We start from the raw sequence: 71,738 nt of genomic DNA on the forward strand, positions 1-71,738 counted from the left end.
GTCCCCAGGTCCCCAAGTATGCCACGTGGGTGGGAGCGTGTCGCACACACCCACGCGCCCGCTGCCACAGTCCTCGCGTGTCCGGCCCGGCCCGACCCGGCCCTTGTCCGCGCGCCTGCGGGCGCCGGGTCTCCACCGGCCACGTCGCCGCCACCTGCTGCTGCAGCCCTAGCGAAGGGGAGGCGCATCTCCGCGGCGCCCCCCTCCCCATCCGCCCCGGCTCGGTGCGGGCCTTCCCCCACCCCGCCTCGTCCAGGCCCGGGCTGGAGGACGTCTTCCCCGGGGCCCCCTCCCCAGCGCAGAAGGGGAGGCGGAGGGAGGAGCTCCGGCCGCGGCCACCCGCCCTCCCCGCCCCGGAGCTCCCCTCTCCTCCCCTCCCCTCCCCTTCGCTCGGTTGCCGCAGCCCCGCTAGTCGCGCGCGTCAGCGTGGGCTCCCCGGAGCGAGTCGCTAAGTAACGGGGGCTGGCTCCGCAGACCCCGGGCCGGGGAAACCCGCGCGCGCGTCGTCAGCAGCGGCGCCGCGGGCGGGGGGCGCACGGGCCCTCCGCCATCCGGGCCTGCGGACCCGAGCTGGCACGCCGCCCGCCTCCCCGGCTCCCTTAAACCCGCGCGGCCGGTCGCCGCCGAGGTGTCCCTCCCCTGCAGGGACCCCGACGCCGCCAGCCCTTCCCTCCTTCCCAGCCGGTGCGCACAGCTCCGCGCGCGGCAGGGTGGGCGCCCCGCGGCCGCGATCGCCGTCGTCGCCGGTAAGTCTCTCTCGGGGACCCGGGCCGGGGCGGGGGAGCGAGATGGAGGGGGTAGTGGGGAACGGCCGCCGGACCGGCCATGTGCTAAAGTTTCTGGGGCTCCGTGCCCCACCGGGCGGGCGCGCAGAGCCGGGCGCAGCGGTGCGGTGGGTGGGGCGGCGCGGTCCTGCCCGGCGCCCGCCGCCCCCGGACCCGCGGGGCGCAGCTCCGCGCGCACTCACGCTCTCTCTTTCTCTCTTTCCCTCCCCGCCGCCTCCCCGAGGTCCTCCTGCCGAGCCCCGCGCGGGGCATGAGGAGCCCCGGGGCGCCGCCCGGAGACAACCCGGCTGCGCGCACATCTTGCCAGCGGCGGACGGGGACATGAGCCGCGCGCACGGGGTCCGGCGCCCGGCGGCCAGCCTCAGCCGGCGGCGGCCAGCGGATCGGCGGTGCCCGGGAGAATGAGGCGGGAGCCGGCGGCCGCCTCCTGGTTCTCCACCTCGTCCTCCTCCTCCTCCTCCTCTTCGCCTTCCTCCGGCTCGGGCGCCCTGGGCTCCGGCCGGGCTGTGGCTCTGCTGCGTGCCCCGCGCGCCCCCCCTCCCGCCTCCGGATGCGCTGCTGGGTAAGCCAGGCCCTCCGCCACCGGAACAAAGCCCCTTTGCCTGGGACCCCGGAGGCTGCCTCTGAGCCCCTGCCCGGCCCCCACTCACCCAGAGCCTGCCCGGGGCGCTTCCGATTGAACCCCTGTATTCCATCATTCCCTAAGCCCTGCCTGGAGGCCGAACACTGCCGGGGCTGCCTTCGAGACCTGGTGAATCCCTGGGCCATCAGGGAAGTGGATGCGGGCTTGACACGCAGGCAGGAGACCTGTTTGTAGAAATAATGACATAGGCAACCTGGGTTCTGCCTCATCATTTGTGGGAAGGAGACGACTCATATATAGTGACCTGGAAAAGGGTGTCCAGGCTGTACAGGGTAGGGAGCCTCCAAACCACCCGAGGAAGTGGGTTCCCCGTCTTCTCTGGCTCAGATGAGGAAACTGAGGCCCAGGGAGGTTGGCGACTTAATCAAGGTCACAGGGCCGGGAAGTGCAAACCAGGGATCCTCAACCAGGGAGCTCTTCACCCCGCTCCCTGGAGAGCTGATCCCTCTGTAACAAACACACCTGTCCCAGCTCTCCTGCTACCTGCTTTTGTCTGGAGTTGCTGCGCCTGTGTGAAAATACTTGTGCTGATGAGTGCCTGCTCGGATGACATAAATCACTGGTGGCATGTACGTTTTCATCCCTCCCTCCGTCATGCAACTGCTCAGCCATAATGTGAACTGTAAGTGCTCGGCCCCTTCTGTTCAGGTGGGAGGAAGAGATGTTCCCCTGGGTGCTCTCTCTTTTATTCTTTTTCTCCCAGACCTCCTAAAGGGTACAGAGGTGGGCATTGGGCTCCTCCTGTGTGCCTCTTCGGTGCTGCATGTGCCTGGCACATGCTTGGCCTCAGAACTGAGTCCTGAACCTTTCTAAAGGGTGAGGGCTCATCAAGGCTCTTGCCCCTGGTTGTGTAAGTCTTGGAGATGGTTACTTAACAGGCTGATCCCAGATGGCCATGGTGTAGGAATCAGCCCTGCTGGAAATTTCATCTTGGCTCGCCTTTGCCAGCCCTCCTTGTCAGCAGAACTTCCCACAGCTCAATCCAGAAGAAAAGGAGAGGGGGTTTTCATGTAGATCGGAAGCCTTTGCTTGCTCCCAGCTCTCTGGTTTTGTCGCTTTTAACTGTCTGCGTAAGTGCACCTAGAGCGACCCTCAAGGGGGAAGCTGCACAGAGTCGTGTGGTCCTGATCTGAGTGGCTTGTTTAATCGGTTGAGTCAGCAGATGTTGGACTTGGTTGTCTACAGGACTTGGATGGTACTGGTGTCAGGCCAGGGAAGGGCCATCAGTTTCCCTGATAGTAAAATGTCAAGAGTCACACTGGATGAACCCTCAGATCCCTTCCAATGAAATGATTCTTCAAGAGGGAGGAGAGTGGGTCACAGGCCAGAGCTGGGGTGTGTGAGCTGGTCAGACACATACGTTTGGACGGATAGCTCCACACTGAATAGGTTGTTGATCTCCAAGAGGAGGACGTGGTGCCCGAGGGAGCTGCAAAATTCAGGTTGCATCCACAGGAGGTGAAGCCCGGGCTGTGCTTTAGTGGATTATTTATTGAGCTAAAGCGTGATGGCTGTCAAACGTCCCAGGGTGCCAGATTGGGGTTATGGGGTAGGTTAGGCATTGCATTTGGAGAGATGACATTGATCTCTGAGAACTGATGAAATACAGTACGTCGACTGGATGTCCAGCAGCTTGAAAGCGGCCAGCTGGTGAGCCTGCCTGTTCTTTCCAGAAGGAATCCATCATAGTTGCAAGGTAAAACCTTCTCCGACTAACCCAGTAATGCCAGGAAATAAAGTGATTTTTAGATGCTCTTCTCTGCACTGTTTGCTGATTGTATTAGCGAATGGTGGCGCTTGCCTCAGCAGGTATTCAGAGGATTTGTCACATGAAACGGGCCACAAGGCTGTTTAGACCCTGACTTAGTCTTTGCCTGTTGATTACAGCTAAATTCATCAACTTGACCTATGGGCCCTTAATGGAGTTGTCATAGGTCTTTTAAAGATCTGGATTAATGAACCTTTTAAAGTGTTACTGAATCTCCAATGAAGCAGGCACGTCCCACCTTTTTTCCCCAGAAACTAAGCTCCCAGTGGGTTTTATAACTGTTTGTTGTTCACAGAGCCAGAGCAAAGCTTTTATTTTTGACAAGCTCGCAGGGTCTGTGAATGGCAAGTAATGCGTCTTGTGTGGGCATATTAATCTCCCACCATTGTGTGTTTTAGCACCTCATGTCTAACAGGTGAGGTTTTGAATAAAAATGAATGCAGAGAAACAATTTTCATGAAGTTACTTTTGAAAATGATAATGTAATTATGAGAGAACAGTTTTTATGTCATATATCATGCTGTTGCTACCCAAAGCCAAGTTCCACAGGAAAATGTTACCCTTGTTCCTCATCTATACTTTTTAATTCATCTGTTCTCTCTTTATTTTTTTGCTTTTTTTTTTTTTTAACCTTCCTGGTGGGAAAGTGTGCGATTGAGAACAAAATCTCCATTTTCGATTCTGCTTTGTCTTAAACCCACTTCTTTTCTGGAAGATCTCTAAAGCGAACCTCTTCCACACCACACCTGTGATGGCCTCATGTTCAAATATATTTCAGTGTCTCATGTTTATGTTGAGAGAGCAGGAGGGGTCTTATCACAAATGAATGACAACAAGATGTTTCCTCGTGAGTGTCCCATTTCTGACTGGAGTGTTTAGACCAGGAACTCTTGATCAGGGCTGGTTAGCCCCTGCATTGTGAGAACCCAGCTTGGACACTGTGGTACTTGTACAGGGTTAAGGATGTACATAGGTACCTATGGGGGTTGTAGAGAAGAGAAACATCTTCCAGAGGCCAGGAGACCCGGGATTTATTCTTGACTCTGTTGTTAATTGGCTTTGTGACCTTGGACGAGTCATCCCCATTCTTGGGGTCTTCATTTACACCCGTGCCGTGAGTGTGTATGTTTGTGTCTTTGTGTCCCTGGGCACGTGTGTATATTAGTGCCAGAGGGTCCCCTCCAACTCTAAGCCCGAAGAGTCCTCGGACTCTAGATGCAGCTGGTTATTAATAGCTCCAGAATGCTCTGTGCTTTAAGGTTACATAACGTTTCCTTATTAAACATCCGTATAAACAGTAAAGAACGGGTCATTATAACAAATCGTATTGGTTATCCTAAGGGGGAGCGCTATCCTGAGTATGTGATGAAACAACTTTTCATCTCCAAAACAGGGATGCCAGTTTCCCCATCAGGGCGCCTTGCGGGGTGGAGTCTCGGCACGCATCTGAGAGGGCTGAGCCGGGACCCTCTCTAGGGTCCCTGTGCCAGGAGCCGCAGGAGCCCTTACGTAATTTGGGTCCATGGAGTAGGAGAAATGTCACATCTAACTGTGTAACTCGAGGTTCAGGGGCCGTGGAGGTTTCTCCGTAGTCTTTTTAGGCTGTTCCTGGAAGGTAGGAGGGGAAGTGTGTAATTAGTGTTTGCAGTTGTTTTGAAAATGGAAAGTACTTTAATTAGAGCCTTGAATTCAGCTGAAGCTGAGAAATGGTTAGAAGTTCTTCGATTTGGCAGTGGTGTTTTTGCTGGGTTCCCTGGGCAGGCTGGCTTGTCACACTTGAGCAGTCTGCGGTCAGAGGTCAGCATTCCTAGTGAAGCTGCAATTGTTGTCAGATAAAGAGGGTAGAAGAAAGGAACCACCAGTCTTTACACATTGAATCCTCCCGACTGCTGCAAAGTAGATCTTATGAACCCCTGTTCTAGATTCAGAGCCCGAACTCCGAGACCTGTAGTGCATCACTCGGGATCACACAGTTAGGGAATGGCAGAAAAAAGCACGCTTTCAAGTGCTGGGGTTGAAAACACCGCCCCACCCTTGCCCCTCAGACCTCATTTCCACGGGCGCTGCAGTGTGTCTGGAAACCAAATTGTGTCTTTCTTGTCGAATTTCTAAATAGCACCATGTCACACAGAGAGCATGTAGCTCTGATGTAGGTAACATGGGTGGTGGTGGGGGGAGCTATCTAGTTCTTGAAAGACTTCTGCATTCGAGACGTTGGATTTCTTTGAACTCTGTGTCAAATGTATTAGATTTGAAGGATAATTAGAAATAAGTCGAGTATTACCCTATAAAGTTTAGAGTTGGTGGTTCTTCTGGGGAAGCTAAAATAGCTCTGTAGGTCCCATGTCACCCTGGGAGCGATCACTGGCTGACACGTGGGATATTTTGAAAGGCATTGCCAGCCTGCACCTCACAAAAAGGGACGCGGACTAAAAGTTATGTAACAGAAGCTTCCTAAATGAGTGTGACTCCGGTTCCAGGATGCCACACGGGTTAATCCTCCCCCAGACAACAAAGGAGAGAAGGAAGTAGGAGGAACATATACAGGAACTTAAAGGTCCACCTCCAGCTCTTAAGAATTTCCAGGACTTGGAGGAGGGAATGTCAGTTTCAAGAACTTTTCAAGCCCCGGAATAGAGATGCAGTCATAGCAGAGACTTGGTGGAGCCTGCAGAAGTCCACCCACGTTAGCATAGCTGCTGCCATCTTTGCTGATAGCCTCACAGATCTGGAAGAGTGTCATCCATACCCAGGACAGGAGATTCCAGAATCCCGTCTGCAATGCACAAGTTTACAGATGCTAAAGGGAGCTCATTGAAATCACCCATCCTTACATTCTAGCAATGATACTCAGGCTGACTTTCTTCACCAGCAGTTTAAATTCCTTCCAGAACTGATTCTGGCCTTGCCCACATCAGAGCAGGTGATGTCTTAACAAAAAGGACCCTCCCTCCATCTCCTCTGGATTCCTAAACAGCTTATGTGCCAAGAGCTTCGAGTTTTGTGATAGGTGATTAATGAAAAAAAGCAGAGAGAAGGAGTTAAAAAACTTGGTTGTGATTCATCTGTCATCGGTAAAGTACCAAAATATCTTAGCAGCCAGCACAGTGTTTTTGATTTGGTGAACTAAAAATTACATTACTTGTCCCCAGTGAGACCAATAGAGATTTTACTTTTTGCACCCAAACCTTGAGTGAACAGATTCCTGGTAGCTTCAGTTCTGGGCCAGAATTTTAGTACTTGTGGTTATTCAGTGACAGAGAATGCAAAAGTGGACAAGGTTTTGGGGGCGAGGCAAGAAGGCAGTTAAGCCCCTGGCCTCTGATTGGTGATTTCTATGAACAGTTATTTGGGGCCCAGTAAGTAGAAATGATCTAACATCCATTTCCAGCATCGAGAATCACAGAATAAATTTACTTGAGAATTCTAGATGTCTCATGCCATCTTCGTATGTGGCTTGTGACAAGTGTAAATGAAATCTTACATGGGGTTAAAAAGCCCGCACCTTTGCAAACCCTTCTGGTAGACTTGGAGGACTTGTCTTAGTATTTGCTAGGCTGAATGCTTCTGCACTCAGCATCGTTGAAACCAGAATCACAGCTCAGCTAGGGTGTTGGGGAGGGTCTGTGTATTCTCACTTGCTTCAGTTTCTTAATAAACTGTGATGAGCCACTCTGTATGCCTCATTTAGCACCTCCAAGCAGAAGCACACATAAGGAATACCCAGGGCTTCCTGTTTTTCTGTCATCCCAGCTTTTGAGCCTGTATCTGCTAATATAGTCTGGGAGCCTGACCAAGACTGTCTCATTCTGTCACAGATAAACCACGCAAGTCACATTGGCCTCAACATGAGCCCCCTTTCCCACTGAAAGACTCTTGATTTTTTTTAATTCAGAAGCTAGATGATAATGACAGTCACCATCTTTTAATGATTGATATTGACAAGTCTTCTCTTTGCCTTGAGAGCATCATGCCTAAACTGGAAACAGTTTATGAGCACATGTTCCTGTTGACTTGGTGAGAGGGCTGTAATGAAAACTTCTAAGAGAGTTAGCCTGGATTTGCAGTGTTAAACTCTAAAGAGAGACATGGAAGCCTGCATTCTCCACCTGGAAGGCAGGAGTGGAAGGATACACTTGTGCACTGTAAGGGAAGGCTGAGGCTTTTCACAGTTTTACCAAGATAACATGGGTCTGAAAATCTCTGTAGCTGCTGAGGTTGCTCGTTGTCCTTGGCCTGCTCCAGGACATCCCTGTGGAGTTGGAGAGCTGCTTTGTCCATCTGTCCAGGAGTGGTGCCGTCTCCTCCATCCTCTGCGCCTCTCTGGTCCTGCTTGATCACTGAGATCCTCCCCCATCATTCTCCCGTCGGACAGGTGTTGATCATCAATGGCTGAACAAAGATCTGTTGTACACCAACTCTGTCTAGGCACTGCTGGGCATTGGGGCCAGACTGATAGATGATGGACAGCTGCAGTATATCTGTGCATGGATGCTATAGGCCTGGGAGGGGACCCCTGCCCATCTGCAGCAGAGCAAGGAGGCCAGTGAGGAGGGCCCAGCCTGGGAGTCAAGGGGCCTGCTTGTCAGCCCGGCTCCCTCTGTCATCTCACCTGGGCACCTGGGGACAGGCCATCCCACTCCGACCCTCCCCTGGCTGTCAAGTTCAAGGACTGAGTCATAATGTAGGGTTTTTCCCAAGTGGGATACAGGGACCACTTCCATGAAAGCATCTGGGGGAGCTTACTAAAATACAGATTCCTGGGCCTTGTTGTGGACCTACTGAGTCAGAGCCTCAGACGGTGGGGACCCAGAATCTGTATTTTTAGCACCTTCCTGGTAATTCTTATCTCAGGAGCAAGAAGCCAGCGAGAAACCATGGCTCATGCAGGTAGTTGATCACTCATGCCCCTTCCTCTGCCAAACACCTAGAATACGGCGCCCGACTCATGCTGACCTGTCTCTCCACCTCCACCCTGGCCGCTCTCATCTCTCTCGGAACCTTTCGTTCTGCTCCCCCACTACCCTCGACAGTTTGTTTTCCAGCGGCCCCCAGAGGGAGCCTCCTAAAGGATCGCGGTCTTCTCTGCTCGGAGCTTGCCAGTGTCCCCGAGAGCATTGACAGGGATGGTGTCCAGGGCCCTGCATGACCCGGCCCTGTGTCAGGCCCCGCCTGCCTCCACCCCTTACTTCTCCGCTTCTAGCCGCATACCGGCTTCCATGCTGTTCCTGAAACCCTCACAGCTGCCCGCAGCCCTGTCACTCTCCAGGAGCCCACGGGATCTGAGGGCTGGGGAGGAAGGGGGCTCAGCTGGTGGGGGGCAACCCTGATGAGCTGCCATGCTCCATGCCCCCACGGCTTTGAAACCTTGTCCAGGTGATGCTGTCACGCTCAATGGGGCCAGTCTCAGCTTCCAGGCCCCCTGCCACGTCAAGTTGTTTTAGGAGCAGCCCTTTATTCAGAGCACCGTATTACAGGGTGATTCTTCATCGGATGGGATCATTGAAGTGGGTCTGGGGTTCTCTTCCAGAGGAATTTTTCTAGAAATACCCTGAGTCCATTCCTTCCACTGGGCGAGATGTTTCTTCAGCCACAGTTAATCCCGGGGGGGCAGGGGGCGGGTCTGCTGTCCCTCCTTCTCTTCCTTCCAGAAGCATGCCCAGAGCACCAGCTTTGTCCAAGCATCATTGCTGGCCCCCCATACACGGGAGACGCAGCAGCTCTGGGGCCTGCTTGCTTTCGTGTTTGACTCTGGCTCTTGCTTTCATGCAGATGGAACAGTGAGGCCTGGGCTGGAGTCCTCTGGCCTCTGTCTTCCACTGTGAAAGAGATGGAAGGTTTATCAGAGCGGCTTTCTTGGGGCCTGTGTGAAGCAGACCACACTCGGAAATATTGTGTGCTGAGTAGGAGGGAGAGATGGACCACTTTGTAAGATTTGTCTCCAAGCAGAGCTGAGTGCGTGACCTGGTATAGAGATGGAAGACATAAAGATGATCTTAGATGAGTCAACACACAACGTTAATTCCGGGACCCTTGAAGCCAGTCTGCCTGGCAGTATATTGTTTGAAAAAGGCTATGCAAACCTCAGACCCTTCTGGGTCCTGCCCACGGTATGTGCTTTTCCTTGAATCTCATGGAAGGAAGGATGTTGACTCTTAGCATCTGCCTTGCACGTTCCTGAAGTGGACACGTGGACCAGGCTATCACTAAGAGCCCATCAGGAAGGATGGTGTGGGGATGGAGACAGGCAAGATGCTCTTTGTCTTCAGGAGACTCAGAGACAGTTGGGGTAATGTGTGACTACCTGTAACTAATTAGAGTGGTTGATGTGCCCTGAGAAGGCAGAGGTGGGTCTAGATGGGGGAAGGTGGGGGGGGGGGCGGCATTTGCCATGAGTCTTGAGAGACAAGTAGGGATTTGTCAAGCTAAGACGAAGGCCAGAGGCATTCCAGGTGGGAGGGAGGAGGAGAGCAGAGGTGCAGAGACTGGGCCGTTGCAGGTGGGTGAGCGGGTGGTGAAAGGCTGTAGCATCAGGCTGTGGGAACACAGGTGAGTCAGTCCCGGCCCCGTGGGAGTGTGTCTGGAAGGCTGGGTCTCGCAGGTGATGGGAGCCATGGGAAGTGCTTGAGCAAGGGTGTGGCTTTTAACAAGATAGCTGGTGATCCTGTTCCATGCACCCTTTTTAAAGTCTATATTACAGTGAAGGTGTGTAGAGCACACAGACATATAAAAAGAAGACATTGTCCCTGCGGGATGAGTGTGACTGGATGAGCGTGACTGTGACCTGCACCCTGCCACTGCTCTGTATCTGTTGAGGGATAGACACAGTCTGGCCCCACTGCCCAGACCCCAGCTCCACCGACCCTGCTGGACTCCGAGGGAGTGCAAGGTAGCCACTAACTGCGGCCCTCGCTGCCCAGCCATCGTGGCCTCTGGCCAACAGGAAATGGAGCGGGCAGTGTCCCAGCCTGAATCACTGAGCCGTGGATCTCCCCGCGCCTCTGCAAGCGCATTCAGGCTGCTCCTGGCCTAAAAACAATGCTCCCAGATCTACATCCACAGCTGAGAGAATCCAGGGCGTGCATTCACCGGCCGGCCTCCCTGAGCTCCCCGCAGCGATGGACTCGATGCACGGGAAGAGGGTCAGTGTCAGGAACCCAAACCCGTGCCGGTCTAATTGTTAGATGTGAAATCGGCATCCTTGGCAGGGCGGGTGACTTCCGCAGAGCCGGTGGGGTAGGCATAAGGCAGAGGGTCCCAGGGGTCACTAGTGGATATGGTTATGCCACTTCCATCCTCCACCTTTTTGTTGCTAAGAGAAGCAGAGGGAAATACAGAGCGTGTCCTGTAGGCCAGCAGGCAAATTCTTAGCTATTTCTGGGGAGTTTGGCCCTGGAAAAAGAGCCTTCCCTAGGGCAGACTGACTGCCAGATCATGCCAAGGGCAGAGCATTATGGGCAGTTTGAAGAACTGCTGTCTGCTGGCAAGCTCACTGTCCGAGAATTTGGGCTGGGGGAAGGGACACAGCTCCACCTTCTCAAAGGCCCCATTTGTAGGTCAAGAGATAGAGGCCCAGAGAGTTGAAGCAATGAGCCCAAGGTCACACAGTGGGACTGGAGCCCAGCAGGGCATCAAATCAGTCTGGAGCCGGTCATGATCTTTGAAGTTGGCCAGTGCCCAGGGTTGGCGCAAGTCCACTTGGAAGTGGACAGTTTGTACTCACACTGCGTTGCCCCCAACCAGTCACAAAGGATGCGGCCTTCTCTTTGCTCTGTGGCCTTTCCTCTTGGAAGCCAGGCCCAGAGTCAGGGTTCTGGGCAACTGCAGTTTGAGGGGGCTGGGAATGAGCCCCTAGGTCTCTGGCCCTTTTGTGATTCATTGCAGTTCTGCAGCTTGTGTGGATATGTTACTTGAGAGAATGGTATCAGAGCAAATTAGAATGCTTCTCAGGATCTGGGCATGCGTAGCACTGAGGCTGCAGTCTGTTTGGAGCTCAGGGTATCCGGAAAAGCCCCATCAGTCATCCAGGAAATCCTGCCACCCAGATTCTCCAAGTTCCTTGGATATACCCGAGTTTAGTCCAAAGCACCCTTGGTATCCCCATCTGTGTCTCTGTTGCTGCGTGTCCAGCACCATGGACAGAGTTCGCTCAGCGTTGGAGTGACTCCAGGCCTCTTAGGGGCTGAGTGAGGGGTGCTGTGTGGAAAGGGGCTTGTTTGATGAGCTTCTGTAGCAACCCGGCTCTCCCAGCTGTGTTTCGCCTTATCAAGTAGGTGCTCCCAAATACGTGAGAGCTGACTGATGGCAGTACTGCCGGCTGACTTCACAACAGTAAAACTTTCAAGGCTTTATTAGGCAGATATATAAGTACAGTTCCCGTTCATAAAATGCATCCGTCACAGCCCTCAGGAACGTGAAGAAATTGTTTGCAAACTTTGCCAGGTTATTACCTCCAAACTTGTTTGAATATATGTATTAGATAAATAATCTTGGGAGGCCCGTGTGTTATGGCAGTTTGGGACAGAGGTAATCTACCTGCTGGCAAGTTTCACAGGTTTCACTGCCTTATTTATACTTATTTTTAACGAAAGAAGAGAGCAGAGCTAAAAAATATTATCCTCTTGTGGAGGGAGGCTAAATGTTTTGGAAAATGTCTGAGTGCCATGCAGATAGGCAGGGTGATTATTTTGAAGATGTTTCGAATGCCTGACTTTAGTCCCTCTGCTTTTCTGGTCAAGGACCTAGCCCCTCCCAGATGGGAATGGCAGTTCTTCAGTGAGATTTTTTTTTTTTTAAAGTGCCTTTTACAAAACTTTATTTGTGTAGTTATTTATGGCTGTGGCGGGTCTTCATTGCCGCACGCGGGCTTTCTCTAGTTGTGGCGAGTGGGGGCGATTCTCTCGTTGTGGTGCTCAGGCTTCTCACTGGTGTGGCTTCTTTTGTTGCAGAGCACAGGCTTTAGGAGTGTGGCTCTGGTTGTGGAGTGCAGGCTTGGTTGTCCCAGGGCATGTGAGATCTTCCTGGATCAGAAATGGAACCCATGTCCCCTGCATTGGTGGGCGGATTCTTCACCATTGGACCAGTGGGGAAGTCCCGTCAATGAGATTTTTGAGTCCTGTCACAGCCTCTTCCAGGGGGCAGGCGTGTTTTAGTTGAATCTGTTTTCAGAGTCAAACCATAGGGCATCTAAGTCACTGTGTGTGCAGTTTGCTTTAGTCTCTTCAAGCCCTGTTTCTCTTCTGTACAATGGTTGTAATAACAACAATGATAATCATAGCTTTTACATACTAGGTGCTTAGTCTGGGTGGAGACTGTGCTAAATGTCTTTCCATGGACTATTTAATCTGAGCAGCAGCTCAAGAAAGCAGTTACTTTTCTCATTCCCATTTTACAGATGGGGAAACTAAGGCTTAGAGATTGCTGCCTATAAAGCATCTCCAAATAGTGGCTTTTTAAACACTAGGCATCCTTTATTTTTGCTCAGGAGTCTAGGGGCCACCTAGGCTCAGCTAGATGGTTTTTGCTGAAGGCTTCATGTAAGATTGCAGTCAGGCTGTGGCTATGGCTGGAATCATCCAGAAGCTTCCTCACTTCCATGCCTGGCACTGGGCCAGGAGGATGCACACAGCCTGGGGGCATGGGGGAGGGGCTGGCACAGCTGAGGCTCCTTGGATCCCAGAGATCTGTCTGCAAGGCAGGCCGGGCCAGCTGGGACTTCCTACACTGTGGCTCAGGGCTCCAGTGCACGTGTCCCAAGAGGGCGCCGAGGGGTGGGACGACTGTCTGTATCTCCCTTTTATGGTCTGGGAACTCACACTGTCACTTCTGGCGTAAGCTGTCCCTTGAAGCAAATCACCAAGGTTGTCCACATCGGGGCCCCTGTTGAAGGGAATTACGTTGAGGAATTTGGGACACGTTTTAAGCCACTGTGGAGAGCTTGGGAGGCTTATACAGGGGTGGTCTGTGGTCGGCGGCCAAGTAGGGTGTGACTCAGGCGATCAGACCCTGAGCACATCCGGTCATTCCGCTGACATTTTCAAACACTGACCACCTTGCTCTGTGGGAAACTGGAGCTCCCTAAAGCCCTGCACCCTCCCGTCCGCCTTCTAGGCATCTTCCCTGAAGACGCAGACAAAGCTGCTAAGAGTCTGATGTCTGCTCTTTGGTTCAGAGAGGCGCTGGTGCAGACCACGTGTCATCACCCCTCCTCGCCGCCTCTTTCATCCCCTCACCTCCTCTGCCCTGCACATGGGCCTCCTGCTCATTTTCACCGGCTCTTTTGCCTCCATGGGCCTTTCCGCCTCAAAAAGTATTAAAAGTTGTATCTCATGATTGAATTAATGTCACGAGGAATACTTTTATATTATATATTGTAACATTTTCTTCTAAGTACACAGTGCATTCTTTTTTTTCCTTCTCGCTTTAAAAGAGATGGAAACGTGTTCATGGGTCCCGAGCCCTGTGCTCGCTGCATCTCATGGAGAAGTCAGACCTGCCTGCACCTCCCTCCCTGCCTCCTTTCTCTCCTGACCCCCCGCCCTCCCACCCCTCCGTGTCCTCTGACTGTCTCTTCTCCCCACACCTGCCCTACTTCTCACTCGATTCCGGTCCCTGCTCTGCAGGCCATTCTCCTCCCTTGGACCATGATGCCCTATGTTCTTGTCTTACATCCTCTGGGCTGGAACCAGGACTGAGAACAGAACGTTTCCGACGACTCTGGGCCGCCTCTTTCACCTGGTCCTTCACTGGGGATGGGCCTTGCTTGTGAGAAGGGACTCGGCAGGGGCTTCTTCCCCATAAGCCCACGAGCAGTCACTCCTGTCTGGTTTTGGTTTCTGGCTTTCTCACTTCTTGTTTTCCCGGAAGATTTGGAGAGGTAACATCGCAGAGAGATGACTTCTCTCAGGGATGTTCCCGGGGAAGTCCTGCGTCTTGATTGGCACATGGGGTGGCAGGAATCAGACACCCCCCGCCCCACCCCTAGCAGGCTTATCATTATCCTGCCATCCACCCAGAGATTTTTCATTGAGCAACTGCTCTGTCCCAATAGGACCCACCCAGTGTCTGCCCTCATGGAACCCAGAGGGGTGGAAAGACGGAAAAATCAACACATGAATTATTATAAGCCCTAGGAGATTGTGGATAAGGAATCGGCATGTCCCGGAGACCGAAACAAGAAGTGCAGTCTGGCTTCACAAAGGAGAAACAGTCACAGAAAAATCATCAGTTGTCAGGACGTCTCCCTTCCCCCCGTCCGGAGCCTGGGGTCTCACCATCTGGTACCTCCCTCCTACTCTAATTTCTCAACTCTGGCTTCCTCTTCTGATCCTCTGAGCTTATGGCTCAATAGTGGTCATCCCCAAGTGGTAGCCTCAGCCCTATATCAAATTGATTCTCACAACTCACTCCCTCTCCTTAGGGGCCAAGATTCCCAGGAGAGAGGCTGAGTGGCCTGGCTTGTGGGTGGAAGGCTTCTGATCTAAGCATCTGTGGCTGGGCCACTGGGGTCACGTGCCGGGGAGAGCTGTCTGTCCTTACATGTAACTGGGAAGGTTCCCCAGGAAGCGCATGCAGAGGGGAGGTTTCACTTCCCCATTTCATGGTTTAGGGTTGCAGTTGCCAGCCTTTTGATGTCCACGGGTGGGGAAATTTGTTTAACCAAGGAATCAGCATGAGATTGCCAAATTCTGATCTGCTCCTTGTTACCATCCTCAGCTGATGAATACTAAGAAAAAAAAATAGGAAGACTCTAGTATTGGAATTTCCAAAGAGTATTTATTTTTCATTAATTCACTTAATTAAATCTAATTAATTAACCAAAAAACATGTAGTGTTCTTTTTTTTTTCTTTTTTCATTTTGCCAAAGATAGCTAAGATCTTGGTCTCCTTAATGCCCATGGGTCCCCCTTATCTTGTTTGTGGACTCACACTGGGGACCCACGGGCATTAAGGAGACTGTAGAGGTCACTTGAAAGTGAAAAAAAGTGAAAGTGTTAGTCACTCGGTTGTGTCTGACTCTTTACGACCCCATGGACTATAACCTGCCAATTTCTTTTGTCCTTGGAATGCTCTAGGCAAGAATACTAAAGTGGGTTGCCATTCCTTTCTCCAGGAGATCTTTCCGACCCAGGGATCGAACTTGCCTCTCCTGCATTGCAGGCAGATTCTTTACCATTGAGCTACCAGGGAAGACTCAGAGGTCACTTAATGATAGTGACATGTGCTGGCCCTGGGCTCAGAGCCTGACATGCACGATTTAATTCCGAGCCTCCCGTAGTCACTGCTATTGCCTCCACCTTGTGTGATGGAGAAAATGAAGCTCAAAGCCTTGTCCAGAGTGGCACAGATGGCACGGAAAGGAGTGAGATTTGATTCTAGGTATTGACTCCTTATAAAGAGTCTTTTTGGGTGAAGGTGACGGTCCCATCTATAACAGAGGTAAGCGTGTGATATAAGTGAACTAGCACAATGAACACGCTGCTCAGAGACGAACAGAGCTGCCCTGGAAATCTCTCCGAAGACGTGTTTACTTAGTCAGCCCTTGAAGGATGAGAAGGAAGCATTGGCCTGAGGAAGGAAGGACGCTCCCCAGGTGGGGGATGGACACAGGAATGTGGACACAGGTCTGGGAGAGCCTGGAGAACCATGATAGTCAGAGCCCGCCCAGCATGGGGTGCCCAAAAGTGACACCAACCAGTCTGTGATTTAGAAAGACAGCCCGATTGGTAACGTGGAGGTGGAAGCAACATTTGCAAATGAGAAATCCTTGCTGAAAAACACTTTTAAATAGAGCAAATGTTTTCAGTATGTGGAGACACTCAAATGAGTCAACTGATTTTTGAAAATGCATTCTGGTGAGAAAGCTATACTGAGGTTCACTTCCCTAGAGGGCAGCCTTGAGAGAAACGTAGACTTGGAACATTAATTCCCTTCTTGGAGAAAACCACTGGCTTTTAGAACAACTTCCACTTTCTTCCGTGTTGTTGTTACTGTTCTGTCGCTAAGCTGTGCCCAACTCTTTTGCGACCCCATGGACTGCAGCACTCCAGGCTTCCCTGTCCTTCACCATCTCCTGGAGTTTGCTCAAGCTCATGTCCATTGAGTTAGTGATGCCATCCAACCGTCTCATCCTCTGACTCTCCCTTCTCCTCCTGCCCTCAATCTTTCGCAGCATCAGGGTCTTTTCCAATGAGTCAGCTCTTCACATCAGGTGGCCAAAGGATTGGAGCTTCAGCTTCAGCATCATCTTTTCAGTGCACATTCAGGGTTTATTTCCTTTAGGATGCACTAGTTTGATCTCCTTGCTATCCAAGGGACTCTCAAGAGCCCAGCACCACAGTTTGAAAGCATCAATTCTTCGGCACTCAGCCTTCTTTATGGTCCAACTCTCACATCTGTACATGATTACTGGAAAACCCATAGCTTTGACTATATGGACCTTTGTCAACGAGGTGATGTCTCTGCTTTTTAATACACTGTCTAGGTTTGTCATAGCTCTCCCATGAGAGTCTTCTAATTCATACAACCATTTTGTTCATAAAGCTCATCTCGGGCCCAGTTGAATTTTGCAGCTCTTTGGGTGGATGGGTGGAGCTTAATGGCCTGAAATGACAGGTGACAAAAAAGGCTCAGACTGCCTTGGGAGCATGCCCAGAGGGTCACATGGGTGGAGCAGGAACGTGGACCAGGGTCTCTGTACTGCCAGGTCTTACCCCATGGACGACTTCTGCCACGTTCACGGCCCTGTGATTATGCACAGCACCTGCACGTGGGCGGGGCTTTTTGATCTGGCTGCTCCTTTGTCCCGTGTCCTTGCTGAGTGCTTAGTTTCCTGGGCTGTATTAACAATAGCACAAGCTAGATGGCTTATAACAACAGAAATGCATTCTGGAGGCCGGAAGTCTGAAATCGAGGTGTCAGCAGGCCCATGCTCCCTTTGAAGATTTTAGGAAAAAACCTTGCCTTTGCCTCTTGCAGATTTCTCGTGATTGCTGGCAATCCTTGGTGGTGTTTGGCCTATAGCTGCATCATTCCAGTGTCTGCCTCCATCCCATGACATTCTTCCTGTGTACCTGTACATACCAAGCGTGTCTCTGTACCAAATGTTCTCTTTTCTCTTATAAAGACACCAGGCATTGGATATATCCTAACCAATATAGGGGCCTCCCTGCTGGCTCAAGTGGTAAAGAATCTTCCTGCCAATGCAGGAGACGCAGGTTTGATCCCTGGGTCGGGAAGATCCCCTGGAGAAGGAAATGGCAACCCATTCCAGTATTTTTAATTGGAGAATCCCATGGCCAGAGGAGCCTGGTGGGCTCCAGCCCATGGGGTCACAGAGAGTGGGACACGACTCAGTGACTAAGCAACAACAGTCCAGTATGGCGTCATTCTAACCTGGGTACATCTCCAGAGACCCAAATAAGGTCACGGGTACCAGTGGTCAGGACTTGAACTTGTTTTGTCGAATTGTATCTTTTGGGGGAACAAAATGTACCCCATCTTCTGAGAGACTGCCTGGGTGGCGGGGTCTCTAGAGGACCATGTCTTCAACCAGAAGATTCTATGAGTTGTCACTTACCTCTGGCCCAAGGGTGGGGTCTCACTGTCCCCTTCTCAGGTTGACTTGGCACATACTCCTGGAGAGTCCTCTGGCTCCTGTGTTAGGATGGGGCAAGAAGTCAGCTGCTGCCAGCTTAGAGCTCATGGGGACGGGCTGTGCCTTTTGGGCATCTGTGTGGGATGCTGCCAAAGCTAGGATGCAGTGAGTGGGCGGCAGCATGGGCACACAGCGTATTTGAGGATGCAGGGCGGCCCGGCTGGCTTAGCGTCCTTCTCAGGGCTCCAGACGGCACCTGGCGCCTTGCTCGGTCTGGGTGTGATTCTGACTTCAGGAAGACCAAGGGGCAGCTGTGTTTGGGGAGGTGGCTCAGAGCTTAGACATTCGAGCTAATCTGGGTCTTTCCCCACTAGTTCGCAGACATCTCCATGTCTGGCCAGTTCTATCTTCCCTCCAGCACAGTTTTGGATACATGGGATCTGCCACGTATTTACAAACTCAGTCACCCCGTGGCAGGCACTGGGGGCCCCTGAGATACCCGTGGGTGAATCTCTTCGCTTTGTGCGCACTTCAGGGCTGCTTCAGGATGCCACTGGTGTATGTTCATTAAAACCCCACACCTGAGAAATGTCAACTCTAGTCATAATATAGGAGATATTTGAAGAGAAAGTGGCAGGACTTGATTGAAGAACAGAGCATTGTCAAGGATGGCTCCTCACCATCTGGCTGCAGGGATGGGTGGGAACAGATCCGAGGAAGGGATTGGGGGTGGGTGGAGTTGGCCCTTTCCTAAACTTGTTGCATTTGCAAGTGGAAGCATGGACATGCCTGATGCTCTAGATCCGTCAAATCTGCATCAACTGTGACCCACAGTGTGGGAACATCTTGTCACTAGAGGAGACCAGAGAGAGGAGGATAGGCAGGGACCCTTTGTGTGCGTGTGTGTCTGTGTGCGTGGTCAGTCGCTCAGTCATGTCCAACTCTTTGCAACTGTATGGACTGCAGCCCACCAGGCTCCTCTGTCCATGGGATTTTCCCAGGAAGAATACTGGAGTGGATTGCCATTTCCTCCTCCAGGGGATCTTCAATACCAATCCAGGTATTGAACCCAAATCTATTGCATCGTTCCCATTGCAGGTGGATTCTTTACTGCTGAGCCACCAGGAAAGCTGGGAGCCTTTAGAGAGTTTTAGAAGGGGTCGTCTGCCAAGACCCAGAGGAGACCCAAGAGGAGGGAGGGCCCGGGGTGGGGACCGTAGGGGAGTTTGGGCAGGAGCAGTCTGTCCTGTTGGTAGCACAGAGGGCAGCCTGGGATGTTTAGGTTTGGAGGATGGGAACTTAGGGTCTTGGGAGACGGGAGTCTGGGGCAAGCTGGGTGGGCATGGGTGTGGCAGACCTGAAGGTACCGCCTGCCTGGCCCTTTAAGGAAGAGGGGCTGCCAGGAAGAATCCAAGTGGCCCAAACCCCTAAGCACAAGGGCCATGCTCCCCTAGCTCCTTGTAGCTCTGACAGTTTGGATCTGTCTTCCCCCTCAGTGTGTGGCCCTGGTTGCAGAAGCTGCCTGAATGTGCCCTGAGGGCAGGGCTGTTTCTGAAAGACCACAGGCTCCCCCAGCAGCCAGCAGAGTGCCAGGTGCAGCGTACACCGGCACATTGAGAAGACCCGTTGCCCAAGGCAGCGTGCCCAGTCCTGAGTCTGCAACCTCAATTGCCTGCTAGGACCTTCTGGAGAATCCTGATGTCTAAGCCTCCTCATTTTGCATTTGTTATTCAGTCACTCAGTCGTGTCTTTGCGATCCCATGGACTGCAGCATGCCAGGCTTCCCGGTCCATCACCGACACTCCCGGAGCTTGCTCAAACTCACGTCCATTGAGTCGATGACGCCACCCAACCATCTCATCCTCTGTCATCCCCTTCTCCTCCTGCCTTCTGTCTCTCCCAGCATCAGGGTCTTTTTCGTTTTGCATTAGGATTCAGCTAGTCTGCAGTGGGGCCGGGACAGCAGTACTTGAGCAAGCTCCCGCGGACACTGCCTCCAAGGCTGAGGTGCGAGACCGGATTGACCGTGGCTGCCCTGCTGGGCCTGCTCCATCCTCCAGCCTGAGGCCCCACCTTGCAGACGTGATGCATGTGGTGGGTCTGGCACGGTGCCCAGTGCCCAGACACCCTTGTGCCCATTGACTCAAACCAGAGAACCGGTTGACTTTTCCTGGCAGCCCAGTGCTTCAGTGTCCACGCTTCCATTGCAGGGAGCATGGGTTCAGTCCCTGGTTGGGGAACTAAGATCCCCATGCCATGCAGGGCACAACCAAAAATTAAGAAATTAAGATACATTTTTCAAAAGCAGAGACCCGATTTGCCACGCCCAGACTGGGCAGACTCTGCTCAGGGAAATGGCAAGTTTCTGAAAGAGGGAAGAGGGGCAGCTTGTGCTGGTGGCCCCGCGCCGGGTCCGTGGCTGAGGGCACTGGTGAAAGGGTCAGTGGGACTGGGGAGTGTTTCAGGGAAACAAAGGTCATGTCCTTGGACTTGGTGTCCTTTTGGGGTGAAACAGACGCCTTTTTGTTAGAACTTGTCTGCTTGGGATTAGGCGCCACAGTGCCCGCTAATGAGCTGTCATTGAGCACACGCTCTGTGCCACGTCTGTGCAAGGGGGGGTTGGGGACCCCTAAATGAATTAGACAGTTTAGATAGTCATGCCCTGTTGGAGCCCAGTGGGCTTTGGGTTCCCTCCCCGGGCTGCCTGAGATGAGGGGAGGGAGGGAGGCTGTCTGGCTTCGTGAGGTTCAGGGGTTTGCGGGGCCTCTGTGGCTTTCATGCTCATCAAAACATTTTTTTTTCTGAGTATAAACTGTTCCTGGTCAACAGAGGAAGAAAGCTTGGCATCGGGCCAGTGACCTTCTGCAGGTGCTGAGCTGTAGGTCTATAGATTGTTAGGTTTTTACATTAAAAAAAAATCGCAAAGGCCGTGCCTGAAAGAGCAGGCTTTTCCATCAGTTGACCTGCTTCTTTTTGTACCACTGCGGAGCTTCAAGAACTCTAAAGAGTGGAGCCTGCCTGCCGGTCCCCCCGGCAAGCTGCTGATGGGGGTGGAGGGGTGTACAGCCAAGGTCTGGGGGTGGATGGGAGGATCCAGAGGCCGGAAGCATCCTCATTCGGAGAGCTCTCTTTGGGTGCCCAGGGCGCTGTGTGGCATCCCCATTGGGTGGACTGATTGTCCGTGTGTGCCCTCACCCGACAGTATCTCCCCAGTGACACTGGGCTGGAGCCAAAGGCAGAGTTGGACGAGGCAGGCTCACCCCTCTGGGAGTCAGGTCAGAGAGCTGCATCTCTGGATGACGCTGAGAGCTCGGACCAGCACTGAAACCACAATAAGCTCCTCAGAGAAGTTTCCTGGGGAGGGGCCCTCTGAGCTGTATCTTAAAGGAAAAGCAAGAATCAGCCACGTGAAAGAGGGCAGTCCGGGCAGGAAGAACTGGGGAGGGGAGTGTGCTAAGTCAGTTCAGTTGTGTCTGACTGTTTGTGACTCCATGGACCATAGCCCGCCAGGCTCCTCTGTCCATGGGATTTTCTAGGCAAGAATACTGGAATGGGTTGCCAGTTCCTTCCCCAGGGGAATCTTTCCAACCCAGGGATCGAATCTGCATCTCTTACGTCTCCTGCACTGACAGGCAGGTTCTTTACCACCTAGGAAGGCCAGCTCTAGGTAAAAACGTGTTGGGACCTGGCAGGGACCAGTGAGAGGAGCAGGACGTCAGGCCTGGGGCAGGAAAGACAGGTTTGCATGCAGGTTTGATCTGATGGGAGAAGTGTTGGACCCCAGCTTAGCTCTGTGTCCACAGAACTGGATCCCAGCAGAGTCCATATGTGGGCCTGGTTTTGGTGCATGTGTGTTCATGAGTGTAGGATCAGGGCCTTGGAGAGTTGCCGTAGGATGAGTCAAGGCCAAATCCAGGCACTGGGATGATGAAGTCAACCAGGCAACTGTGCTTTGCCAGGCAGTTACCATTATCGTCTCACAGTAGGTCCCAGGAGTCAGCCCCCATGTCAGAGTCATGGGTCACTAAACCTCACATTTCTGCAAAGTGAGACTTACTGCATTTTAGCAATGATTTAGAATCCTTACAAGGTACCATCAGGGGCCTAATGCGGGAAGCGGGGGGAGTCTTTGGTGAGGAAGACTTCCCAGAGAGAAGGCTAGAGGGAGACTACTCTTTACACCCCTAAACTGTCTGCAAACTCTGCAGCTCTCTACTTCTGTGTTCCATCAAAAGAAAGTTGTTGTTCGATCAACAGAAAGTTATTTGTTTTTCCAAATAATACAGACACAAAATAAGTCTGCAGACGTTTTGGGGAGCCTGGGAACTTTAAGAAGCGTATTTTCTGAGTAATATTTCATTGTGTCTATGTACCACAGTTTCCTTATCCGTTCATCTGATGATGGACATCTAGGTTGCTTCCGTGTCCTAGCTATTGTAAATAGTGTTGCAATAAACATTGGGGTATAGCATGTGCCTTTTCCAGTTCTGGTTTCCTCAGGGTGTATGCCAAGTAAGTCAGAAAGAGAAAAACGAATATCGTATATTAACGAAAATATATGGAATCTAGAAAGATGGTACTGATCAATCTGTTTACAGGGCAACAGTGAAGACGCAGACACAGAGAACAGACTTATGGACATGGGCAGAGAGGAAGGGGGAAGGAGCGGGTGGGATGAATGGAGAGAGAAACACGGAACCATATACACTACCTGGTGTAAAATATAGACAGTCAATGGGAATTTGCTATATGACTCGGGGAGCTCAGACCGGGGCTCTGTGACAACCTAGAGGGGTGGCAAGGGGTGGGAGGTGGGAGGGAGGTTAGAGAGAGAGGGGACACTGTTTACCTACAGCTGGCTCACGTTGATACATGGCAGAGGCCAACACAGTATTGTGAAGCAATTTTCCTCCAATTAAAAATAAGTAAGTTTGAGGGGGGGGGAACTATTTAAAAGTAAGATTCAACAGCTCCTCTAGTGCTTTTATTTACTTATTTATATAAATGTCTTCCCCGTTACCCTTTTATGATGCTTCTGTCTCCGCAGTTTGGAAGTTGAGGTTATCGGTGTCTTTCCATTCTTCCGGCCTTTCCTCTCAGATTCAGAATCGCACGGCTTATATGGTTGATGTTACATTGGGGTTGTTTATATTTACCTCCTGTCCTGTATTTTCTGCCATATGCTTTGTTGTAAATTGACTCTAAAAGTCAAAAACAGCAGGTGACATTGATGTAGTAATTGCTCTATCGGAAGTGTCTGATGCTGGGTTAAACTGTGTCCTGGGATTCCATTGCTGCCTCCAAAGATCAGCTTCACAACCCTTGGGTCCCTCATGGCAGGATGCTCCATTAACAGACTCAAGTGGATTCTCTTTGCTGAGACTCCGCCCACTGTTTAAAGTCATGCCGTATTTTTGTTTGGATCGTGACCTTATTATGCAGGGTTTTGTGTTTTGTTTTCTCCTCCTCACTGGAATTTCTCATTGCCTTTCTTTTTCCTTCTTGCTTTATCTGCATTTATCATATCTTCATTTTTTCATACTCTCCCTATTTTTCATACCACCTGCTCTGTTAAGCCTCTCCCAATTTTTTGTTTTTGCTTTTTGTCCTCTCAAGACCCTCTCTGTTCCTGAAGCAGGCTGCTTCCTCTGCATGTCTGCTCCCTTGAGATTATCTGGGTTTCCCTTTGTTGCTTTCCTGGATCGGGGTCTCCTAAGAAAAGATACTTGGAAAGTAAGCTGTCTGAAAATGTCTGTATTTTATACTCAGACTGAGGGCAGACTTCTGGTTCAAAATCGTTTTCCTAAAGAATCTGGAAGATTTTGGAGCTTTCTACCTTGCTGATGAGAAGTTTGATTCCAGATCCCTTGCAGATTTTTTGTTGTCATTATTGTTCACTCGCTAAGTCGTCTCTGACTCTTTGCAACTCCATGGACTGCAGCACACCAGGCTTCCCTGTCCTTTACTATCTATCAGAGTTTGCTCAAACTCTTGTCCTTGTTTTGATGATGCCATCCAACTATCTCACCCTCTGTTGTTCCCTTCTTCTCTTGCCTTCAATCTTTCCCAGAATCAAGGTCTTTTCCAGTGAATTGGCTCTTCACATCAAATGGTCAGAGTGTTGGCGCTTCAGCTTCAGCATCAGTCCCTCCAATGAATATTCAGAGTTGATCTCCTTTAGGATTGACTGGTTTGATCTCCTTGCAGTCCAAGGGACTCTCAAGAGTCTTCTCCAACACCACAGTTCAAAAGCATCATTTCTTTGGCCCTCAGCCTTCTTTATGGTCCAGCTCTCACGTCTGTACATGACTACTGGAGAACACATAGCTTTGACTAGATGGGCCTTTGTCGATAAAGTGATGTCTCTGTTTTTTAATACGCTATCTAGGTTTGTCATAGCTTTCCTTCCAGGGAGCAAGGGTCTTTTAATTTCATGGCTGCAATCACTGTCCACAATAATTTTGGAGCCCAAGAAAATAAAATGTCACTTTTTCCACTTTTCCCCCATCTATTTGCAAAGAAGTAAAGGACCGGCTGCCATGATCTTAGTTTTATGAATGCTGAATTTTAAGCTGGCTCTTCCCCTCTCCTCTTTCAACCTCAAGAGGCTCTTTAGTTCCTCTTCACTTTCTGCCATTAGAGTGGTATCATCTGCATAGCTGAGGTTGTTGATATTTCTCCTGGCAATCTTGGGCTTCATCCAGCCCAGCATTTCTGCATGTAAGTTAAATAAGCAGGGTGACAGTATACAGCCTTGATGAACTCCTTTCCCAGTTTTGAACCAGTCTATTGTTCCACATCTGGTTCTAACTGTTACTTCTTGACCTGCATACAGTTTCTTAGGAGAAGGGTAAAATGTGAAAGTGAAAGTGTTAGTCACCCAGTCATGTTTGACTCCTTGTGACTTATAGACTGTGGCCCACCAGCCTCCTCCATCCATGGAGTTCTCCAGGTAAGAATGCTAGAGTGGGTTGCCATGCCCTCCTCCAGGGGATCTTCCCAACCCAGAAAATGAACTTGGGTCTCCGGCAATGTGGGCAGATTATTTATCCTCTGAGCCACCAGTGAAGCCCCATCTCTTTAAGAATTTTTCACAGTTGGTTGTGATCCACATGGTCAAAGGCTTTCATGTAGTCTATTTCCTGCTTTTCTTTCCTGGCAGATTTTATCAGTTTTTCCTCACCCTTTGAATTTATGCATTACATGAGGATACTCTTCATTCATTCATTGCTCTGGATACTTAACAGACTCCTGTAAACTGAAGACTTAGTCCCTTAGCTCTGGGAGATCCTAATATATTTGATTTTTTAACATATCTCCCATTTGTTTCCATTCTGCATTTCGGAACCCCTTACTTATTGGCTCTTAAACCTTCCAGAATGGATCAAGGTATTTCTATATTTTTTTTTCTCATATTTTCTTATTTCTTTGACTTTCTGCTATTTATTCTAGATTTTGATGATTTCATTTTCCAGTCCATCTTTTAAAATTATTTTTTAAAAGCATCTTTGCTGAAATATTTTTAAATCCTAAGAGCTTTCCCTTATTCTCTGACTGCTCCTTTTCCTAGTAGGAAATCTATTTCTGTTTTGTAACTATTACTATGCTGAGTGGTGGGATATAAATTAAAAATTGTTATTTCTTTATTTGCTTTAACCCATAAGTTATTAACCCAGCTTCCCTGGTGGCTCAGAGGTTAAGGCGTCTGCCTGCAATGCGGGAGACCTGGGTTCGATCCCTGGGTTGGGAAGATCTCCTGAAGAAGGAAATGGCAACCCACTCCAGTATTCTTGCCTGGAAAATCCCATGGACGGAGGATCCTGGTGGGCTACAGTCCACTGGTTCGCAAAGAGTCGGACACGACTGAGCAACTTCACTTTCCCTTTTTCATGAGTTATTTCTCTCCTCCAAGGTCAGTTGTTGTGTTTGCTTATTTGGATCTTTATCTCATGTTGCTCATTGGCTCACGTGCCGGTTTAGTTGAGTTGAGAAAAGTCTAGTAGCTGTTGTAAGTTTCTTCCTTGGTAGATAAGTAATCAGACTCAGAAAGACTGAGGAACTGGCCAAGGTCACACAAGGAGGAAGAACACAGCTGGTACACCCCACCCCTGTGATTTCTGATCTGTTCTTCTCTGAAACTTTGTTTCTTGGTAGCTGAGTGTTTCTTTTCATACATGACTAACCACCTTATCCCATAAAAAGGTCTGTATCTTTTATGTCTGGATACCCTGCCCTCTGGCTTCCATCCTTCTTAGAAGCTCTGGGACTCTGTCAATGTCAGTTATCCTCTTCCGCCACCTCTGACTGTGCTGATGGTACTTGTGCCTCCCAGACCACGCAGACTGATTTAGGGTTTGGAAACACAGACAGCAAATTTAGGGCATCCATCCCAGTGCTTTATAACGAGCAGGTCTTCAGTACCTGTTTTTCAAGAGACTTGATTGATTTTAGGCCCAGACTCATTCACTTTGCTGACTGTCGGAGTGCTGGCATTTTCTGCTAATAGTAGGTTGTGGGAGAAGGGTGGCATCAGCGTGTCAATAAGCGGACAAGAGATTCGAGCCTCAGAGCCCTGGAAACAACCAGTTCCAAACAAAACAAAATGTTGCAAATGCATCAGCTTTTCTGTAACTTTCCCCTTTTGCAATTCAACGGTTTTCTTCTCCATTTTTAAAAGGGCAGGGGAATGTTAGGGCAAACAGAAGGACTATAACAAATGACCCCAAAATGTACTGTCTCAGATACACTGGAAGTTTATTTCTCATGCATAAACAGTCCAGTGGGTGTGCTCCTGGGTGGACAACTGTCCTCCAGGCGGTGGCGCAGGGACCCAACTTCCCTGTCTTGGACTTCTCCATACTCTTAAGACCTTGTCGCCATTTGTCCCAGCCTGGAAGAGTAACAAAGAGGGCAGCTCGACTGCTCCACCTCCCAAAGCCCTGGCATGCATCACTTTGCTTGCATCCGGTGGTAAGATCTCAGTCACATGGCCACACTTCACTGCAAGGCGGATGGGAAATGAAGCCTGGCTGTGTGCCAGGGAAAAGGAGACCTTGGACTTGGTGAGACAGTCAGCAGTCCCCACCAGAGTAGGTGTTGTGAGCCCTCCAGGGGATTTGCTGGAGCCCCACCCATCAAGTATTATTGTGTGCCCACAGCGTGTCAAGCCCTGTGCTAAGTGCTGGCCATCCAGAAAGAAGTAAGACGCATCTCTCATCCTACCAAGTGTAGCAGAAGAGGCTGAGGGTAGTCAGAGCATCAGTGAGATGCAGCGTGCCTTGTGCAATACCAGGGAGAGCAATTGGCCCAGCTTCTGGACAGAGGAGGAAGAGTTATTTCTGCTGGCAGATGCTGGTGGCTTCAACAGGTGCCTGGCTTTCTGATCCCAATCTATTCTCTCGTATATTTCCCGACTGAGGCTATTGAATAATGGGATGCAGGAGCTGGAAGCAGCCCCACAGATTGTCTGGTATCTTATCCACCTCACTGAATTTAAAGATGGGGACAGCGAGACCTGCAAAGGGGGAGTGACCAGCCTCAAGTCACGCAGCTGGACAGGGACACCTCCCACACTCTGCACAGGTCCAGATGCTTGGTTTTTTTTCTCCTTTTCTCCTTTATTTCCTTTCTGACTGGGGTCAGATTTCCCATGCACTTGTCTCTGCTGCCCCAGGAGGAGGTCTGCTTGAGTTCCTTCTGAGTCCCATGGTTTTGTCAGGGGACATGCAGATCAGTCCTGGGCTGGTTGCTTCTCCCAGACCCCGTGTCCTTTCCCAGGTGGGAGGCCTGCAGAATCCACTCCCAGGCTCCCCACAACCCCCAGAAAAGACCTGGATCCTCCCTCTCAGGACAGGAGACCCTCTCATTGAGGAGGCCACGTAGGCACCCCAGTGTACCAGCGCCCCCTAGAAGGACTCCTTGGTGCCCAGGGCTTTCCGCCTGCATAGGGAAGAATTCAGAGGGGTTCATGACTCCAGATAAGGTGCAAAATTGGGAAAACATGGAGTAAACATTAACCATAGGTACTTTAGTTCACTTACCCTCCTCTTCTCCTAATGAGAGCTTTCTCCTTAGAATGTTCTGACTTGTGGAGAGGAAACAGAAACAGTTACTTAAAGAAAATTCACAGGATCCCTTCGGCTTCGGAAGGTCCTCACATCACAGGGGATCTGAGATGGAAGTACTTACCAGGAGCTTTTGTCTGTTCCTTGATGGTTTTTGTTTATTCCGCAAATGTATATGAAGTCTTTCTGTAAGCACAGAACAGTGCTAATTACAAGGGGTGGGGGTGGGGGGCAGTCTTTGCCCTCAGCATGAGTCTCAGCCTTTGTGCACAGTGAGAGCTGAATGTTAGTAGGTGAGGACGGCAGGACTGGCTGAAGACAGAGCGAGAGCCAGGGCCAGAGGTGCAGAGGGGAGAGTCCTGTTCCAGGGTCGCTGAGCCCCAGCGGGCAGAGCCCAGGGCAGCAGAGGAGTCTGCCATTTGGAGCCTTGGGTTCCTTTTTATTTTCCCATTTTTTAAATTGGAGTATTTGGGGGCTTCCCAGGTGGTGCTAGTGGTAAAGAACCCGCCTTCCAATGCAGGAGACATAAGAGGTGGAGGTTCTCTCGCTGGGTCGGTCGGGAAGATCCCCTGCAGGAGGGCGTGACAGCCCACTCCAGTATTCTTGCCTGGAGAATCCCATGGACAGAGGAGCCTGGCAGGCTACCGCCCATGCGGTCGCAGAGTCAGACATGACTGAAGCGATTTAACACACAGGCATAGTTGATTTATGATGATGTGTTAGTTTCTGGTGTATGGCAAAGTGATTCAGTTATACATACACATATTCTTTATCATGTTCTATTCTGTTGCTCTTTATTACAGGATATTGAATATAGTTCCCTGTGCCATACAGTAGGACCTTGTTGTTTATCTGTTTTATAGGTAGTAGTTTGTATCTACTAAACCCAGACTCTGAATTTATCCCTCCCCCACCCTCTTTCCCCCCGGGGGGCTGTAAGTCTGTTGGATGGAGGGCGCAGACAGAGGCTGCCTGGTGCAGACAGGGCTGTGCTAGGCAGTGAGTGGGTGGCCTGGACACAGTGCTTATCCGTGTCAGCTGTTCGCATGTGGGACATGGTGCTCGGGGTCCCAGGCAGAGAATAGTCCCAGAAGGGCAAGTGGTGCTGGATTTCTGACTACCTGTCAGCATCTAACAGAAGGCAGTAAAAGAGGGGCAGCACTGCCTTTAGAAGCGGTGAACCCGTCTGGCCCATATCCCCATTTTATAGACAGACAGTCTCGTAGCGGGAAGTTCTGGTCTGTTTTATGTGCAGATAGACAGGGCTGAGGGCGCATGGTTTACAAGTGCTTTCCTTAAATACCTTTTTCTCTCTTTTTCGGCCTTCTTTAGCTTTTTAAGAGTGTGTTCCCCACCACCCCCCCCCCGCCCGCCCCGGCCTTTTATCTTCAGCGATCATTTATTGATTCTCTCTTTTATTTTGTAACATAACATTTGAGATGGGTAGGAAGCGATTCAAGGAAGAGTTCCAGAAGGCCTGTGCTTAGTAGAGAAAGGAGCCCAAACTATCGTCTGGCTGGCGGAAAAACTTTCTGGCAAGAGTGATTGCTCATGGGAGGCGGTGATTCCTGCAGCCCTGAGATGCTCCAGCAGAAATCTAGGCATCCCTGTGGGGAAGATATTAGAATAGGGGTTGAGTGACCAGGGAGTTGTCAGATGGGAAGACCCTTGGTGTTCCCATCTCCTCTCCCACATGTGAATCACAGACAGGGAATCCTGCTCATGCATTCAGACTTCTTTCTGCAGATGTTGCCTGAGCATCTTCTGGGCACCAACCCCCATGTAGATGGTGTCGGTGTTGGAGATCTCAAGGGAGCCAATGTGCTTGGGTTGAGTCAGGAAATAGAAATTATGCAAATATAGATACTTCCTTGGTGGTCCAGTGGTTAAGAATCTGTCTTGCAATTCAGGGGATGCAGGTTCGATCCCTGGTCAGGGAATTAAGATCCCACATGCCCCAGAGCCACTAAGCCTGCATGCTGCAACTAGAGACTCTGTGCACTGCAACGAAAGGTCCTGCATAATGCAACGAAGATCCTGCATGCCGCAACTAAGACTTGACGTGGCCAAATAAATAATTTAAAAAAGAAAGAAGGTATGCAAATATAGACTGTAGGAGTTAATCTGATAGATTTGGGCTCACAACAGTGTAAGGGTTGATGCCCCTGGATCCTGCTGTCATGGACAAATCGTTTACCCCCAGTGAGCCACAACTTTCTCATCTGGAAAATGGGCACTTACGCATTTATTTAAAGCAACTTATGGAGTCTCTTCGATTCACTTGACATTGTTCTTGGCACTGGGGCTTCTCTGGAGGACAAGATTGTCTTCATGTGGCTAGTCTTCCAAATGAGGAAGAGGAGGAAGAATAAAAAAATAATATGCTTTCAGGTCATGATCATTGCCTTAAGGAAAATAAAGTAGGTATGTGAATGAAGGGTGAAGAGGTAGGACCTTTACAGATGGGGTAGCCAGGAAGATTTCTTTGATGGCAGACTATCTAAGCAAAACTTGAATACTATAGGAGCAAGTCAGCTCAAAAGTTTGGTCAAAGTGTCTGATAGAGGAAATGTCAAGTGCAAAGAGTCTGGGGTGGTATTTGCCAAAAGGGTTGAGGGTGCAGTTGGTACAGGAAAGACTGAGGAGAGTAGGAGGAATTTGGACAGGTAGGCAGAAGCTATATTATATATGTTTGGGGGAGGATGAGGCCTGATAGCAAAATCCATTAAAAAAATTTTTCCCCATTAATTTTAGACACGCATTGGATCAAAATTGTAACCCTTACTTCTCTCTGCATGTCAGTAGTGGCTTCTTCAGAAAAGCTATCATTCAGACAGATGTTATTTCCAGCCAGGACACAAACACCCTTGGAGAATCCATATGCAGAGATGGGATTTTGGTATCACAGTCGATGGTAAAACCCACCCAGCTGTCTGGTCGTGTCGAGGAAAAATTCACATTAAAATGCAAATGCTCCTGAGAAAGTGAAATGTTGATGGGTACAACTCTCCAAAGAAAAATATTCATGAAATACGGGCTGTTGATCCACAGCTAGTTGGCTGAGCTGTTTGCTCAGCAAGACCTGAGTGCTAAGAAATCTCAGTTACAGGCACTGTGCTGTGTCCTCCAGAAACCCCAGGACCTCCCCCAGGGGCATTGAGAAATGGGGACACACAAGTGCTGGGTAATCAGGAGATGGGGTGAGGAACTCACTTCTTTAAAGCCGTGGTCCCCAACCTTTTTGGCACCAGGGACCGGTTTTGTGGAAAAGGATCTTTCTGTGGACTGTGGGGTGGGGGAGTGGTGGTTTCTGGATGATTCATTACATTTATGGTGCACTTTATTTCTATCATCGTTACATTAGGCATTAGATCCCGAAGGTTTGGGGACCTGCTTTAAAGGACTTTCTGGCCACATCCTTTTCATATGCTAGTTAAACTGCTCAGCCTGGACTGGAGTGGGGGGCAAAGAATAGCGACTTTTGCTTCCATGTCCCCTGCAGGAGGAGGGGTCCACATTCCTCCACAGTCACTTCAGCTTCTTCTGTTTCTCATTCATTCAAGATCTTCATATTGAGTTTCCGTAAAAGGATTGTCCTTTCCCTTGTGTGATTTTTTGGGGAGATTAAGGAACATACATTTTCTCAGTTGTTGTTTGGTTGCTAAGTCATGTCTGACTCTTTGTGACCCCATGAACTACAGCACGCCAGGCTTCCTTATCCTTCACTATCTCCTGGAGTTTGCTCAAACTCATGTCCATTAAGTCAGTGATGCCATCCTATTATCTCATCCTCTGTTGCCCCCTTCTCTTGCCCTCAATCTTTCCCAGCATCAAGGTCTTTTCCAATGAGTTGGCTCTTCGCATTAGGCGGCCAAAGTACTGGAGCTTCAGCTTCAGCATCAGCCCTTCAATGAATATTCAGGGTTGATTTCCTTTAGCATTGACTGGTTTGATCTCCTTTGTTGTCTAAAGGGATTCTCAAGCGTCTTCTCTGGCACCACAATTTAAAAGCATCAGTTCTTCAGTATTCAGCCTTCTTTATGGTCCAGCTCTCACATCCATACATGACCACTGGAAAAACTGTACCTTTAACTATATGGACCTTTGTTTGCACAGAGATGCCCTGCCTTTTAGTGTGCTGCCTAGATTTGTCATAGCTTTTCTTCCAAGGAGCAGGGATAGCCTTTATTTGCAACCTTCACCCACAAAGTGTGGTGGTGGGGAGAGGGAGAGAGAGGTGTGTTGGGCACCAAGGTGAGTTCTCATTAATCCGCACGACACTTAGCGGGTAGGTGTTCTCGTCGTATTTTGTACACCAGGAAAACTGAGGCTCAGAGATCAACAGAGGGAGGGAGGTTTGTGGCCCTTTGCCAGGAAGCAATAGAACAGGGTACTTGGAAGCGTATTCTTAAAGCCAGATGTGTGTCTGAGCCTCTTGACCCCTCCCAGCTGTGGGACCTGCTTTGGGATGTCTGTTCCTCTCACTGGCCTGACTTTGCTGCTGGATAAAATGTGATGACAGCACTTCCTCCTCTGTGATTATTCTGAGGGTTAAAATTGTCCATGGATGTGAAGTGCCCAGAACACTGCCTGGCCCCTGGGAAGGGCTCCATCACCCCGTGCCCCCCGACTGCCTTCAGTGTGGCCAAGGTCCCCGGGCCAGCAGGAGGTGAGAGATGATGGCTTAGCCAAGCGGGACTGTCCAGGCTAAGACTGAGAGGGGCAGCCAGACTCTCGACACCCTGAGTCCCTGATAGGTCTCTGGATCTATTTGAACTCAGATCCGTGGATTTCAGAATGAAGCCCCTCCATACACACCCTGTGACACACATTGGACACAAATCTCAGATACAGCCAGCTCGGTCACCCAGTTCTCATCCGACTCCCTGCGGAATTATGACACCCACTTTACAGACGAGAAAACTGATGTTCATGATCTTTGCTGTTCTCCCAGAAGACTGCCTGCTTTAACTGTCAAATTCTGCTGTAATCTCTTGCTGTTACTTGAAGAAGACCAGCCTCTCTCTCCTGAAGGATTGCAAACAAAAGCCTCTTTCAGCCAGGGTTATCTCTTGCTGCATTGTCGTTGTTGTTCAGTCACTAAATCGTATCTGACTCTTCGCAACCTCATGCGGTATGCCAGGCCTTCCTGACCCTCCCCATCTCCCAGAGTTCGCCCAAGTTCATATCCATTGAATCAGTGATGCCATCCAACCTTCTCATCCTCTGCACAACCAGCCAAACTCAGTGCCTTGAGACAGAAGTGGCTATTATCTCTTAAGGCTCTGCGGGTGGACTGAGCTTGGTGGGCCGGTTGCCACATGAGGACTCCTGCGTTGGAGTCATGTTGTTGGAAGGTTCCTCCGCGCAGACGTTTGGTACCTGGGTGGGGTGGCTGGCACAGCCGGGGTTTTCAGCCTCTCTTTCCTCGTTCCTCTCCACGGGCCAGGATCAGGCTTCTCTGCAGCAGGCGGTCCTAGGGATGTTGGCCTTCCTTCAGGGCACCTGGCTTCCCCCAGAGTGCGGTGTTCCAGAGGGGAGGAAGTGGAAGCTGCCAGGGTCTTAAGGCTGGACCCAGAAACCGGCACAGGGTCACTGCCAACTGCGTGCTGTCACCCCAAGGGAGGGGACGCGGATGCCAGCCTCTCCAGGGTAGAGCGTGTCAGAGGCTGTTTGGTCATCTGTGACCCACCACAGCTGGGGAAGAGGGTTTTGGCAGATGCTGTGAGCTGTGGATGTGTTTGACGGCTCACTCCCATGTAATGTGGGTTCTGCTAGCTGCCTGATAATAGACCTGGGGTCCTGCCTGATACACCTGGAGAATCGCTGCTCAGCCTGAGTGGTTGGCCGGGACCTGCGTCTTTGGGGAGCTGGGAAAAGGTGGTCTGGCAGACAGACTGAGGCTGGCAAGCAGTTGGCATTGGGGGTCTGTGGGATGCTGGGCAGTGGGGTATGCGTGCCACAAGATAGGCAGGGCTGAGGGGCAGGCAGGCACAGGCTGGATTCAGGAAGGAGGCAGCCTGACCCCTCCGGCCTCAGGAGCAGAGCGTCAGCCATCAGTCAGCTTCTGGAGCAAAGCAGTCTTCCCCTGGAGGATGGGGACGGACCCGGAGGTCCGCAGCCCAGGCCCGGGGTCGCCGAGCAGGCTTCTCAGATGGGAACTTTGGGAGCTGCGCTCAGGCAGAGGCCTGGTTCTAAGTGCAGCGCAGGTGGGTGCCGGCCAGGCCCCGTTGTCACTCCGGAAATGCGGAATCTGAAGTGACCGGAACCCAGGGCCCTGAGACTCGGCCCCTGAGAGGCGGAGGCCTTGAGTCCTGGGTGTTTCTGAGAAGCAGGGCGCTGTAGGGGGGTGGGGTGTCTGCAGAGGAGTCGGGGAGCTGAGGGGCAGCCCAGTCTGGGAACTCTGCAGAGACTGACTGTGGACCCCTTAGGACTGCAGCCCTGGCTGAGGGCGTTAAAGTGTGCTGCAAGTTCCCTTCCGTTCTGGAGCTCCTTTCACCAGGGATTGGTGCCCTTCCCAGCCCCCACAGAGTGACTGACACTTTAGCAGGGCTTCCCAGGTGGTTCGGTGATAAGGAATCTGTCTGCAGTGCAGGAGATGCGGGTTTGATCCCTGGGTCGGAAAGATCCCCTGGAGACGGAAAAGGCAACCCACTCCAGTATTCTTGCCTGGAAAATCCCATGGACAGGGGAGCCTGGCGGGCTACAGTCCATCGGGCTGCAAAAGAGTCGGACACGACTGAGCAGGCACACACACACACGCCACAAACAGTTCTGTAGGGCCTGGTAAAGGCCTGGTGAGCTGGCAGAAGCAGTTGTGACGTAACTGAATGATGACGCTAAGCATTACTTCTTCTTTTTTTTTTTTTTCTTATTAGTTGGAGGCTAATTACTTCACAACATTTCAGTGGGTTTTGTCATACATTGATATGAACCAGCCATAGATTTACACGTATTCCTCATCCTGATCCCCCCTCCCACCTCCCTCTCCACCCGATTCCTCTGGGTCTTCTTAAAAAACTAATTTAGACTTACAGGAAAGTTGCGGAAATAGCACAGAGTTCTCCTCCCCCAGCGTCCCCTCAAGTTCACATCTTGCATGGTCAGAGTGCAGTGAGCAAACCCAGGCAGAGAGCATCGTATATGGCTACTAACTAAACCTCAGACCTTACTCTGATGTCAGTAGGTTTCCCATGAAGGTTCTTTTCCTGTTCCAGCGTCCCACCCAGGATCCCACATTCCTTAATTGTCCTGGCTCCTTCGTCCCCCAGTCTGTAACAGTTGGATTATCTTTCCTGGCATCTCATGATCTTGGCCGTTTTGAAGAGTACTGATCAGTTGTTTTGTAGAATGACCCTCAGTTTGGGTTTGTGCGATGTTCTGTCAGGTTTGGACCGAGGTGGTCCATTTTTGGGCAGGATCCCACAGAGGTGATGCTGTGTCCTTCTTGGTGCCTCCTATCAGGGGTTCATAGTGTCCGTATCTCATCACTGGTGATGTTGACCTTGGTCACTTGTTTAAGGTACTGTCTGCCAGGCTTCTCCACTGTCAAGTTCCTATCTTTCCTTTGAAATTAATAGATGTCTGGAGGGAGGTACTTTACCCGGGAGACTAAGCAAACGCTGTTTTTCCCTAAATTTTCACCCATTACTTTTAGCATCCATCAAGGGGTCTTCTCTACAACAGTCATTACTGTAATCTTTGCCTAATGATAATCTTATATTTCCTTTTTTATTTCTGCTTTTATTACTTGGAATTCTACTGTAAGAAAGAACCGTCCCTTCTCCCCCATTTATTTGTTTATGTGATTATTTATAGCTATATAGACCTCTGGATACTGGCATTATTCTATAAGCTATGACTTGTTACTGTGGCTATTTATTTTCTTGCTTATGTTGTTCCAGCTTTGGCCTCATATTAGGAACACTTTCCGTTTTGCACTTGTGTTTTTTAGCAGCCCCACTCATTTTTTGTGTGAGCGTTTCTTTATTTTTTCAAGTGGTAAGATATTCAAAGTGATCTTGTATTTTCCTTTCCCAAATCCTGCGGCAAGCCACTTCTCCAAGGGTCCTGGTTCCTTTCATTGGAGAATGGCATATAGAAACCAAGATCTGGGTGTTGGGTGTGCTCATTGCTACTGAGGTGTTACTGCGTTTAGACCCTCCCAGGGACACAGCTGGGAATTACATGGCGATGAATATATGACACGAATATATCCTCATCTGTATTTCTGTATCCACCTACCTGTATGTGTATTAAAAACCATAAGTCTATCCTGATAGCTCTAATTCCAGTCCAACAGCACAAAGGTCACTTAACCTTCTCTCCTTTCCTTATTTGTAATTCCTTTCTCCAGCAGTGAGAAGCCCAGTTCTCATGATCTCAGATACATTTATTTAACTCCAATATAGAGTAGTTTCAGAACTGCTAACCCACATCCCTGTGAGAAATGCATTTACTAAGTGATGACAGCCCTTGTATACCGACCTTTGGTCCTCAGTGCTACACTACACATTCAAATTATGGTTTTCCAAAGCCACTCAAGTTAATGCTTTTCTTTCCCACCTTCTTCAGTGTGGTTATATTACCTATTTGTAGTAATTTGGTCCTTTTGTTAGCATTGACATTCTGTTTTGAGTTTCTCTCACATCTTGGTTGCTTTTAGTTGCTTTTTTTGTGTGCATATGAAGGTCATACAAAACATCACAGTGCTTTTCCGTCAGATCTGAACCAGAAGATATACTTGGAGACATGTCACTCCCTCTTTATCCCTGCCAGTCTGATCTCATCCTCGACTGCTCTCGACCCCTTCTCACCTCCTCTAGGTAGCCCATCTCTTTCATTTCTAATTTAGCCTTTCTGTATTTCTTCTGAATTGATGAGCAGGTTGTATATCTTACAGCCTCATTCTTGAGTGAATTGTAGCATTCCAGTCTCACTCTTTGCTTTTCTAATTTAACCGTATGTCCTGGAATGGTCCCCAAATTAGTTCATTTCACTCTTTTGCCCTCCTTCTTTACAGCTGCGTAGTACTCCACCATGTGGCTATACCAGAGTTCATTCAGCTCCCTCCTGTGTCTGAGTGTTTGGGTTGCTTATCACATTTTTGCATTTTCCAGTGATGTTGCATTGAATAAACTGCATGGATATTTTTGCAGTGCTGGGCATTGTCTTCAGAGCTCTGTCCAAGGAGTGAGCTTGCCAGCTTGGCAGATAAATGCATATGCAGTTCTGTTGGGTGTTGCCAGCTTTCCCTCCAGTAAGCTTTACCCTCAACTGTTGGAAAATGTTTGTTTCTTGAAAGTCAAGGTTTGTGTCCATCTTGAATTGATTACAGATGAGGACTGGAGACAGAGGATGATGTATTTAAGGTGACACGGCTCATTGGGGGCCAAACTGGAACTCAGATCCAGCTCCCCAGAGTCCCCACCTCTTTCCCTACTTCCTGCCTCTTCTGAGAATTGGGAGTGGGTTCTCCTAGCAAGGGGGCTCCATGGCCCACAGGGAGTAGCAGGCAGGTGGATGTGATGTGGCTGGTGGGGGTGTGTCTTGTTTCCACTGCGGGGTTTAAGCAATCTTGCCCTGGAGCTACCTGATGACCTCAGGGAAGTCTAGGCTAATATAACTCCTTTTTCCCAAAACTAAAAATGTACTGTCATCTGAGTGAGAGAAAGACTGATTAATTTACCCTTAAGGGTTAGTACAGGGAGCTGTTTTTTCTCTTTATATCAGTATTTAAACTTTTCTTACCTTCCACATAGTAAACTAAGCCTCCCTTTCATCAGATTTCGAGGTGGGAAAGAAAACAAGCCCATCTACCGACGAGGGCCCCCATATCTTATTATCCGGACCCACACTCTCCTTGATCACACAGGTGAGCTGAGTGCAGAGAGATTTTCCCAGGCTCTTCCCCAGGTTAGGAGCAGGTAGGAGGCTGGTCCCAGTCTGCCCATTGCTCACCTGTGGTTGACAGGCTGGATGACAATATAGTTAGCAGCTACAATTGTTATCTTCTTGGGTAGTTAGAGAAGTAGTTACTGGTCACATCGTGACAGGTCTCATGAAAAGCTGGATACAGCAATATCTTGTCAGTTAGTAAAAGACAATGATAATGATGATGTAATAAAGGAGAACCTTTGTATTTTATTACAAGTTAATCACTAAAGGGATGATGCCCATAAGCTTACATTATACATAATGGCCCATCTCTGGGAACGCTGTCTCCCAGGTAATGAGCATTAAGCTAAAATACCTTTTCTTTAGCTCATAGGAAACCTCCTGGCCAGGCCCACCTGTGAATAACTGCAGGAAGGAAGAAGCTAACACATCCCTTCTGGAGGCTGACCAGAACCAAGAAATGTTTGACTCTACCTCCTCCCCTCTTGGTATAAAAGAAGCCCAAATTCTAACTTGGGCAAGATGGTTCTTTGGGACATGAGTCCACCATCTTCTCAGTCTGCCAGCTTTCCAAATAAAGTAGCTATTCCTTGTCCCAGCAACTTGTCTCTGATGAGCAGTACAAACTTGGACTCAGTAATGATAATAATAACAATTGTAAACCTTTGTTGAGCAGGTTAAGTGCTTTACAAATGTTCTTTCTTCGATGGCTCTTTGGAACCCCTAGGGGGGTAAATTCACAGGTGTGTCCAAGCTGCCATCTGCCCTAAGTAGCATCTAATGAAACATAGGCTATTCTGTGGCTGCCTGGCCTGGGTGTGGGCACGTGGGCAGGAGCATGTGCTCTGGAGAACTCTTGCCCAGCTTCCGCAGAGGACCTTGCCTGGGTGCTGGGTGTCTGTCCCTCGGACAGCGCATCCCGGCTGATTTCCTGAGGCAGAGCTGGAGGGCACCTGGTCCGAACATTTCATCTTGGAGAGCAGGTTACCATTTTTTACTAACCGGGGTCTGATTTTAGGAGCTACATGGGTTTTGTAAATTTTTTCATAAAGTGTCTCATGTATGCTTGTGCTTGCTCATGCTCAGTCGTGTCTTGACTCTTTGCGACCCTGTGGACTATAGCCTGCCAAGCTCCTCTGTTCATGGGATTCTCCAGGCAAGAATACTGGAGTGGGCTGCCATGCCCTCCTTCAAGGGATCTTTCTGACCCAGGAATCAAACCTGCGTCTCGTGTGTCTCCTGCATTGCAGGTGGACTCTTTACTGTTAAGCCACTGGGGAAGTCCATCTCACGTATAAATAATGTATGTGTATGGTTGAGATAATAAATATGAAATGAGCATCCATGTACTTATCGCACAGTCTGTGGAATAAATTCTAAAACTCTGTGTGGTTTACAGGAGCCCCTGTTCTGGCCTCTTCTTCCCCCTGAGACTTCCGCTCTCTCCAGACTCACTGGGATGCTTCATCGCCCAGACTCACTGCGTGCAGCCTTTCACACATTCACCTTTTCTTTGCACCTGCCAATCTCCTAATGCCTAGTTTTCTCCCCTAGATGGGCTGAACTAGTCCTGCTAGCCATTTGGGTCTCAGCTTAGCTCCCTCCCATCTTCCTGGGAGAATTCCCTGCATGACTCTCAGGTGAGTGGGGACTCCCCCGTTGTGTGTTCCCCAGTGCCCAGGGCTCACATCACCATAGTGATGTTTATGTCTCCCCCTCCCTGGGGCATGAGATGCCCGAGGACCTGGTCTTCCATTGGCAGATGCTCTGTGGATGCTTGGAGGATACTGATGGGAATCCTGGTCCATGGGTTCCCCAGGGAATGCTGTGTTTTAAGGGACCACTAAGGTCTGTTCTCTAGGGAGATGTCAGTGGTTCTTTAATGCTCTGGCACCATCCACTGGATTTGTCACCCAGTGTTTCTGAATGTCCAGGCAAAAGCTCATCCTTGTTAAATAGGATGGAATGAAACTTCCTCCCCGCAACAATATCAAAATGTCCCTGAGATGGAGAAACACTGGGAATTACAGTTGAGCCAGAGCCACTCTTGGGAAGGTGGTCAGCGAGTCCTGGAAAGAATTTGAATGAAATAGTCTCTCCTCTCCTTGTCTGGAATGAGTGGTGCCTCTCAGCATGTTGGGGAGCACAGATTTAGTCCCAAGACTGGCAGTATTTTGAAAAATGAATTTCTGCTAGAATTAAAGGGTATTGAAACCAGCTCCATGTTGCCTGAGTATCTCTGGTGGAACAAAAACACTGTCAGAACTTTGAACATTTGGCATTACCACACACAGCCACACCCGTTTCCCAGCTCAAATTCCAGCCCCCTCCCCACTTCCTTCCCCCAGCAGAGAGATTCTGTCACAGAGAAGGCTGCCTGCTTTGTCCTTTTCACTCGTATAGTGAATTTTCTAAGGCTCTTAGAAAGGCAGAAGCACTTGGAGTCTTCATGGTTTTATTTACGCATATATGTGTTTTGAATATGAGGGAATATAAACAACATGTGTTCAATCGCTAAGTCGTGTCTGACTCTTTGTGACCCCATGGACTGCAGCACTCCAAGCTTTCCTGTCCTTCGCTGTCTCCTGGAGTTTGCTCAGATTCATGTCCGTTGAGTCGATGATGCTATCCAACCATCTCATCCTCTGCCGCCCTATTCTCCCTTTGCCTTCAGTCTTTCCCAGCATCAGGGTCTTTTCCAGTGAGTCAGCTCTTCACATCTAAAATAACATAATCAACTACATTACAGAAAATTTCAAAATATTCTTCCCCCAGGCATTTTCTCCTGTTCTAGTGAGGCTTTAAAACTATTATTTGGAATCCTAAGTAGGACTGAATTGCAATATCTTGTGGTTTTTTCCCCATCTCATAGCTGGGGCATCTGCCTTTAGGCCACTTGGTCTTTTGATCCTCATTTTAAACTGCTGTGCAATATTTCATAATTCTGTGAGGTTTTTTTTTTTTTCCAGTCCCTGTTTGCTGTTGATTGCCAAGTGGCAGCTGAAGGAAGATCTGTGACTTACTAAACAGCTCTGAGAAATTGGGTGTAGAGAAGGGGACCCTGCAAGTGAATTGAGGGGACCTAGGGCACCAGGACCCAGTGTGGATCCCTAGGACTGCATCTCTCAGCCATGTCCTCCTCTGGCAAGGTCACTGACCTGGTAGACCTAGAAGTCTTAGCTGGACTTCACGGCATCTTTCAAAAAAGATAGAAAAATATGCATAGAAGGAGAAAGCAAACAATAGAAGTCAAATGACTTGTGATGCAAATGATGCTAGCATTACCCTGGAAATCTGGTCAAAAATTGGGACATGAATCATCTAGACAACAGCGTGGAGAGTGTGCATGTCCAGTTTGTGGATGGTCTGAAGATGGAGGAGAAGGACTGGGTAGGTAGAAGGGGTCCTCTGGAAGCTGAGATGGCCTCACAGGGTGGCTCCATGGGCAAAAGTCAGCCTGCTGAAATGTAACAGAGTCAGAATACTCAGTCCTGTCTTTGGGTTCCAAACACTCACTTCCCTCAAACAGGAAGAGGGCCACGTGGCTCTGTAGCATCACGATTCCGTAGCATGGTGTGGTGACTCCAAAGTCAGTGTGGCTCTGGGCAGCATTAGTGGGTGTGCTGCCCCAGAATGATGGAGGGGATAGCCCTGCCCCACCAGGCTGGGAAAACCTTTCCTGGAGTACCGTTTTCCTCGTAAATGCTGTGATTTTGGAATGGGTCTTTCCAGGAGCAGGATCGTAATTAAGCGGAACTGCATGAACCAGTTAGAGGTAGGCGGTGTTTAGCTGGAGGAAAGGAGGCTCCTGGGGCCACAAGAACAAGTCCCAGTCACCATCCACATCATCATCATTTAATCTCAGTAATTGCCAGTCCTTGAACCAGACAGTTCACAGCCATCCTATTTAGTCCTACAAGCTAAATATTAACCCCCGCCTTACAGATTAGGAAACTGAGTCTGAGAGAGGTGAAGCCGCTTGCCCAAATCACACAGCTGGTAAACCACAGAGCCGAGATAGGATGTCAGATGCGTTTGAGGGCAGACTTGTCATTTCTTCTCACTGAATATCACTTTGTCAAAACCTGAGGTATTATTGCCTTGCACAATCACCTTGGTCTTTTTTTTTTTTTTTTTTAATTTGTATTGGGATACAGTCAATTAACAATGCTGTGATCATTTTAGGTGAACAACGAGGGAACTCAGCCATACATACACACGTAACCATTCTCCCCCAGACTCCGCTCCCATCCAGGCTGCCACTTAACATTGAGCAGAGTACCATAACATCACCTTGATCTTTGCAGAGAGGGTGGCCTCTCCCTGGTTACAGAGCACAGTGCTCCTCCTGGAATTTACACATACATATTTACATAGCACTCAATACTTCTAGTCTTTAGAACCCTGTGGATCTTTTTTTTTTAAGTTGTTTTAATGAATTATAAATTTGTTTTTATTATAAGCTTTGTTTCATTAGTAAGTATTCAGTTGAAATAATTATTCATTAATTAATTGTGTGAATTATTGGATGGATATCAAAAGTCTATTTAGAAAATGTAAGATGTAAAGAACAAGCATCCATGTACCCACCTCTCCACTTAAGAAATATTACCAGTACTTCAGGGGTCCCCAATCCCATCCACTCCCCCCTCTCTACTTGGTAGTAATCACTCCCCTGGCCTTTTGGTTTATTATCCTCTTGCTTTTCTTTGTAATTTTATCCCTGATAGATCAGCTGGTAAAGAATCCGCCTGCAGTGCAGGAGACCATGGTTCAATTCCAGGGTCGGGAAGATCCTCTGGCGAAGGGGTAGGCTACCCACTGCAGTATTCTTGGGCTTCCCTGGTGGCTCAGCTGGTAAAAGAATCGCCTGCAATGCAAGAGATCCGAGTTTAATCCCTGGCTTGGGAAGATCCCCTGGAGAAGGGAAAGGCTACCCACTGCAGTATTCTTGGGCTTAAGATCCTCTGGAGAAGGGACAGGCTACCCACTCCAGTATTCTTGGGCTTAAGATCCCCTGGAGAATGGATGGGCTACCCAATCCAGTATTCTGGCCTGGAGAATTTCATGGACTATTGAAGTCCATGGGGTGGCAAAGAGTCAGACTTTCATTCACTCAACCTCTAAACAACTTGTTCAGTTTTCCTTCTTTTTGAACTTTATATAGATGGAACTATCCTTTGTGTAGTCTTTGGCAGCTTACTTTTTTAATCTACGTTGTATTAGCGATTTATTCTTGCAGCCTGCAGCATTTCACTCCTTTTCACGCCGTACAGAATATATGACAGGCCACTGTGGATGGACATTTGTGTTGCTCCCAACATGTTGCTAATACTGACGTTGCTCTCTGTCAAGATGCTTGGCCGCTGTGGGCCATTGGTGCAGGTGTACCCAGGTGTGTGCCCACAGGTGGGATGGTGGGTCACCAGGGTCTGAGCATACCCATCTTTATAAGACGGTAGCATCTTGTCTTACAAAGTGACAGTGACCAAGTTCCACTTCTGCATGTGCTCAGTCGCTCCGTCATGTCCGATTCTTTGCAACCCTGTGGACGTAGCCCACCAGGCTCCTCTGTCCATGGAATTCTCCAGGCAGGAATACTGGAGTGGGTTGCCGTTTCCTTCTCCAGGGGATCTTCCTGGCTCAGCGATCGAACCTGTGTCTCTTGCGTCTCCTGCATTGACAGGAGGGTCTTTACCACTGAGCCATCTGGAAGGCCCCAGTACTCCCGAAGCTGGTGAACAAGTCTCCCTGTTGCTTTACAGTCTTTGTCTAAGTATTGAATGGTTTTCTCTGATTTTTTCACCTCTTGTCCATCATGGCTGTTGGGTAGTAACTCACTGTATTTTATTATTTTTTTTTCTCATCGTATTTTAATTTGCGTTTCTCTGATTACTGAGGTTTAGCTTCTCGACAGTTACTTACTGTTTTGAGAAGTGCCTGAACATGGTTTTTGCCCAGTTTTCTACTGGGAGTTTTATCATTTTCTTACTGGTGTGACACTAACATGATATGTATGATATACAGTGTATATAGTATGTATATGACAGACACATAGTACATACACACATGTGTGTGTGTGTGTGTATATATATATATATATCCCAGATTATGGCTTAACTTTATGATTTTTTATAAACAGAGGTATTAAATTTAATGTTTTTGAATTTATTACTATCTTTCTTTATAGTTTGAACTGTTATATCTCAATAAGGTATCCTCTGCCTCAAGGTCATAAAGATATTCACTTATACAGTCTTATAAAAGTTCTTAGTTTTTGCAGTTGTTTGTAATCCACCTGGAACTCGTGAAATTTGGTCTGATTTTTTCTATATGGTTACCCAATTATTCTAGCACTGTTTATCCAGAAGCCCATTTCCCCCAGTGATGAGCAGTGTCCATGTATGTGTAGCTCTATTTCTGTTCTTTTGACTTATCTTTCTAAGGGTTAAGTCCTAAAGCTGTATAATAATTCAACACATCTTATTAGGCAAGTTCCCCTTCCTTATTTTTCTTTAATAAATAATTTGGCTATTATTATCTCTCCGCACTTCGATATACATTTTAGAATCAGCCTGCTAGGTAGCACCAAAAACCCTGTAGAAATTTTGACTGCAGTAGCTCCGTATATAGATCACCTTAGGAAGAACTCATGTTTTCTAGATATTGACTCTCGCACTCCTTGAAGATGGTGTGTCTTCCTTCTTATGTAGGTGCAACTTTATGTCTGTAAACTTTTCTTTTTAAAAAATTTTGCATATTTTTGTTAGATTGATTTCTAGGTAGTTTATATTTCCACTACTGTTGCAAATGCTCTCTTTTTTAGATAAATCTCTTTATTGAGATAAAATCCACAAACCACCGCATTCACCTCTTCAAAGTATACAATTCAGAGTTGTGCAACCATCACCAAAATTTAAGTCTAGAACATTTTTATCATGCCCCCAAAAAACACCTTTCCCATTAGCAGTTAACTCTCACTCCCCTCTCCCCGCTTCAGCTCCTGGCAGGAAGGAATGAGTGAGGGACTGAATGAATGAACTTAACCTGTGCAGCTGGACTCACGTCAGATGTTGCCTAGGCCCCACCTTTCCTTTCTGTTTTATTTTGGTTTTATTTTCCCCTCCCATCTCTCTTATTGGTCTAGTTTTCAGCTAATCTCCCAACCTCTTTCATTCTCCTCCACTCCCTGGCCAGACAGTTTTTCCCAAGGGAAACCATGTTCCAATCACTTCTCTCCAAGGAAACCCTCGGTGGCTCCCTTGGGAATCCGGCTGCACCCCCAACGCGGTTTCTCTGGGGAAATTCAGGCTGATGACTCAAGCCGCTTGGAGGCAGACTTTGGGAATGCAGCTCTTGGGAGTCGGAGAAGGCCTCTTCTGGGCTCTCGGTTTGCTGCAGAGACCTCAGAAAGTAAACACAGTCGACCTGATTATTCTCCTCCACTTCCTCCTGAGTCAGAGCTGTCTCGGGTTAACTCGGGGAAGAGGCTAAATTAAGCCTTGAAACCAAGCAGCCTCCGTGACTGGCACTTGGTTTTGCTTGAGTGACCGCGATGATGGGTGTTGGGTTTTAAGGGCAGCACTAATTATGTCTCTTTAGACCGACCTTAGTGATCTTTTCCCTGCCCTGCAGAGATGGGGATGGCCAGATTCACCCCCCAACCTCCACCGCCCCCTCCGCCGCAGTACCCACTCACTCATTCCTGCAGTGCCCTTACCCGAATGCCTGGTCCATGCTAAGCCCTGTGCTTGGGGTTGGAGATTCAGAAGCTTGCTCTCTCAGGGAGAGGTAAAGGAACTAGTCTCAAGTCTAGCTAAAGGAACTGCAAGAAACAGCAGACCCATGAAAGATAACTGGTGCCTGGGAAGATGTCTGTTCAGGGCAGAGAAGGGAGCGGATGTCCCTTTTCCTTCTTGTGACCTCATGCGAAGGCCATGGAATCACCAAGATAAAAGAAGGGGCCAGCCTCGCACTCAGAAACAAGTGAGTGGATACAACCACTTATACCTTATACCCTAGCAGTTCTCTTAGGTGGATGGAGCCAATAGGAAATGGCACAGATTTACCTCAAAAGAAAACATTGCAAACAAACATTGACTCTAGTTAATACATGTAAGCTGCAGTATTTAAAGGGAAGTATTTAAAAGGATGATATTTGCCTGGAGAAGGAAATGGCAACCCACTCCTATACTCTTGCCTGTAAAATCCCATGGACAGAGGTCCCTGGCGGGCTGTAGTACCTGGGGTCGCAAAGAGTCAGGCATGACTGAGCGACTGATATAGATAATGATATTTATAGTTCACTTTGAAATGCACCCCAAAAAGATGGCTGGATAGATGCAGGGATAGGTATCTGAGAAAACAAATGTTGTTGTTCGGTAAGTCATGTTTGACTCTTTGCAACCCTATGGACTGCAGGACACCAGGCTCCCCTGTCCTTCACCATCTTCTGGAGTTTTCTCAAGCTCATGTCCATTGAGTCCGTGATGCCATCCAACCATCTCATCCTCTGCCACCCCCTCTCCTCCTGCCCTTAATCTTTCCCAGCATCAGTCTTTTCCAGCGAGTCAGCTCTTCACATCAGATGGTCAGAGTATTGGGGCTTCAGCTTCAGCATCAGTTCTTCCAAAGAATACTCAGGTTTGGTTTCCTTTAGGATGGACTGGTTTGATCTCCTTGCAATCTCAAAAGCCTTATCCAGCACTACAATATGAAGGCATGAGTTCTTCAGTGCTCAGCCTTCTGTATGGTTCAGCTGAAACATTCATACATGACTACTAGAAAAATGATGTGTGTGCTCAGTCATCTCCGACTCTTTGCGACCCCATGGACTATAGCCAGCCAGGCTCCTCTGTCCATCGAATTTTCCAGGCAAGAATACTGGAGTGGGTTCCTATTTTCTACTCCAGGGTATCTTCCCAACCCAGGGATCAAACCCACATCTCCAGTGTCTCCTGCATTGACAGGCAGATTCTTTACCACTGCAAAAAACCGTAACTTTTTGACTGTACGGACCTTTGTCGGCAAAGTGGTATCTCTGTGTTTTAATACACTGTCTAGGTTTGTCATCACTTTCCTTCTCTCAAGTAGCAAATGTCTTTTAATTTTATGGCTGCAGTGGCCATTCACAGTGATTTTGGAGCCCAAGAAAGTAAAATCTGTCACTGCTTCCACTTTTTCCTCTTCTGTTTGCCATGAAGTGAGGGGACAAGATGCCATGATCTTCATTTTTTGAATGTTGAGTTTTAAACCAACTTTTTCACTCTCTTCTTTGATTTTCATCAGGAGACTCTTTGCTTTCTGCCATTAGGGTGGTATCATCTGCATATCTGAGGTTGTTGATATTTCTTTTGGCGATCTTGACTCCAGCTTGTGATTTATCCAGCCTGGCATTTCACATGATGTGCTCTGCATATAAGTTAAATACGCAGGTGACAACATACAGCTTTTACTGTTTTCCCAATTTTGCAATCTGTTGTTCCATGTCTGGTTCTAACTATTGCTTCTTGACCTGCATACAGGTTTCTCAGGAGGCAGGTAAGGTGGTCTGGTACTTCCATCTTTTAAAGATTCTCCACAGTGTGTTGTGATCCATACACTCAAAGGCTTTAGCATAGTCAGTGGAACAGAAGTAGATGGCTTTCTGGAACTCCCTTGCTTTCTCCATGGTCCAGCAAATGTTGGCATTTTTATATCTGGTTCCTCTGGCTCTTTGAAACCCAGCTTGTACACCTGAAAGTTCTCAGTTCATGTATTGCTGAAGCCTAGCTTGAAAGATTTTGAGCATACCCTTGCTATCATTTGAAATGACTGCAATTGTACAGTAGTTTGAGCATTCTTTGGCATTGTCCTTCTTTGGGATTGGAATGAAAACTGACCTTTTCCAGTCCTGTGGCCACTGCTGAGTTTTCCAAATTTGCTGATATATTGAGTATAGTTCTCGAACAGCATCATCTTTTATATTTTAAATAGCTCAGCTGGAATTCCATCATTTCCACTAGTTTTGTTCGTAGTGATGCTTCCTAAGGGCCACTTGATTTTACACGCCAGGATGTCTGGCTCTAGGTGAGTGACTAAAAGCAAGTATAGTAACATGCTAATAGTGACATTTAGTTGCTGAGTGTATGGGTGCTCAGTATAAAGTGTTTTTTTTTTTTTTTTGCTGTATGTGAAAAATTTCATTTAAAACATTCGGGAAATGCATATGTGTGTTTGCCAGCAGAAATGTAAAAGAATGTTCAGAACAGCATAATGACCTCAAACTGAAAGCAACCCAAATGCCCATCAGCAGTAAAATAAATGCATACATAGTGGGTCTGTTTATATAATGGAGTACTGTTCACAATGCGAATGAACAAGCTACAGCTGCACACACATGGGTGAGTCTCACCAACATAACATTGAAGGGGGAAAGACTCAAAAGAGGACATCCTGTATGGTTCTGTTTCTATAAAATCCATAAACAGGCAAAACTATCTAGGATGTTAGAAATCAAGGTAATGGTTTTCAAGAGGCAGGAGGAAAATGATTGAATGGAATAGGGAGCCTCCTAGGGTACGTAAAGGTTCTGTTTCTTGATGTTGGTGACAGCTAACAGGTATGAATATTCATCAAGTATGTGTAAAGTCTGTGCGCCTTTCTGTTTGTGTATTACACATCATTAAAAAAACTGTACTGGGAAGAAAAAGAAAGAAAACCAAACATATCCAGCCTGGAAGCTTTGCCTAGCCAAAGCTACTTTTTTCATTTAAAAAGCAATTCTAGTTAGAAGTTACATCCTGTATACAGATGTTATTCCAAGAAGTTTCATTCAATTGGCTAGGACAGAGTGGAGAGCTCTGAAAAGATGAAGTCTTGCCCTGACCACTTTAGGGTGGTAGGAACCCACTCTAAGTCTGTCAAATAAACCAAAGTTGTGAAGGGAATGAGACTTCCCTTTAAGGCACACGCTTGTTCATTTGTGCACATATGCCTGTTGCGTCAGTTCCCTGCGTCTTCACTGTGTGTCTTTCCTTCACACAGAAATCTATCCACAGACACTGTGTCCTAAACCCAAACTAGATTCCCAAGGTGTGACCTGGCCCTTGCAGGGGCCCATGTGCCCAGAGGAAGGAAGAGATGTGCAGGCGTCTCACCTGGCAGCCATCCTCTCTGCCTTCCTGGAGTCCTTTTTTGTGATTCTTCTCATATTTGTCTGAAATATCCTTTGATCCCTGAACTGACTTGTCAAGAGTTCTTCAGAGAAGCAGAACCAATGAGAGAGAGACACAGATAGATAGAAAGAGAGATAGAGGTTTGTTATAAGAAATTGGCTCATATCATTATGCACGCTAAGTCACTTCAGTCATATCCAACTCTGTGCGATGCTCTGGACCACCATGCTCCTCTGTCCGTGGGATTCTCCAGGCAAGGATACTGGAGAGGGTTGCCATGCCCTCCTCCAGGGGATCTTCCTGACCCAGGGATCGAACCTGTGTCTGTTACATCTAACCTGCATTGGCAGGCAGGTTCTTTACCCCTAGTGCCACCTGGGAAGCCCCATGTGATTATGGAGACCGCCAAGTCTTGGGATCTGCAGAGTGAGTCAGCAACCAGGAGACTCAGGAGAGCTGATGGTTTCATTTCGGTCTGAAGGCTGGCAGGCTCAACACCCAGGAAGAGCCTAGGTTTCTGTCTGGATTCAAAAGCAGGAAACAGCTGATGTCCCAGCTCAAAGGCAGTCGGGCAGAAGTTCCTTCTCATTCAGCCCTTTTTTTTTTTGCTATTCAGGCCTTCAGCTGCTTAGATGAGACCCACCCACACTGGGGGAAGGCAGTCTGCTTTGCTCCGTCTACCGATTCCAATGTCAGTCTCATCCAGCAACCACCCTCACAGGCACACCCAGAATCATGTTTTAAAAATGTCTGGGCACCCCAGGATCCAGGACTCAGTCAGGTTGACAGAGAAAATTAATTGTCACCACTCTGGAGCCTGGAAAGCCTTCTAGCTTGAAAAGACACAGCTCTCTAATAGAAAAGGTGCAGCCAGGGGCCCTGGCCTGGTCCCTGTCCCATCTCATCAAGTAGGACAGGCTATTGCTGTTGCCACCTCATACACATTAGTCATTTTCCCCCCCACATTGTTTGGATTAGTCATCAGTGGAAAAGAAGGCTTCAGCTGCTCCCCAGGCCCCCTGAATGGTCATATTTATGATTTTAAAGAATAAATATAAATATCTTAGTTATTACAAAATACATCATATACGTCAGGCAATCTCTGAAACAGTTGAAGGGATAAAGATAAGAAATGAACCCCCACATGCTTCCCGCACAGCCTCACAAATGGAAAATGACCAGTATATTGAAGGTCTTTGGTGCTCCTTCGAGGGGATTCCCGCTTTGTCCTTTCCTATAAGTAGCCACTCTCCTGAATTCTGTTGGTCATTCTCTTGCATTTTACAAACACCAAAGTGTGCATCTCTAAATGTACTTGTTTGATGTGCCCTGGTTGAGTCTTTATGAATTGACACATGCTGTGGGCGTTCTCTGCACCACGCTTCTTCATTTGAGATGGGGCCTCATCCACACCGTCACGTGTAGCCGCTGTGCGTTCATTTCACTGCCGTGTCACATTCTCTGGTGTGGATGCGTCCATCGTAGGAGCCACGTGTCTGTCTCTTCAACTCTTGATGCCTGCTTGGGTTACTTCTGGTCCTCTACCGTCACAGCTGAAGCCTTCAGGAGCATTTCTGTCACCATCTCCAAGTTCACAGGTACAGAGATTTCTCTAAGATGAACACCTAGGAGGTCAGGTGTTGAGCCCCGTTGGGGAATATCTCTTTGCTTCTCTGGGTCATGCCAGGGAACTTTCCAGAATGATTTGACCAGTGTGTGCTCCCACTGGTGGTGATGTGGGATTCTTATGATGCTCTCCCTGTCCCCCGTTTCCATCCTCTCTGGTCTCAGTAAATTCCCTTCCCTGTGTTCGGTCACCCTTGTTCGCAGGGTGGCCAGTGTTTAAAGTATAGTGTGACCATGACGCCGGCCTGCCCACTTCATGCACGTGCAGGACTGGACTTGTCTAGGGTGGGATCTAGTATGTGAACGCGTGTCAAATTCCCGCTGCTGTGGGAGAGCCCATGTGCTTTTGTTGGGCGACTGTGTGGCTGTCTCTGTCTCTGCTTCAAGGGAAAGGACTAAAACAGAATCCCAGTAGAGCAGGTGGTGGCCAAGCTGAACCCCAGGGCTGAGCTCCTTACGCCAGTATCACGATCTTCATCCTTGAAATGGATCAGCCACGCCCTGCCATTTCTCCATGGCCAGAGAGCAGTACGTCCCAAGGTTTTCTCCATGAGCGTTTTGGGCCCACCCAAGACCTCGTCCCCAGACATGAACTCACTCCCCCACTCAGTCTGCCAGGCTTTGGAGAGGATGCTTATAAACTGTCATTTTTTTGTGCTGCCTCTTTCCAATTGCAGGTTAGTCTGGGGAGGAAGATAAAGACATTTGCCACCAAGATGGTAATCACGGGTGGAAATGATGAAGATAGAGGAGGCCAGGAAAAGGAGAGTAAAGAAGAGAGTGTCTTGGCGATGCTGGGGATTATTGGGACCATTCTGAACCTGATCGTCATCATATTTGTATACATCTACACCACTCTGTGAATGGCCCAGCGGGTCCTCAGGCCTCAGGATGGCCAAAAGACAGGAGGAGTCCTGTGTGTTGGCAGATCAGTGATCGGACACTGCGCCAACAACCAGCCTTGACCGACACACACCGCTCGATCAGATGCACCTTCGAACTTGATAAAGGGTCACCAAAATCAACCAACCCTGCTGCGAGGAGCAGACACTAAAGCACAATGAATCCACCAAAACTCATTCACACAGCAAGGAACTCAACGTTGTTGGCAGGGGACCCGAAAGGATGCTTGGAAGACTGCCCTTTGACACCATCAGGGAGTGGATGGGTGCAGAGATGGGTTATCCCAGGTCGCTGACGGATGTCACGTGTTCAAAAAGAGGAACGGGTGGACACAGCTCACAGCAGACACAGCTCTTGGCCTCTCTCCCAGGACATGTGTTTCCTCCTAACTCGATGAACTGTTTGGTACCAAAAAACCACAGGGACAATCCTTAACAAGCATCCCATTCATCAAAAGTGTCTAACTATTTGATACTGGGGAGATAACTTATTTTTTCTTTTTTTCATTGGCTTGATGTGTGTATCTGTTCATATCAAGGTTTATAAATATATATTTTTAATAAATGTGCTCTATTTTTTAGCATGAACCAAATATTTGGAGAGGCACTCCTGGATCCATACAGCTTTCCTTGGTTTTACCTGCTGTATCTACCTTAGACTGCACTTGTTATGTTGTGTAATCGCTCTAGTCCTCATTCTCTCATTTGGAATCGTTTCCCTTCTCTCTCCCTCTCGTGCTTTTCGGTCTGGAGGACATTTTCCCGTAAGACCAGCTGTGATCTTGGTTGGTGCATGTTTTAAGATTGTCCATTGAGCGACTTTTTGTTGTTATACTGGAGATGTAAAACGGTCGTGGGCATGTGGACTTTGGATGTACCGTATCCTTACTGAGAATTATGCATGAACAGGGCTGAGTGATATAGATCAGCTTTAAAAAAATTTTTTTACAAGGAATACCATGGAGGAAGGGCGTGGCTACATCTGTGGATCAACTATAGGATGGAGTATTCAGCTTCTCATTGGCAGCATTATTTCATTCTTGTGACCATTTGTCGATGAGATTTGATTTTAATGGCCACATGCCATGAAAGATAGGTGGGAAGGACAAGGGGGGCAAAGTTCAGTGTTAGGAGCGTAATTCCCTTCGTGAGCCTCCTGGGAGCCTTTGCAAAGTAGGTAGGGGTGTAAATGACACTTGGACTCCCCCCACCATAAGAGCTCACCTGGCTGTTTCAGGCTGGGAGGACACCCCTGCAACAGGTGACTTTTCAGGAGCACTAGAAGGGTATGCAACGTTCACCCCAAAAGATTGCTACATTTCTTCAGGCTCCTGGTCTACACCCACATGAAGCAACTTCCTCCCTGGCAGGGACAGTTGAATCAGAATGAATGTGCCCTGTTCTCCTGCCTCCCTGAGATGGGGCCTTTCACTGGCTGCAGCGGCATGGCCTTATAAAGAAGGTTAGCATTCCTTCTGCCAGCGCCAGCCTTGCCTGTGGGCAAAAGAAGCAGCAGGCTACCTAGGTGGAGTCGAATGATGTCCAGGAGATCACGGCCAGGTCTCTCTCCCTCCTGATGTCATGGTGTCTGAAATTTCACCCTTAGAGAGTCACTTCTTGGACTGTGTTAGGGACCAGGCACTTTTTAAAGCAGATGCCCTTAGCACCTGGCCCTCATCAGGAGTCTTCTCTTCCCCACCAGAAGGAACAGAAGTTGATGTGTGTTCAGGACATACTGTGTGCTAGGCATTGTGCCAGACTCTGTATTCCTTCAGTTATTGAATGCTCACAGGAAATGAACTAGAGAGTCTCTGTCCTACATCATAGAGAAAGAAAGGGGAACTCAGATGGGGGAGACTTCCCCGAGGTCAGGTAGCTGGTAGTGGTGAGTCAGAACGCAAATTCCCAGAGCTGTCTGATTCCCTAGCCCAGTGAGGGGCATCAAATGCTGGAAAAGAGGGAATGGAGAGACAGGCACTGGCCGGGAAAGGGCCCTCGGGGCCGGATGCTCACCGATGGTTTGCTGAGGGCCAGCTCTGCTCCCCGCCCTCCTTCCCTCCCAAGAATAAATAACCCTTGGGAACTCCTTGCACCCTGGCAGAACGTTGTACATGTAAGGACTTGAGGAGGGCCAAGAGGAGGCTGCTTAGACATATCATGGACTGTTGGGGGAGGGAGCCATCTCACAGGTTCCGTGTGGTTCTAGAAAGACTGTGAGAATTCTGAACCGTGAACAGAGTAAACAATAAAGGTGCAATGGAAAAAAAATCTACCGACGTCCTTTTTTTTTCTTTTTCCTCCAGCATCTGGGTATTTTTAACCTTCATGTCATTCCTTTACCTATACATATTTTTGTTTTATTTTATTTCAGAATTTTTTTTTTTGATGTGGACCATTTTTAAAGTTTTTTGAATTTGTTACAGTGTTGTTTGTTTTTCCTGTTTTCTGGGTTGTTTTTTTTTTTTTTGGTTGGGAATCCTAACTCCCCAGTCAGGGATCGAACTCACACCCCATGAACTGGAAGGTGAAGTCTTAACCACTGGACCACCGGGGAGGTCCTGATTTTTTTTTTTTAAGCGGACAAAACTGAATGTGACTCTGTTCCACCGAAAGTGTTTTGTTTGGACTGTGGAAGCCCTGGTGATTTTTCAAGTGTACTAATTTGAAATTTATTGAGGGGAAAAACTGCCTTTCCAATCCTCTCAACAGCTCCCCGATGGTCTTTCTACATTGTCCTAATCCACAGCCTGGAAATAAAGCTGCCCGTTCAATGACTGCCAACCCAAGTGGCAGCGCTGTCTCCTGCAGAGAGAGCCTTTCATTTCTGCCCTCATTTAGCAAAGTCTGAGAACACAGACTGGGCAAACTCACAGTTTCCTCCATGATCTCAAGGCATCTCATGGGGATGTGATGGGGAGGCAGCCGGTGGCCTTGGGGCTTGGTGTGCTGAGCCCAGCCTTGGCACGAGTAGCAAAAACCCAAATGACCAGCCTGAGGGCTGATACTTCCCACCCACCCTCAGGGACACTCACAACAGCCCGTGAGATGTCCGTGCCGACCCCGTCTCACAAGATGAAGTGTGTGTCCATCTCCTTGTGACCCCACGGACTGTAGTCCGCCAGGCTCCTCTGTCCATGGGATTCTCCAGGCAAGAATACTGGAGTGGGTTGCCATGCCCTCCTCCAGGGGATCTTCCTGACCCAGGGATAGAACCCACATCTCCTGCATTGGCAGGCTGACTCTTTACCACTGAGCCACCTGCGAAGCCCTAGAAGATGAGGAGAAAGGCTCAAAAAGGCTGATCGACTTTTCCAAGGTCACAAGGTCACACAGCTCGAAACCAGCAGAATCAGACCTGTCCGCATCTCTGTGCCATCCACAGACCTTGAGTGGTCCAGGCTGTGGGTCTGAGCTCTGCTGGAGTCTTTGGGCCAGTCCAGTTACATCACACAGTTTCCCACTGCACCTGCCTCTCCTTGGTCACAACAAAGCTGGTCTGGCCAACATGGCTGAATCGATGACTTTGACTTCTACCCCAGAAAGCGACTCAGAAAGCCTGGGTTCTGGCAGGGGAGGGCCAGGCACCCCATGGGAGTGTGCCCCTGGTGGTTTGGGGCTGCAAGGTGCTTGTTGATGGCCAGAAACAGCCTGGGCCTGACTTCCATCTGCCTTATGTGATCGATATGACCAGTTCTGTGAGCCTCAGATTTCCTCATCTGTCAACAAGGGGTGCTAATAGCCTCCCAAGTCTCATCAGGAATTTTAACCTCATTTTTATTGATACAGAAAGTGTGGCCTGGAAAGATGAGCTGACCTAAGCAAAGGTTCCCTGGTGGCTCAGATGGTAAAGAATCCGCCTGCAATGTGAGAGACCCAAGTTCGATCCCTGAATTGGGAAGATCCCCTGGAGAAGAGAATGGCTACACACTCCAGTATGCTTGCCTGGAGAATTCCATAGAGAGGAGACTGGCAGGTTCCATGGGATCTCCAAGAGTCGGACATGACTGAGCAGATAACAATTTCATTTTGACTTGGGGACCATGACGTCATGTGGCCAGGGTTCCAGAAGCTGCTACCTTCACCTTTGCAGCCAAAGAATGTCACTTAAACCCCCATGTCATTGTTCATGCGTGTGTGCATGCTAAGTCGCTTTAGTCATGTCTTACTCTTTGCGACCCCATGGACTGTAGCCCTCCAGCTTTCTCTGTCCATGGTATTCTCCAGGCAAGAATACTGGAGTGAGCTGCCATGCCCTCCTCCAGGGGATCTCCTCAACCCAGGGATCGAACCCATGTCTCTTATGTCTCCTGCTTTAGCAGGCAGGTGTCTTTACCATTAGTGCCACCTGGGAAGCCCCTGGGTATGAGTGAGTACCATTTACTAAAGAAATACTGCATCAAAATTTACGTTCACATTGCTTCCAACAAACACCTGTGTGTTTCTAATGTGGGTACTATTCTTATCTGTCTGTTTCTCTCTCCCACATTCCCCTCTCACTCTCCTACTCTCTCTCCTTCTTTTCCCGTCCTCTGTTCATTTCTCCCTTTCTCTCCCCCTCAAAGCTCCAGGGCCCCAGCTCACCGTCTCTCACTGTTGACATCTCCCATACTTATAGTCTAAGGGCTCCCCTTTTTCCGTCAACTGCCTGCAGAACACCAGAAAGCCCACCCACCTCCTTGTTTCACTGTTCTTCATAGAGACAATCTCATTGGCTTTTTCAACAATTTCCTAACAGCTGCTTTGGGAACCCAGACTGGCTATGATCATGGCTACTTTGGGAAGAGAAAGCTGCAGAGGCCAAATTCCTGCCTTCTCTTCTGAGAGACTCTCCGGGAGTGCCCTGCAGCCCCACCTCTTAAAGGAAGGACCTCTATGTGAGACGGCCCCAGAAAGATGCCCCTGTGGACCGGGGTACCTTCTGACCTCACTACATAATGATTCTTTCCTCTTGTGGGAAGCAGATGGAATGGACAGACTTAATATTTTCTGTTGTTTGTAAACAAGTTGTATAAAACTGGGGTATGCTTTTCATAGAAGGGCTGCATGTTGCCATGAGAAATAAGATCACAGAATATATAATTTTTTACTACAAGACTCATTGTTAAGAGCTGTGCTCATTTACTCTATTTCTATTAGACAGTAATGGGGAATGCAGAATTAGGTAAGAGTCATGATTGGATGTCTCTGCAGCATGCCTCTCCCTACGTGGGACAGCAGCCTGCCAGGTATGCAGAGACTTGGTTCCAAATCCTGGACATTCACCTCTGTCACCTGCCCCTAATTGCTGGAGGACAGCACAACCCAACGTCCTATTCAGACATTCAAAGCATCCCATCCACTCCCTACACACAGCAGACAGCAGGAAGCCAAAGGGTAACAGCTGAATGGTTCTAAGGTACTTGGAAGTAGCTAGTCAGCAATAAAAGGACAACATTTTTAACTAGTATCTAACTCAATGGGACTGGGTTTTCCAGGTGGCACTGTCTGCCAGTGCAGGAGATGTAGGAGATGTGGGTTCAGTCCCTGGGTCAGGAAGATCCCCTGGAGGAGGGCATGGCAACCCACTTCAGTATTCTTGCCTGGAGAATGCCATGAACAGAGGAGCCTGGTGGACTTCAGTCCATGAGGTCACAAAGAATCAGACATAACTGAAACGACTTAGTATGCAGCACCCACTGGGACTAAAGGAATCAAAGTTAGATCAAGCAGAGGTGATCCAAAGTTTGCTCCTCACATCTCCCTGACCTGTAAGCTGACATCTCTTTCTAAACCAGGAAGATGCTTCTATCATGAAAATTCAAACCGATGATCCACTGGTATGGACCAGCCACAAATCAGGGCTCCTGGAATGCCTACAGGTCTCTGAATCTCTGGGACCTCCAGCCCAGGAAATGTGGACTTCAAACATTTCTTCACAAACCTGCACATTCCAGGATAAACTAGTAAGTTCCATTGGAGTTCATGCATCGTTAGCTTAGCTAACCCTTTAGTCAGTTCCCAGCAACTGGTATTTATAATTCTGAATAGGAATCAGGGGACACAGCCCAACGTGCTTGTCCTTCTCCTGGTTGTATTACCTTCTCACCATCTGAGCCTCTATTGTCCTGGCCTCTGAGACATTACCTGATCAGACTGGTCCTGCTTTCTCCTTGGTCTCTTTGCTTTCTGTTCTAAAGAGTCCAACTTTAGTGTTTTTAGTTCTGATGACTCTGCTGTAGAACTCGGGGTTCTGAAGTTCTAAAGCTTCTGCCTCTATATTAAAGAGATGTGTGAACTCAGCTTCAGTGGGACACTCTGGTTTGATGTGGGCTTGGCCACCAGAGCTGGGCAATAAAGTCTTTCCTCCCACACTTTCCTCCAGAAAAGCTGGTGGATAATTCCATCGCCTGTGGGTATTTGAGCAGTAAGCATGAGCACCAAATCTGTCACTCATTCCTCATCAGGGACCACTCTCTCATTTATTTTAAGGACCAGGATGACCTTCAGAAATGGGGCTGGGGCTCAAAACCAGAAAATCTGTGTTTGAGTCCCAACTCTGCCACTGATTGACTATTGATCTTGAGATGGATCCTTAATATTTCTGAAAGAATATTTCATTTTCCTGTCATGAATTTAATAAATCTGCTCTCTCAGTGCTGGTGTGTAGATTACGTTTTTGTGCTGTGTGCTCAGTCACTCAGCCGTGTCCGATTCTGCGATCCCATGAACTGCAGCCCTCCAGGCTCCTCTTTCCATGGGATTTTCCAGGCAAGAATACTGGAGTGGGTTTCCATTTCCTACTCCAGGGGGTTACATTTTTATGTAATAGCATTTTGGAAACTAAGGAATGTAAGCTTCTATTAGCTATTAATAGTTGGTGTTAGTGGATCAGTCGTGTCTGACTCTTTGCGACCCCATGGACTGTAGCCCACCAGGCTTCTTTGTCCGTGGAATTCTCCAGGCAAGAATACTAGAGTGGATTGCCGTTTCCTTCTCCAAGGGATTTTTTCCACCCAGGGGTCGAACCCAAGTGTCCCACATTCCAGGCAGATTCTTTACTCTCTGAGCCACCAGGGAAGCCCATTAGCTATTAATAGCAGCAATTAAAAAGCATGCCTTTAAAAATCTTTTCCCATTAAGGAATAACAATAAGGACACAAAAGTCAGATTCAGTGGTGTTTCAGAATCCTTTTCCTGACAATATTAAGTGATTCATTTCACCTGGGATGATGCAAAGGTCTATTTAATTGAAAAACTAAGTATCGGAGACTTGGAAGTAGCCTTATACTAAAATGAAAGCATAATCAGCTCTTCATCAGTATGAAATTTTAGCTCTGTCTTCTACTCAAAAAGAAACTTAAAAGTGTTCATTAGAAAGACAAAGGTATGTATGTGAATGTGTTGTGAACAGTATGGAGAGTGGGAAATTTTAAAACTCTTCCGGGCAGACAGAATGTGCCCTGTATTCTAAGCTTCTGCATTCCAGGTGCTCAGAAGAATCTCTGCGGAATGGATGAAGCGGATGGAGACCAGCCTCCAGTCTCAGTCAGATACGAGCACATCCCTCCTCTGCTGGCTCTTTGCTTTTCCAGGAGACAGAGTCACAGTCATGGCTGCTGGAAGAGGTCGCCATAGCGCTTGGTCTCTGCTGCTCTTACACAGTGAGTCTCAGCTCCCATCTGGGAGCCCCAGCTCGCTTCTGGGAGCCTCAGCTCTCTTGTCTATGAACTAGGATGCTGTCTTGCAAAACCTTGATCAGGTTTATGGCTCATGTGTGTCCAGTGCCTGGCATGGTGCTTGGTACCCGGAAGGTGCTTACTGAGTCTTATTTCCCAAGACATCGGAGTACAGGGCTCCTCAGCTCCTTTGAAATCAGCCTTAGTAACCACCTTAGTAACCAACCAAGACCCGGTGCAGTCAAATAAATAAATAAATGACCACAAAATATGTATTTATTTGGCTGTACTGGCTCTTAGTTGTGGCATGCAGGGTCTTTAGTTGTGGCCTTTGGGATCTATCTAGTTCCCTGACTGGGGATCGAACATGGGTCCCTCTATATTGGGAGCATGGAGTCTTAGGCACTGCTTGGTTGGAAATAGTCCCAACCAACCATTTCTTCTAACATGACACTCTAGACCCCTCTTGCAAAGTGATCTTGCATTGAAAAGTGTAAGGAGTTGAAGAGTTCTGTTCCTCACTAGTTGTATGGCCTTGAGACAAATTCTGTGTATGAGCACTTTTTTTAGAGGCAATGATATCTGAATAAAGTCTCCAGGGATAGATAGTAACACCCCAGGACTTACTATTCCTCCTTAAATTTAAAATATTTTCCATTTATGAAATATAATTGGAAAGTATTTTAAATTTAAACACTTTTATATATGAAATATATTAATATAATCCTAATTATGTCTTCAATAATTTGGGTGCAAGATAATTTGGGTGTCTCATTCTAGATCCTCCCTCCAGTTTCCTCTCCCCCTTTCAGAGCTGTTCTTTTTGGTAGACACCAGCACGGCTAGACTCACTGTTAGGGCTGATAGCTATCTTTTTTAGTTTTCAATTCCAAAACTAAATCCACAGTTTATTTATCAGCATAAAGTTAGAATAGAATTTGTAAACACTATTTGTAAACATTATTATAACTAAATTTACAATTCACATTCTAGGCATTTATACCAAGTGCCTTGTCATAGATATAATTTAAATATTCTAGGCCAAACTCTTCTATCAATATTTATAAAGAAATCACTGCTGTACTGTTTCCCTAATCTTGGCAAGATAGCAAAAAGATGTTACTCCATAGACTGGAATACATAATATGACTATTTTTAGTGGTTTGGAGGGGATTTTCCTTTGCAATGACCACATAAAAGGGCAGACTTCTTTTTCAGCTGTCTGTGTTCCCAACCGAACACACTAACCTCATCTTTTGGGAGAGTAATTTATGCTTCCCACTTTAGAAAACAAGATCAAAGAACAAAGAAGCAGCAGACAATCTGAAACAAATCTCTGCATAAAACTAAATGAGGTGTTTGTGCCACAAGTAACAGTGGATACACCGACAGCTCATATCATAGCACTCTGAAACCTCTACGTGCTGAATGGGATGAATCTAATCCTGGTAATCATGAATGCCTCTGATGGAGCCAATACTTCTGGTGCAAAATGAGAGAATCAGCGAGCAAAGAGTTGGTGAAAAGCCATCCCGAGAGAGGGGTACCAAAGGTCCCTGTGGAGTGAAAGAGTTTGGCATGTTTGCTGACGTGCATGTTGCATGCTAAGTCACTTCAGTCATGTCCGACTCTGTGACCCCATGGCCTGTAGTCCGCCAGACTTTCTGTCCATGGGATTCTCCAGGCAAGAATACCAGACTGGGTTGCCATGCCCTCCTCCAGGGGATCTTCCAGACCCAGGGATTGAACCTGGGTCTCCCACATTACAGGTAGATTCTTTACTGTCTGAGCCACCAGGAAAGCCTGGAGCGTGAAAGTGAGAGAAAGTTTTAGTCACTTGTTGGAGAAGGAAATGGCAATCCACTCCAGTATTCTTATCTGGAAGATCCCATGGACAGAGGAGTCTAGCAGGTCCATGGGGTCAAGGAGTCAGAGGTGACTGAGCATGCACACATACCACATACCAGAGGTCCTAGCCAGTGCAATGGAAGGAAAAATAAATAAGAGTTATAAAGATTGGATCAAGAAAGGTAAAACCATCTTCATTCACAAATAATACTATTGTTTACATAGAAAATCTTATGAGATTCACAACATAATTATTAGAAATAATGAGTGAATTTAATAAGATTGCAAGATGTAAGCTTGATACGCAAAAATTTTTATATGCTAGAAATGAACAAATGGAAAATGATATTAAGCATAACATTACTATTTGCATCAGAAACATAAAATAAGCTTCAACAGAAAATCTAAGCACTCACATAATCTAAGCATCCGCACGAAGAAGCTACACTACACGGAGGGCGTCCCTGGTGGCTCAGTGGTAAAGAATCTGCCTGCCAACTCAGAAGACACGAATTTGACCCCTGGTCTGGGAAGATCCCACAACCGAGGAGCAAATAAGCCTGTGTGCTACAGCTACTGAGCCTGTGGTCTTGAGCCTGGGAACTGCAACGACTGAGCTCTCAAGCCACAAATACTGAAGCCCCACACACACTAGATTCTGTGCTCCACAACGAGAAAAGCCACTGCAATGAGAAGCCCCTGTACCTCAACGAGAGAGTAGCCCCGGCTCGCTACAGCTAGCGAAAAGCCCATTCAACAGTGAAGACCCAGACCATCCAATAAATAAATAAAAAAAAATAAAGAAGCTATGCAAAAATGAGCAAATGAAGAATCCTGGTAAGTAGAAAGAAAGGGGAAAAGGTAAGGGCAAAGTCAATGAAGTAGGAGAACAGAAAAATAGGAAACAAAGTCAGTGAAACTAAAAACTGGTTCTTTGGAAAGGTTGATAAAATTATAACTCTGTAGCAAGACTGATCAAGAAAAAAAGAAGACTCAATTTACTAGTATCAGGGATGAAAGGATATCACTATGTAGCCTGGAGACATGAAAATGATAATAATGGCATATTATAAACAATTATGGGCTTCCCAGGTGGTGCTAGTGGTAAAGAATCTGGAGAAGATGTAAGAGACTCAGGTTCTATCCCTGGGTTGGGAAGTTCCCCTGGAGGAGGGCATGGCAACCCACTCCAGTATTCTTGCCTGGAGAGTCCCACGGACAGAGGAGCCTGGCGGGCTGCAGTCCACGATGTGGTAAAGCATCAGACATGACTGAATGGACTTAGCATGCACGCACGCATGAACAATTACATGTCAAGAAATTTAACAACTTAAATGAAATGGATAAGTTCTCTAAGAGACACAAGTTGTCAAACGTGACTCAAAAAGAAATAAAAAAAAACTAAAAAGCCCTATATATATGAAAGAAATTTACTTTGAAATTAAATACCTCCCCACTAAGAAAATTTTAAGCCTGAGTAGCTTCTCTGGTAAATTCTGTCAAAGACACAAGGGAGGGAAAAAAAAAAAGAAAAGATAACATGATACAAAAGCTTGAAGAATATAAAGTAGGTGGGAACATTTACCAACTCATTGCATGAGGCCAACTCTCCCTGATCCAAAATCAGACAGACATTTAAAAAACAATAGCAACAGCAAACCCCACTCTACACACCATTATCTCTCATAGACATAGATGCAAAAATCCTTTTAGCATTAGCAAATCACATCCAGCAATATATAAAAAGAATAATATGCTGTGACAAAGCAAGGTTTATCCCAGAAAATCAATCCATTTGGCTCACCATACTACCAGAATAAAGGAGGAGAAACATAAGGTCATATCTCAATAAACAGAAAAACCATATGACAAAATTCAACACCCATTTGTGATAAAAATTATTGGCAAACCAGGAATACAACATAACTTTTTCAAAGTACTAAGGGATATGCGTAAATAAAGACTATAGCTAAAATTATCTTAATGGTAAAAAACTGAATGCTTCCCTCCCCCAAATAATTGGGAACAAAATACTAATGCAAAAATGTATGATGTCACTAAAAATAAATTCAAAAGTATATGTCAGGTCTGTGATCAAAGCAATAGATACTTGCTAAGAGACATTTTAAAGATCTAAATAAATAGACATTGTATATTCATGGACCCAGAAGCTAATGTTAAGATTTAAGTTTTCCCAAGTTTGACCTATATATTTAAAACAATCCCTATCAAATTTCAGTAGGTTTTCTGAGTAGTAATAAACAATCTGATTCTAAAGTTTATATGGAAATTCAAAGGACATATAACAACTAAACTAATTATTTTTTAAAAAAAGAGACAAAGTTTGAGGGTTTACATCACTTAAATTCAAGGCTCACTCAGAAGCTAGAATTAACAAGATGTGTTGGTATTTGATGTCAAGAGCAACAAAGGGATCAATGAAAAAGCATAGAGAAGCCAGAAATGAGCCCATACCTAATATGGAAATTGATTTTTTTTTTACAAAATTCTAGTGTAGTTTAATGGGGAAATTAAAATCTTTTCAACAAATAGTGATCAATCAGTTTAATTTCCTTATGGAGGGGAAAAATGAACCTTTACTCCCCGTCTCATACAGATTATACGAAATTAACTTGATATGAGTCTAAGCCCAATGAAAAAGCTAAACCTATAAAGTTTCCTAAAGAAAACACAAGGGAATACTTCAATCTTGAGATCAGTAGAGATTTCCAAGATGGAGCACAGAAAGCACTCATTAGAAAACAGTAAGCTGATAAATTATACTTCATAAAATTTAAAACTTTTGTTCATCAAAAGACACCATTAGAAAAGTTGAAGCAGACTGGAAGAAAATGTTCATAATAGTTTAATTGTCATCAGAATACACAAAGATCATATGTAGTTCACTAGTAAAAAGCAAGGAACCCATTTTTTTAATGAGCAGAAGACTAGAATAGAAATTTCATAAAGGAAAATGTACAAATGAGCAATAAGCACTTGAAAATGCCATTAATCATTAGGAAAATGAAATTTTTAAATGCCAACTACACACCCACATTTAGGATAAACTTTCTGCATCTTCTATCTTCTGAATTTCCAAAATATTTGCTAGACCCTTTAAGACGTCACCTGCAGTGCAAGACTTAAACAGGTTTATCATATGCAGACCTCATTACTCCTACTCTCAATTCCAAGTTGTCATGTGTGCTTAAAACCATCCAAACTATGAGACTCTGGGGGCTTGAAGGAATCAGAAATTTTCCAGATAAGCGTCTTCCTTGTATATTTCAAACTTTATTTCTCCTCCTTTGTTAACCACATATTTCTGGTGCTGGGTGCCATAGGTTATATTCATTTCAAGAATCTATCTCTGGCCTTGTACTTTTAGTCATAACGCCAGCTAAGTCAGTTAAATGAGTGACAATTTTCCTGGAAACTCTTCCTGCACAGAGTGAGCTATCAATAGCTTAACTGTATATGAAAGAGACTGAATGACATAAATTTATTCCACAAAACTAAAAATAAATGTGTCCCTAACTCAACATCCCTTTAGCCAGATACTAAATATGCTCACAGCCACTCCAATATTACCTGACCCAGAGGAAGGTATGATGGAGGGGAAATCAGATGGGAAAAAGACAGCGATATTAATCTATTGTGGTTAAATGTATTACTTTCACCAGACCTATGGCCCTGTGAATACATTGCTTGTGCCCCACCCAGAGCCTTGTAAAAAGCAGATTCAGATGTGAGAGATCCTGAAATGGTGGTTTTGTTAGTTAACAGGGAATCTGCTACCGAATCTTGTAGTGGATACCTACAATCTTATTTGCAAAAACAGAATTTCTTCTTTTGCATGCTGCTCTGCTGTTAGTAGACATGATTGTAGCGAGAAGCCATCATCTTCTTCCAAGTCCTAGCTCTCCGCACTCCCCCTTTCTCTTGCCTGGCTCATGGGTGAGTCAATCAGAGTAACCTCCCATGTGACCAGCTTTGAATGGTTTGAAACCAACCTGTAACAATTAGACTAAAGATTAGGAAGACTGTTGGTGGCTTGAATGGCAAAGCTGTGACATCATCATCATAGCTAAAAGTTACTGAACACTCTAGTATCTGCAACACTTTATGGGGTAGTTTCATGTATTATCTACATTTTACAATTGGGAGTGCTGAGGCTTGGACAGATTAACAGATCTGCTAATGGGACAAAGCTAATAAGTAGAAGAGCTTCAGTTTAAGCCCAGGCAGATTGAAGTGCTTAACCACCATCCTGCACTGCTCATTTGATTTCTGGCTATGAGAGGATGCTGGTCCTAGAGACTGAAACTTATGTCCAGTAAGATCCAAAGAAGGATAGGAGTCCCTCAGGCCCAGGTGCATCACTTCCCTTTCTGGACTGTGGTCTTAGGGACTAAAAAAAAAAAAAGTTTGTGTTTCTAGCAATCCAAAAGGTCCAGCGTGAGACAACAGCCCAGCATCTCTTCTCACTCTCTGTCAGGGTATATGTACAATAGGATAGGAGCCAGAAAAGACAGAAACCTATTCTGAGAAACTGAGAATCCAAACAATACCTTTCCTCCTGACCATCCTTTACTTAACACCTCTGCTTGCAAAATGCTGATTTCCATCTTGCTTGGTGTCTTATGGACGCTCCTCAGCATCCAAACCACTGACTGCACTACACACAGAATCTGGATTTGCAATCATACTTTGCAGGGGAACCTTCAGCATCCTCTGGTTCACCCCTCCTTCTGTTCTATCAGTGGTGAGACAGGCTCAAGCAGGGGATGTAATAGCCCAGAGTCATACCCTCAGGTGGTGTCATGACCAGATGAGAACCGCCTGCCTCCCTAATGACACCAGGTAGAAGGGCCAGGCCTAGCAGGGCTCCTACCTTACAGGCTGCACTGGGCAACAGGCTGGCTCCCTCTGTAGAGAATGTGGCTGCCAGTTGGTGGGAAAAAGACACAACCCATTTTCCTGATGTCACTTGGAAGTACGGCACTCTTTCCTGCCAAGTAGTGTGATATATTTGTTTTCTTTGTTAATAGCCAGCCACTAAGTTTTATCCCCCAGAGACTCCTTGTCCAAATGGCAAATATATATTGGCTTCATAAATCTGGCCTGCAGACTGTCACGTATATAAAAAACCAGATTTGTTCCAAGGCACAGATTTGTGCAAACTCTTCCAAACCTCCATCCATAAGCTACGACTCCAAATTTTGGGCGCAGTAGACCTCACAGGGCCGTGTGACTTGTCAAGCTACAATGAAGATGGAACTAGGTGTGGACAGTATGGCAAGGAAGACTGAGGCAAAGTCAGCTGAATTCAATTCAAGGGACAGCGGCAAAGGAGCTACAACTTACCAGGAGATTGTATGGCACAGTGATGAAGACCAAGGTCCTAGAGTTCACCTCTGTAGGTTCAAATTCTATCTTTACTACTTACTAACCAGAAGACTTTGGCAAGTTATTCAACTGCTTTGTGCTTGAATGATCTTGCCTGTGAAATGGGAGTGTTAACAACAGCGCCTGTTACATTGGCTTGCTGTGAGAATCGAGTTAGTGTTCATACATGTAATTATCCAACAACAGTGATTTGCTGTTATGATCCAGGACCTACAATGGCTCCGTGCAAATCACTGCCTTGTGGAATCTCAGTCACACCCCTGTGAAGGCAATCTTGATGAGAGAACAAGAGACTTGGGGATGAGGTATACTTGCTTCAATGCCATGAGCAGAACTTCCAAGCCTCCATCACTCATTCTGATCCTTTCTAAGTTATCTTAGCTTTGAGATCAAGCTAAATTAAGATCAATATCCACTTCAAACTTTGCCTATAGCTGCACAGAAATTATATAATGGGATGTCTAATAGCTTCAAGTGAAGCAGCCAGATACAACAGATATTAGATGTCAAGGTGAGTGTTGAAATAGCCCTTTGCTGACACTGAGGATATAAAAGGGTCGAGTCTGGAGCTTGGAGAAGGGCTTGCAGGGAGTGCTTCTTTGGAAAGGACTTGGAAGACAGGGAATGTCTGCCATTTCATTTATAAAGATGGCTTTCAAGGAGATGGCTCAGAGTAATGTGGGTCTCCTACCGAGACTGGGAGTAACATCTGCCACAGTGTTCATTCAGCACCTCTCAAACCTAAAGAAGGAACACTATGTGGAAGAAGCCTACTAGAAATCACCTTATTTGAGCCCCCTGATCCAGCCATACCTGATGACAGCATGCTTCTGATTTTCAGTTGCAAGAACCAATAAATTTCTTGAAGTCTTTTTTCAATGAATTTGTATTATTATTTTTTTTCTAGATTCACAGCTGTATTCCTAGAAATGATGATATCTCCAATGTTGAGTTAGGATCTGAGAATTAAAAAAAAAAAATTCCCAATTTCTGTGTTGTCATTCCTACAGACAGGAATGAAGGAATGTAAGGGGGAAAAAAGCCAAGTGCCCACAGTGACTTGTTCATGGTCAGGACCACCCTGAACCAGATTGTTTACAAGTGTCAGTGTGAAACTTTACTGTGAAGTAAAGTGACCTGGAGTGGGAGTCCAGGTCTCCTTTCATCTGATTCAATGCAGCAAGTATTTAATTTGTTGTAAAGTGATGCTCAAAATTCTCCAAGCTAGGCTTCAGCAATACATGAACCATGAACTTCCAGATGTTCAAGCTGGTTTTAGAAAAGGCAGAGGAACCAGAGATCAAATTGCCCACATCTGCTGGATCATCAAAAAGGCAAGAGAGTTCCAGAAAAACATCTATTTCTGCTTTATTGACTATGCCAAAGCCTTTGACTGTGTGGATCACAATAAACTGTGGAAAATTCTGAAAGAGATGGGAATACCAGACCACCTGACCTGCCTCTTGAGAAACCTGTATGCAGGTCAGGAAGCAACAGTTAGAACTGGACATGGAACAACAGACTGGTTCCCAGTAGGAAAAGGAGTACGTCAAGGCTGTATATTGTCACCCCGCTTATTTAACTTACATGCACAGTACATCATGAGAAACACTGGGCTGGAGGAAGCACAAGCTGGAATCAAGATTGCCGGGAAAAATGTCAATAACCTCAGATATGCAGATGACATCACCATTATGGCAGAAAGTGAAGAAGAACTAAAGAGCCTCTTGATGAAAGTGAAAGAGGAGAGTTAAAAAGTTGGTTTAAAGCTCAACATTCAGAAAACTAAGATCATGACATCCAGTTCCATCACTTCATGGCAAATAAGATAGGGAAACAGTGGAAACAGTGGCAGACTTTATTTTGGCGGGGGGGGGGCTCCAAAATCACTGCAGATGGTGACTGCAGCCATAAAATTAAAATATGCTTACTCCTTGGAAGAAAAGTTATGACCAACCTAGACAGCATATTAAAAAGCAAAGACATTACTTTGCCAACAAAGGTCTGTCTAGTCAAGGCTATGGTTTTTCCAGTGGTCATGTATGGAGGTGAGAGTTGAACTGTAAAGAAAGCTGAGCACTAAAGAATTGATGCTTTTGAACTGTGGTGTTGGAGAAGACTCTTGAGAGTCCCTTGGACTGCAAGGAGATCCAACCAGTCCATCTTAAAGGAGACCAGTCCTGGGTGTTCATTGGAAGGACTGATGCTGAAGCTGAAACTCCAATACTTTGGCCACCTGATGCGAAGAGCTGAGTCATTTGAAAAGACCCTGATGCTGGGAAAGATTGAGGGCAGGAGGAGAAGGGGATGACAGAGGATGAGATGGTTGGATGGCATCACCGACTCAATGGGCATGAATTTGGATAAACTCTGGGAGTTGGTGATAGACAGGGAGGCCTGGCATGCTGCAGTCCATGGGGTCACAAAGAGTCAGACATGACTGAGCGACTGAACTGAATTTATTCAGTCCTTCTGAACTGAATTTATTCACACAGTCCTACTGACTGTGTGTAGGACATTATGCATCACACTGCAGGGTGGAGTGGGGATCATAATGATGAATAAGATATAGCCCCCGATTCCCAATGGATCTCTGTGGTTAGGGACTAAATCTTTATTGAGGCAGCGTGGGATGTGGGCCACAGAAGGAGATGACAATTGTAGGACAGGATGCGGAGGGTAGGGGTAGAGGGGTGGTATAATCCCATTGTACAATCACCATAGGCAGCCAAGGTCCTCTTATTCCCAGACTTTGCGGGGGTACCAAGAGTAACGCTTCCTCATTTCCATCTCAGCAGAACGTGTTGCTGCAGAAGTTCAAGAATGCTCATCCCTCCATGTAAGACAGCAGCTGCATGACTGATCTGCAACACGGCAAGAAGCCTCCACCCTGGGCATGAGAGCCTCTCCTATGGGGCCAGATTCTCCCCTCCTCAGGGTCTTTGTCTAGGCACCCCCCTTCACCAGAAGCTCATTCCCGCTCCTCCCACGTGCACCTCCAGCCATCAATCCTGTATGTCTAGGGTGGATCATTTTATGTGCCTCTAAGAAAGAAAAAAAATGCTGCCCATTACTTACCACATGCCATCATTTCTAGGTGCACCCCCCCATCACTTCAGTCAATTCAGTTCAGTTCAGTCGCTCAGTCGTGTCCGACTCTTTGCGACCCCATGGACTGCAGCATGCCAGGCCTCCCTGTCCATCACCAACTCCCAGAGTTTCATCTTTCATTGTCCTATCTTTTTGCCTTTTCATACTGTTCATGGGGTTCTCAAGGCAAGAATATTGAACTGGTTTGCCATTCCCTGCTCCAGTGGACCACATTCTGTCATAACCCAATCACTTAGGGGCAATGAAGCACTTAGATAAAATGAATAAAAATTTGGGCAAGTTAACACCCAGTTAGCCCTCTGGACATCATGTCCTCTAAGAAACATCCCTTGCTCCCAGCCCTTTACAGCGGCCCTCTCTGTACAAACACTGCCCTCTGCGCTGTTGCGGTGATTATGAAGGTGCAACAGACTGTAGCCTCCTCACTCTATGCATTTCCCAAAAGAGATGAAACACAAGGAGCAATGCCAGGCAGGAAGCAAAGTGGAAGTTTCAAGACCCAACACCCCAACATTAACAGTCACAGGCACTGACATGCCCGCATTTGTGCCAAGTGCTGTCCTAAGCACTTTCTGCTCATGATGTCATTTTAGACCACAGGCTCCCTATGAGGTGGATGCTTTCATTATCCCCACTTCACAAAGGAAGCAAAAGAGCTTGCAAGTTGACCAAGGTCATATGACTTACAAGGAGCAGAGCCCAAATTCACACTTTGCTCTTTTACCCAAACTCTGGTATACTAGTCAGAGTAAGGAAAGCTATCTGCAATAGCAGAACCCATATTCTTGTTGGCTGAACACAGTAAATTCATTTCCTACCCCGTCATAATCCAAAGTCAGTGCTCCTTGTTCCACACGGTAACTCTAGGACCCAGCCTCCTCACATCTTACAGCTTTGTCTTCTTGGTCCCGATGCAAGTGGTAGAAAGACAAAGAGCAGGGAGTGTGTGGGGAAGGACTTTATAAGACAGTCTTGAAGTGAAGTGAAAATGGCTCAGTCGTGTCCGACTCTTTGCAACCCCATGGACATATATAGTCCATGGAATTCTCCAGGCCTGAATACTGGAGTAGGTAGCCTTTCCCTTCTCCAGGGGATCTTCCCAACCCATGGATCGAACCCAATGATGAGGAAGCCAATGATGAGGAGAGGGAGGGGGCCAACAGTAATGGTGGTGGTGGTCTAAGTTATTTTGAGCTGCTGTAACAAAATACCACAAACTGAAGGGTATCCTAGACATTTATTTCTCATAGTTCTGGAGGTTAGAAAATCAAAAAATCAAGCCACTGGCAGATTCAATATGACAAGGACCATCTTCCTGGTACATAGATGGCATTTTCTTGACGTGTCCCCACATGGCAGAAGAGGTAAGAAATCTCTCTGAGGTTTCTTTTATAAGGACACTAATCCTATTCATGAGGGCTCCATCCTCATGAACTAATCCACTCCCAAAGGCACCCACCTTCTAACGCATGGGGATTAGGATTTCAATATGTGAATTTTTGTAGGACACAACTCTTCAGTCTATAGCAGTAGTGGTAGTGATGATGGTGGTTTGTAGTGCTATGTGAGTCATGGAGAGAGACACAGAATCAGCTTTAAGGATCAAGAAGAGAAAGATAGCCTCTAGTACTAGTTATTATACAACTGATTCTTGAAAGCCAATTTGCTTTTAGCGTGACGGTGGGACCAAGGCCATCCCAGATCAAAGGAACAGCAAGGGGAAAGGCTCAAATGTGGGACAGGCAGAATTACACAAAGAAGAGGGAAATGCCACGCTCAGAGCTTTGGGTGAGTGGAGGAAGTTGTGCAAAAAGGGGAATGTTGGAGCCAGAAGTCAGCCAGTGTGACAGCTACCTCAATGAGCCTGGACTCAGCTCAGTTGGGAGGGAGGAGACAGTGATATATACTTAAGCTGCACAGTGGTTTGGTCTAAGTTGTGCTCTAGGAACATAATTCTGGCTGGAGTATGGAAGATGGATTCAAGTGGTAAAAATCAGACCCAGGGAGGTTAAACCAGTTCAGGACGCAGTCTGAGATGAAAGGTTTTAGGGACATAGGCCAGTACAAAGGCAGCGGGAAGGGAAAGTCTTAAGGGGAGTGTGAGAAACACGCCGTAGCCTACTGGCTGGTGCTCTATCTGCTTCACGTTGCCTTGGCAACAATACCGTGGAGTCCTGCACTTGACCTCTGTAATCTTAGGTGAGACCGCCTAAAGAGGGAGCAAGAAATCATCCTTCATTGATGAATATGTGCCCAACAATTTTCATATATCAGTGCA

At 47.4% G+C, this 71,738-nt stretch overlaps 1 protein-coding gene across 2 annotated transcripts; it reads left to right on the top strand.

Moving 5' to 3' along the window:
• Nucleotides 1–1,260: 1,260 nt before the first annotated feature.
• On the top strand, nt 1,261–53,610 carry TUNAR (TCL1 upstream neural differentiation-associated RNA). 2 transcript variants are annotated; one of them, XM_061159713.1, is made up of 2 exons: nt 1,261–1,347; nt 51,213–53,610. In XM_061159713.1, the coding sequence occupies exons 1-2, from the start codon at nt 1,336–1,338 to the stop codon at nt 51,396–51,398; spliced, it is 198 nt and encodes a 65-aa protein (XP_061015696.1). In that variant the 5' UTR covers nt 1,261–1,335; the 3' UTR covers nt 51,399–53,610. The 2 variants fall into 2 exon arrangements, with proteins under 2 accessions (XP_061015696.1, XP_061015697.1); XM_061159714.1 differs by lacking the exon at nt 1,261–1,347 and adding an exon at nt 1,922–2,050.
• Nucleotides 53,611–71,738: the final 18,128 nt, after the last annotated feature.

This window comes from Dama dama, chromosome 13, assembly GCF_033118175.1.
Source record: "Dama dama isolate Ldn47 chromosome 13, ASM3311817v1, whole genome shotgun sequence".
NCBI lineage: Eukaryota > Metazoa > Chordata > Mammalia > Artiodactyla > Cervidae > Dama > Dama dama.